The sequence below is a fragment of the Nelumbo lutea genome, chromosome 4, assembly GCF_056320005.1.
Source record: "Nelumbo lutea isolate HS-2025 chromosome 4, American lotus-T2T, whole genome shotgun sequence".
In the NCBI taxonomy this organism is placed as follows: Eukaryota; Viridiplantae; Streptophyta; class Magnoliopsida; order Proteales; family Nelumbonaceae; genus Nelumbo; species Nelumbo lutea.
In genome coordinates, this window is record NC_142687.1 from 54805616 (window position 1) to 54877704 (window position 72089).

The 72089-nt window shown below is 34.5% G+C and overlaps 3 protein-coding genes across 4 annotated transcripts; 2 read left to right on the forward strand and 1 right to left on the reverse strand.

Moving 5' to 3' along the window:
• Positions 1 to 6066: 6066 nt before the first annotated feature.
• Positions 6067 to 12363, forward strand: LOC148860688 (uncharacterized). The gene is made up of 6 exons (XM_088984108.1): positions 6067 to 7352; positions 8117 to 8334; positions 8451 to 8691; positions 8840 to 8925; positions 9727 to 9818; positions 11728 to 12363. Exons 1-6 carry the CDS (start codon positions 7245 to 7247, stop codon positions 11991 to 11993), a joined length of 1011 nt encoding a protein of 336 aa, XP_088840234.1. The 5' UTR covers positions 6067 to 7244; the 3' UTR covers positions 11994 to 12363.
• Positions 12364 to 20301: 7938 nt separating this feature from the next.
• LOC148860689 (structural maintenance of chromosomes-like protein, putative (DUF3531)) lies at positions 20302 to 26683 on the reverse strand. 2 transcript variants are annotated; one of them, XM_088983949.1, is made up of 9 exons: positions 26015 to 26683; positions 25823 to 25910; positions 25530 to 25615; positions 23711 to 23789; positions 23272 to 23331; positions 21333 to 21454; positions 21167 to 21238; positions 20842 to 21037; positions 20302 to 20610 (listed from the first exon to the last, which is right to left on the reverse strand). In XM_088983949.1, exons 1-8 carry the CDS (start codon positions 26377 to 26379, stop codon positions 20935 to 20937), a joined length of 975 nt encoding a protein of 324 aa, XP_088840075.1. In that variant the 5' UTR covers positions 26380 to 26683; the 3' UTR covers positions 20302 to 20610; positions 20842 to 20934. The 2 variants fall into 2 exon arrangements, with proteins under 2 accessions (XP_088840075.1, XP_088840074.1); XM_088983948.1 differs by having other exon boundaries at positions 20302 to 20618.
• Positions 26684 to 39402: 12719 nt separating this feature from the next.
• LOC148860690 (nodulin MtN21 /EamA-like transporter family protein) lies at positions 39403 to 48960 on the forward strand. Its single transcript, XM_088982326.1, has 7 exons — positions 39403 to 40049; positions 40190 to 40237; positions 40432 to 40554; positions 41818 to 41967; positions 42458 to 42629; positions 48070 to 48130; positions 48284 to 48960. Exons 1-7 carry the CDS (start codon positions 39435 to 39437, stop codon positions 48384 to 48386), a joined length of 1272 nt encoding a protein of 423 aa, XP_088838452.1. The 5' UTR covers positions 39403 to 39434; the 3' UTR covers positions 48387 to 48960.
• Positions 48961 to 72089: the final 23129 nt, after the last annotated feature.

Here is a 72089-nt window from a genome sequence, read left to right on the forward strand (position 1 = left end):
TGCTTAGGGTTACCTAACGCGGGCCAGGTGGACCCATTCGCAGGGCGTCATGTGGCACTGGCAGAACATCTCGCCAGGCCCTCGTACAGCTCGCATTTGGACCATCCAAGTGCAATTGCCCCCTGGCAGCTTCAGCTATAAATGCAAGGCACCCCCATAAGGTAAGGGATTCGACTAAAAATCTTTGTTATCTCTAAGTCTCTCTCCACTAAGGACTTAGCGTTATCTGAGACCTTGTCTGGACCCCTCGGCTCCAGACTCATCACTTACCTCGTGCACATACTAACTTGATCGTCAAAGTTCTCGCCTTGGGTAACCACGCGAGGCCTCTGACACCTTCTCCCTTGCAGGTTCACTACTGTGGGAACCACACCTCATCCTCCCCCGAACACCCTTCTCGGTACAAGCCCTCGACTTCTACAAAGAGCGATACACCTCGGCCTCTAGTCCTCAGCCTTGGCTTAACTCTCCGAGACTTTCACTGCCTTCCGCCTTCCCTTGAGACTTGAGAGTGAAATTAATTTGTTGCACTCGTACAAATTGAGCATCAAAGAGTAAATGATAAATTATAAGTAAATACTACTTCTTCTTACCCAAGTAAATACTACGTGATTAAAAAGACAAAACCATCCATGTTATTTTTATTTATTTGTCAAACTGGGGTGGTTTCTTTTGTCTTTTCGCTCACCATTAATAGAACCTAAACTGTCTTTCGTTGTACTTAAAAACACATGTCAAAGTTGCCGTGGTTGGTACCTTCTACATCAACCCATAACGTCACGTGCACACGTCAGATAAGCGGGTTGCACAGGGGTGATGCACACTGGGCGCTGCATGTTAAAACGATAAAGCCTTTTTGATTCTTTATGGGCGTGACACGTGTCATGAATCTAGTGTTTTCTCCAATAATTGTTTACTATGTTCGTACCCAGTATAAAAATTAAAAATTAAAAAAGTAAGTAAATAAAGTTGTAATTATCCTGTAAAAGGGACCCACTAATGATTAGCTTTTGATCCTCTGCATGAATGCCGCGTGTTCACGTGGTGATTGCCCATGGATGGGTCTAGGAATTAACCATGGCCGTCCGTCCGCGTGGGTTGACGCACAAAGCCCGCGAGACGGTTGACAAAAGTTGAACTTAACTCATAGCTTTCATTTCAGCGTTCACAAGGACCACACCCCCCCCCCCCCACCCCCCCACCAACGCGTCGGGACACGTGACTACAAAATTATTTTGTCGTATCGCACGTGCTTTTCTACACGTGTCCCTATTCCATAGCTTCCTCCGTACGTGGCGAAGCGCTCTTGTGTCAGCCTTCGAACAAAATATTTGCTTTCGCCACGTGTATTTCGTGTCCTAATTTACGGTCGCAATTATTTAAAAATAAAAATTAAATTAATCCACTAAAAAAAGAAGAAATTAAGGAGAGAGAAAAATTCCACGAAATTGACAAGTAGAAAGTAGGGATGATGTGGCAATTGATAACACCAACGCTTGTTGGTGGACTGTGGGACATGTTCGTCCTTTTCATTAATAGTTCTATCCCTCTCTTTGACAACCGAATATGCCTCCCAAAGTCCAAGATGCCAATTCATATCTTGGGTAAATTGCTGAAATCTTCCCGAAAAGCTTTTAATTGTTGCTGAGCGTCGCTTGAAGTTTAGTAATTACAATTATATCCCTTGATCTTTTGATATACTTGTAGGTGGATCCTTCTGTGACATGAAAGTATCTAAAATATTTATACAGTTATTTTTATTAAAATATTTATTTTCTAAGTTTTTTTATATATAAATTGTTACTCTGAATGCTTCTAATCTTTTTTTTAATTGATTTATTTTCTAAATTTACTTTTTATATCAATCGCTTTAAGATAAAACTGTACCTTTAAATTTTTTTCTGTTTTTACAAAATTTGTAATATTTTTCAATAAAAATAAGCCTTAATAATCTACTTACAACCTTATCAAAAAATTTAAAGGAGATAATTACAATTGTCAAACTTTAAGGGAGACTTCAGTAATTTACGCTAATATCTTTAACAGGGACAACTCGGTCAAGTCGAAAAATCTTAACTCGCCATTCACATCCGAACCGGTTTCAACTTTCAACTCATTGGAAACTACAACACAGATATTGAAACCCATAAGAAGGAAACTGAATCATCCAACGTGGCAAATGACGAATCACGTGGTAGACCAGAACCGTTGGTTTAAAAGATCAGATCGAAATGTGATGAACCATCGATCCTATTTGCCACGTGGCCCAAAATTTAAATGAAGTCTGTTGTAGATAACAAACCTCAATTAATAATGGTGAAGCCTGCAGCCCTTGAGACTTTTACCCTTAGATATGTTTGGTTTGATAGAAATTCAACAAGAGAGATAGAAAGTTGAGAGAAAGTTTTCAATAAACTTTGCGAAATTTGTTAAACTCTTCAACTTTATGTTTTTCTCTTATTGAAACCAAACATGGCTTTTCCTGATTATAACAAAGTGGAAAACATTAATGGAGTTAACCTGTGATAGTAAATAACTATTTGCAAATTTTAATATTTATTGAATTTTAGTTTGACTAAAGTAAGGTTTTGTGTGGACTAATGAAGACAGAAAAAGAATTGGTTTATTATTGATTATTGGAAAATAGAGATAGCTACACATGTCAAGAACCACATATAAAGTGGAGGAAAAAGACATACATTTAGCTGTTTATTAGTGTGTGGTTAAGGAGGGGAGAGGAGATTTTCAAAGGGTTTCTCAAAATTCCAAAGATAATCTTGGGAGACAAAGTTGGGACATTCCTTGGGGCCCACCTTGAAAGTGATCTTAAACTGTTTCCACCAGCATCAATTGGAAAAATTAATTTGAGAAAATTTTGAGATTGTTACTGTTGCATTGTTGTCACTTTTATAGTATTATTACCATTTTAGAGGGTGTTTGTCCATGTGTATGATTTTGTTTTTGCAGAAGAAAAAGAAAAGCAAAATCAATTAATACATTAGCAAAATCAGATGATTTGTTTTTAATATTCTTTGTATTACAAAACTCACCCTTTTAGAAACACATACAATTACCCATTTTCTTCTTTACCACTGAGGAGCATTCCTCTCCTTTAACCTCTACTTGTTTAAATACAATTCTAATTATCCATGGGGAAGGGGTACTTCACTAACCTTCTAAATTTGTTTTGTTACTTAATCTAGTGGGTTATTACAAAAAAAAAAAAGCTTATCTATAATTAATTGTAGGTAGACTTGTTCAGAGGCCGGGCTTTGGGCTTGACTTTACATTATGTTGGGCTCAGACTTTGGGCCGGGTCCATTCAAAATTTAGCAAAAGTCATGCCCGAGCCTGGCCCATGAACAGGTCTAATTGTAGGTCTGCACATGGATAAACCTCAATTGGAATCATTTAGCAGGTATACTACATCTGTTTTTGAAGTGTGATTTTGTTTTGAGAAGAAAAAACAAGTTGGTTTGTTTAAAAAATAATTTACATTTTTTAAACCATCTGGGGGGGGTCAACAACATGATTGGTTTTGTTTAAGAACAAAAAACAAAACAAATGATGAATTTTAAAACAAAAAACAAATGTTGGAGTTGCTTATAAAAAAAAAACACAAATATTGGAGTATGGATATTATAAATTCATTAAAGATGATTAGATATATTGTATGATTTAAAATAAAAACATTTTTTGAAACCAGAAATTCAAGAACATGTTTTTTTTTTTTTTTTTTTGTTTCAATTTAAGAAAAACACACATTTATGACCAAGAACATGTTTTTCCATGTTCTTGTTTTAAGAAGCAATTAGTTTTTAAGCCAGATGATTTTAATTTGATTTTAGAACTCATTGATTGTATTGGATTTCAAAATTTGGGATCCATTAATAAATTGGATCCCAATATTAATTATTTTGATACACTAACATCTAATTGAAGTATATATAATAATATAGCATGTATTTATATATAGATTATTTGACATTTTTTTAGAATTTTAATTTAAAATTCTTTAGGCAAAGTGGAATTTGATATTTATTGGTTTATGTTAAATAATTCAAAAATCCTGGAATCTTATTAAATCAGATTTGATTTGATTTGATTCAATATATTAAAATCTAGTTAATTGTAGATCGTATATCTATAATGTCATATTTCCCATCATCATCTTCGATGCCTTATCCCAACTATACGAGTTTGGTTACATGAATCATATTTCACCAATCCTTTCTATTTAAAACCATGCTCAATATTAAATTATTAGCGCTTAAATCAGAATGTTTAAAGTACAATGAAAAACTATTTTCTGAAATAAGATTGATGATTTTTTGTTTTCATAGAAGTGTGATCAATACTTCTTTTGAAATATAATACATACTACTTTCAAGGCATTTTGTCAACTTCTTAAACAATTAACTAAATGCTAATAAATTTGCCACGTGGCTATATACTTCAATTATATATTTTCCTCTCCATGCTTTACCTTCTATTAGAGCACAACTTTTGTGTAAAAGATGACTTTTTAATTAAATAGCTTTTTACAATTATTATTAATAGTAAACATAAATATTCTTTAATAGCATAGCTAGGGGAAGGAGACAAAGTGACAAACCGTCCCCCTCCCCTTCCCCTCCCAATTTCTTCAAAAATCATTTTAGTGGGTCCACTATATGTACATATATCGAAAGATGGGGCCCATGGCTTCCCCTCCCAATTTCACCACAAAATCATTTAACTGCCTCTTTATTCCAAGTTATTTTTTCACCAAAAGGCATTAAACTAATTACTTAGATTAGAATTGAGTTGGACCGGACCAGTTGGTGTTGTATCATTCCATGAGGTGACTACAGGATTAAGGACTCGTCACAGTCATCACACCAACTAGTCAAGTTCAAGGCTTTGTCAAGCTCGACTCAACTCGCTTCACTCAACACGTTCGGACAGTCGGACAGGAGAGGGGAAAAGTAAGAATATGTAGCGCAAGCCACGGCGAGGTTATTAAGGAAAATCTATTTAGGGAGAGAAAAGCAAACGGCCATTTACTAGAATACCCCCTATACTTTTAAAGGATTGTTAAAATCTATCCCAATAGTTTTTATTTTATTAAAATACCCCTTATAATTTGTAACATATTTATTTAACCGTCCTTTTATTAAGAAGCAATGTTTTAAAAATCAACCCAGAGGTTGAATAATTTTTGCCTTCCGGTTGCAGTCATTGGTTTGATCGACTGGGTTGAATGGTTCCGACCATGCCATATCATTGCATATATTTTATATTTAATTTATGTTTTATATTATAGTTTTTATTTTTTTATTTATAAAAACATTAAAAATTGTAATTTGAGGCTCAAAAAGGGTTTTTTTTTGGGAAAATAGGGCAAGGTGTCTTGAGACGCATAAATCTCGAAAAGTTACAAAAAAAATCACCCCAATTAGACATTGAAGGGCAAAGTTATAGGATTCGAAAATTTTGCATGCATTAGGTATACAACCCGTGACCTGGTCATCAAGTCAAACGAGTCAACAATTCGAAAATTTGATGGGTCTTGACTGAATCGAATTTGGAATCCTAGCCGAATAACAATCAAATGGTTCGACCGACCGAATCAAGGGTGAATTGGAAACATTGTTAAGAAGTATTTTTTTTTTTTTTGCCATTATGATCACTTAAACTTGGTGTAAAATGTCTAAGGGCACGGGCCCGATTTTTTATTCTAAAAAGTATCCTTTAACACTTCTTCTTATAAAAAAAAAAAACAAAATAGACCAAAGCTAAATAGAGTCAAATATGATGATTGTTTATATTTTATTAAAGGCAAAATTAATATTTTTTTTAATTAAATTTATTTAAATGAACATTATAATCAAAACTATAGTTTTCATTATCATAACTAAATTGATTGCAAATTATAAGGAGTATTTTAATAAAATACAAATTATAAAATAGGTTTTAATATATATTTATAAGTATTTTTATAAAAAATATAAGGGATATTTTGGCAAATATAAAAAAAAAAAGTAAGATAGTGGGAGGAATTGAAATTTATCTGGTGGACAAATTTGGGAAAAGAGAGAATAAAATGCGAGAGAGAAAGAAGAGGAAGCAGCGCGTCACAACACGCGGCGAAGCGAGCATCCGCAGCCCGGCCACTCTCGTTTGTCACCACCCTCTGTGTCTCTCTGTCTCTACTCGCATCTACCGGTTTCGTTTTACTTCTTTTCTTTCCTTCCTTCTCTCCTTTTTTTTTTTTTTTTTTTTTGTTTCAGTCTCGAGTCTCCACTTCTGGTTGCATCTAAGGAACAAGTAGCAAAAATATCTCTAATCCTGGCTTTTTCTTTTTACAATTAAATGTAGAATTGTGTATATATATGTGCAGAACTTAAGGGAAGCTAAAGCTTTAAACAATTACTCTTCTTTTCCTTTTCAACTCTGAGTTTCAGTTTCGGTTTTAGTTTGTGTTTCAGCGTCGGCGTTTGTCCCCACCGAGAACTTCCCAAGAAAAGAAAAATAAGGACATCTGGGCTTTCTGGGTTTTTTTTTTTTTTTTTTTTTTTTTTGATTCTGCTGTTACAAACTCTGTTTTCACTCCTTCTGTTCCTACCCCTTTCTTCTCAGTTTTTCTCAGTTTTTTCTTCTTTATAGGTAATAATAAATTTCTGCAACTTTCCTTTTATTTTCTTACTTAGAGTCAAGTGTATAGTTTTCGTATATTTGGGGATGGGGATAATCAGGGAAAGCGAGAAATAAGAGGAATTGAGATCCGGAAGAGAGAGAGAGAGAGAGAGAGAGATAGAGGGAGAGATTTTGGCTGTGGACAAAGAGAGAAGAAAATGGGTCTGGGTTGTCATTTTCTAAATTTAGAAACAGAGCTAGCAGGAAAGGATTACGAGCTTTAAATACTCTGAGTAAGAGAGAGAAAAAGAGAGTGGGTTCACTGGTTGAAGATCATTCCTGAGACAAATTTCCTTGGTTAATAAATAAAATAAAATTTTATAAATATATAAACCCTAAATAAACCATTATAAATTTACAGCAACTCCTCTCCTCATCTTCATTGTTGTTGTCAATCTTCTTCTTGCAAGATAAACAAGGAAGGAGGAGTTCTTAAAAGTGGTAGTGATATTCAGTTCAGTTTCTGCGGTCCTTGTTTATGCAAGGTTAGAGAGAGAGAGAGAGAGGAGAGAGAAAAAAGAGGGAAGAGGCAAGGAGAAAGAGAAGCATCAAAGCATATCATCAAGATGACTTCGCCTTTCTGGGGATCGAAAGTTTTTTCTGCTAGCCATTCCAACCTGGAATGCTTTCTCGACCGCATAACCCCTACTGTTCGTGCCCATTTCCTTCCCAAGGTGATTTCTTTTTCTTTTCTCCTTTTTTTTACAGATGTTTAATGCCATATTCATCACCATCACCGTCCTGATCAGTCGAGTTTCTTTTTTCTAAACATGAATTTTGCCTTTTGTTTATTTATGCTCTGTGTCTGGGTCTCTCTCTGTGTGAATTTTGTTTGATGGGCTTTGCTCTGCTAAAGGGTGTATGTAGAAATGAAAAGATCTTGTCTTGTTGATTTGAACTCTTAGGCGCCTTTGTTTTTTCATGGTTTCACCGTTTCTTTCCAAATATTATGCCTGCATTTCTTTATTTTGCTGTTACATGCATGAAATATTACGTCTTTTATGTACCTGTATAGAGTCATTTCCTGTTACATTTCTTTTCTTCCGATCCGGTGCTATTTGTCTGTTTTTTCCCCTCTTATTGAGGATCCTTAATCAACATTGGATCATACTGATTTCTCTCTCTCTGTCTCTCCGTTTGGAAGATTTTCTCTTTAATTAACATTTTCATGCAGTTAAAAAGTGTTTCGCTTGCTTTTTTACTTGAAAAGCAAACCGAAAATTTATGGAATGAGTATGACATTTTATTTGCTGTTGCAGATCTTCTGTTTTGTTTCTAGAAATCCCTGCATTAATTTATTAATGAAAAACTTTTGGCATTTTTGTTCAACTGCAGCTATCTATTTTGGGCCTTTCCCGTACAGTATGTGCAAGGAAAAAATTGTTATGTGATTTTTTTCTAACTTTTACTTTTATTTATCTTTTGTTAAACTTTGTAGAGTTGCCTTCGAGATCTAAACAGTCCTTGGCATCCTGATGGGAAGAATACTATTGAATACTTCACATTGGCGGATCTCTGGGACCAGTTTGATGAATGGAGTGCCTATGGACTTGGTGTTCCAATTGTGCTGAAAGGAGGAGAGACTGTTGTTCAGTTCTATGTTCCCTACCTCTCTGGAATTCAGATTTATACTAGCAAATCCTTTAACTCCATTAGGTGTCCTTGTCAACTATCTTTTAGTGCCTTATACTCAGTTCAGTTTGATTGATGTATCTGGATATTCTTCGGGATTTTTAACAATGAGATTGGACATTCATGCATCTCTATTCCAGGAATCCAAGAGAAGAATGTGAAGTGGTTGAATTTGAGAGTGATTCTTGGAGTGAAGACAGTGAGAGTGATAAGCTGTCAAGGTCTCTGAGTAACAACTCAAGCAGGACGTGGGATGCTGTATCTGAAGATTCAAATTTTGACCAGGAGGGCTCGTGGCCAATGAAGGACAGACTTGGCTCCCTTTACTTTCAATACTTTGAGAGGTTGCCTCCTTTTTTGAGGGTTCCAGTTGTGTACAAGGTATATACCCTATTTGAAGGGTGGTTTGGAACTTGCTTTCTTTTTTGTGGTGTCTGTGGTGTGCTTTATTCTGTTGGAGAAAGAGTAATAGTAGAATTGCATACACAATTCCCATTGCTTATGGTTTTATTGGTTCTCTTGATTTCAGATCAATGAATTGGCACAGAACTATCCAGGTTTGATGACATTCAGAAGTGTGGATCTTTCACCTGCTAGTTGGATGGCCGTTGCTTGGTATGCTTAGTTAATGGCACCATGCCATATTTCTATTAATGAAGATTATTTACATTACAGAAATTGATGGAAAATGCTATGCTGTTGGGAACTATTCGAACAGAAATTGAGTCACAGAAGTTTTCTAGGTCTTTTTCCATTTTGTATGTCTATTTGGTGACAAATTTCCAAGTTGCTCCCCTTCTATGGCAGTCTGACACTTATTGTATGCTCTGCGCTCCACAATCATATTGGCTAGGTTTTAGTTTTAGCTAATTCTTGTTATGTGGCACCATGTAACTCCTTCTGGTAATGAAGAACCTTTATATCACAGAAATTGATGGAATGTCCTGTGCTGTTGAAAACTATTTAAAGTTTACCACTTCATTGCAACTTGCAACACAAGTATTTGATTCTTTTTCCTTCATTTCTTTCGAAAAAGCATTTGATTCATGATTGAGGGGCAGACTTGTTTTGTATGCTCTGCATTCCACAACCATATGGCTAGACATGTTCTGTATGCTCTTGGCCTAAACTACACTTTCTATTAAACATATTCATGCATAAGGAAAGACTTTGAAGGGATTTCTTGTTTCTTAATTGGGAAAGAAGCAGGACGGAACATTCCAGGAAGGGTTTTGACCAATGTGTGCATGCCTGTTTACATTTTTCTTAGTCAATGCAAAGACCTAAAATGAATAGTCAATTGTTTGACTTCTTAATCTTTTTCCAACCCTGCTGATCTGGATTGGTTTTGTGAAATTAATGAATTTAAGACTTTTGCTTATAGATGGCATTGTATCTTTCTTTATTGTCCATTAGGTATCCAATTTATCACATTCCATCTGGGAGAAATGTGAGAGACTTGTCTACTTGCTTCCTTACTTATCATACACTTTCATCGTCTTTCCAAGGTATGTGACATCTTCCTGGATTGGTATCCTTTCATTCATTAATAGAAAATTTGTTTCTTGCTCTGTGCTTACTAAATTGTTGTCAGACTTCAATAGTAATGGCTTAAAATTCTGTTTGAATTGATTAATATGGCATTTACATGACAATCAAATGGATATTCATGGAAAAAAGAACAATATGCACTTCTGGATTTTGGTGCTGTTGGTGGTTTGACCTGTAATTCACCCGAGTCTGCTTAGTGTTGTTTAATGAGTAGCTTTAGTATAAAACAATGAACTTGTTTTATGCAATAGATGCTCAACGATTGAGGATGCTAGTGAAGCTTGAATGGCTGCTAATTTGAATGTTTTTTGTTTGCTAAATCAAGGAAAAGGGTGCACTTTGGTCAATAAAATTTCCTGGTGTTTTTTTTTTTTCCTTTTTCTAACTTGTCATTTAGTTGGATGAATGGCAACCACTTAACTTTTATTATGTCAAACAGTTGTTTGTTGTGTTTGGAGGGAATTTCCACTTTATTTGTCCTATGTGCTAATGGCATCTTTGTGTTTGAAACTATGATAAACTATTTTGCAGTGTATTTTGTTCCAAACATATCACTTTTCTGATTCCTGATGCTATGATTTAAGTTGAAATGTTGTAACTTAAAACACCATGGTACCAAACAGCATCCTCGTTATCATGTTAAAGTCATTTAAAAATGAATATGTTACATCATTTACAGGATACCTTGTCTTTCTTGTTGTTCAAAATAAGATTTAATCCATTCAAGAAAACTGTGATTTCAAAGCCTTTTTTTATCAAAGCTAAACCCATCCCTATTTCAATCTTCAAATCATTAGTCCAAATTGGAATTGTCCTATATATGCTAATCTTTAATAAAAGACTTGTTTCGTATGTGAAAAAAATATTTTCTTTATTCCCATTTTTATGAAATATTATTGATCTTAAAAATATAGAGACATTTCAGGCTTCCAAAATATTAAGTACTTTTTCTTCCTCCTATAAAGTGGCCATCAAATTGGTTGAGTCAACAATGTTGGTGGCTTGGCGCTATTGTTTTCTTTTTTTTTGCCTAGAAAATGCCTAAGCTAGAGATTTGGTTTCCTTTGTGTTAGACTTAATGGGATCTCAAGACTTGCCACTTTCAGATCATTATAATTTAAATATTTCATTAAAGCAAAGTTGCGATTTAAATATTCATGGAAAGCCTTATAACTTATAAGTTACAAGCACCCTTTCACATTTATCCTTTTCTTAAATGGTCTTTCCCAAGTAGGTATTGTTTTAGTCAGGCATACATATTATTTAATTTCATTTCAATACATAGTGCTAAAGAGATCTCCTTGGATTCCACATTCCTGGAGACCCATTAGTTTGGTGGTCATCATTCTAACCAACAGGAATTACAATAAGTTCAACAGGGCATTTATTGACAATTGTTTTGGTTACCCTAGGGTCTACATCTCTTTCAGAAAAAAACCCAGTCTCACAGTTACTGTAACTTATCAGGTCTTTGTTGCATTATTTATTTCATTATTACCACAGAATTGCAACATGCAAGGTTATCTATTTTCTTTTCTCTTCATCCTTGCTACTCTTATATGCCTGCTTCTCTATGTGTTTGAATCTCATGGTTGCCTGAAAATGATGGTTTCTCTACCCAAATGCTTTTGTTCTGGTAATAAGTCCATCATTAAGGTGGCTAATGTCCTCCAATTTCTTGTCAACATTTATTCTTGGAGAGGAGTTCCTGTGAATGCTCCCTTTGTCTTTGCTTTTCTATTGGGCAAAGAGTAAATGGGGCAAAGCTGCATTTTTTTATTTGAAGCGAATTATTGTTGCTTAGTTTTGTTTAGTTTCTTGGTTTGATCCAAATTTTTATGATCTTAGAATGGTATGATATTGCAGATATTGCATCAGAGGAAGCCAAGGAGAAAAGTTTTTGTTCGTCAGAAGAGGGAGACAAAGGAGAGGAACCTGAAGGGGAGTGTAGTGGCAGTATATCCCTTCCTCCCTTTGGACTGGCCACTTACAAGATGCATGGGAATCTATGGAGGAATCCTGCATCCACGGACCAGGAAAAGATCACTTCTCTCACGAGTGCTGCAGATTCCTGGTTGAAGCAGCTCAGATTGGAACACCATGACTTCACCTACTTCACCACTCACTCTTAACATGTAAATGAATTCCCCCAATCTTTTCCCATGTTCGTTTTTAACAACTGCGCAACCACCGCTGAAAGGCCTTTCCCCAGCTTTAACTTGTTAGAAAAACATGTAATGAGAGTTCCCATGCAAAGCTAACATGTTTTTCAATCGAAAAACTCCAAGAGATGTTAAGAAATGCATGACATGGATCTAAGAAACCCTCGGGAATTTTGTGGACTGAGTTGTACTTATTTTAGAGTGACAAGCATACGAGAGAGAGAGAGAGAGAGAGAGAGAGGTGGTTCTATACTAGTTTTTGTTGTTTTCTTCTGTGTAGATGCTTCAAACAATGTTTTTCATTTGGTTATATTATATAATGGTTGTAAACTTGTAATTAGTTGTTTGCATCATTCAACATCTTCCCTTTGCTTACTCAGTGATGATGATATACAAATATTTTGTCTAGTTTATACATGATTGGACATTAGTGATGCCTGCGAGTAAAAATAAGAATGGCAGATTTTCCCTTTTTGGTAAAAATAAGAATGGTAGTTGGGCAACCAGTTTTTCTGCGGGGTTGATGACTTGGTAGGTGTTTGGCATCGATGCTGTTGCTTCAGAGATGTTTCTTGAGAAAACGGTGCTGTATGCATGAAGGTCTGTTGCACTGTATTTTTAGAAAACGACTCCTTTTTTCCAAAATGGTGCTGTATGCATGAAGGTCTGTTGTACCGTTCTCTTAGAAAATGATTTCGTTTTTTTTTTTTTTTATTTGGCATTGATGCTGCCACGTTGTTTGATATTTTTGGAAAAACGATACTTGTTTTGTTTGGTACCAGTACTGTAGAGCCGTTTTCAGCATTGGTCTGTATTATCTAACATCCAAGATGATGCCATATTGATATCATGTCATTGTACTGTTGGCAATAACGAGCTGTTTTATGAGAAAACATTGAATTTGGTGTTTTTTCATACCATATTTTCCCAAATTTTAAGGCATGGTTTGGAGTAAATTTTTCCTGGAAAAATGGTACTAAATAAGAGGTTTTCTAAAGCATTGCTTTTTTTGATGTGGCATTTACGTGGTACCGTTTCTTGAGAAAATGGCATTGATGCCAAACATTGCCTTGATTGTGCATGGCGGTCTTTTTTCTCACATGTGATTAATAATTAGTGCAATACAGGTGAAAATATAGCAGAAGGAATCCTTTGATGATGAAGTTATGAACATGATTCAAAGTATCGATACGCCTCTACCTGTATTTAGATACAGGCAGAAATATCTTTTTGTTTTAGTTTTTTTTTTTTTTAATTTGGTCTTTGGGAAGATATTTAAACATTTTTTATTGAAAAAGAGTAGGGTCCTGAAACACCTATAAACAGGTGTATCGGACCCCAAAGATATGATACAATACATTCGGTATGGGGCTTATTTGTATCGAAATTTTGAACCTTACTCACAGGACTGAATGAAAATGACCATTCAACCTGTTAGAACTTAAAAGCTATTATCAAAGTTACTTGGAGGAAAAGAGTTTGACAAACTGATGAGTCTTGGTGCCTGTTCCATCATCTCCTACATGTAGAATTACCCATGGAAGAAATTCTTGTGCATGTGGAAAATGGAAATACAAACAAAAAAAAAACCCAAGATTTACGGGCTTTGAATTTTGATAAGAGAAAATATGATATACAAAGTCCAATTTAAATGGGGTTATTTCAAATCAAGAACACAATGTCCACAACCTTGAGTCTTGATTCTTGGTGACTCATAATAGCTTTCAATACACATGCTACTGCAGAGGCATAGTTTTCGAACCGTTGTTGATTTGGATGGCTAGATTGTTTGGCTTAGAAATTGTTCAGGCAATCGTTTCACCCTTAACTTTTATCTTAACAAAAAAAACGTTAATTTGATCAATAATCCGTTGACTTAAGCAGTCAAACAATTGACCTTTTTGGCTTGAATAATAATTTTTTGTGAAAGATCGGAATTTGGACACCAATTTGTGTGGACCTTTTCAAGGTACCAGATTGATTTTAAAATAAACAAAGTTAAAGATTAAGATATCTTAATTCCTACAGATGGGTCTAAATTTTTAGGCCATGTTCATCCAAAAACGTGGACTATCAATTGGACAAAAGGATGGATGAGTGGGGAGGCTGTGCTCTGATATTGGAGTTCGCACTCCATTGGAGGTGGTGAAAGTATGAATCTCGTAGGTCCCACTCCTAAAGAAAGAGTAAACAACTTTGGAAATTCTTTGTGGGGGATAAGAACAAAACCCACAATTAATTACTAATGGGGGTTTCTTGCTAGCTTCTGTTGACAAATTTTAATGGTCTCCTGAAATGGAGGATGTTATCCACACTAATGCAGGAGTTATATCTTTGTTATTATTATATTCTTCTAGTTTTAATGCCAATGTAGTGTGTACTGCTGTGGGGTTAATGAAGCAATGAATGAGAGAGAGGAATGACAACGGGTGGGGAACATATTCTCCATCCCAACCCTATTTTTGAAATAAATTCCCGTCCCAACCATGATCCCCGTTAGGATAAAAGTTACCTTCCAATCCCAACCTATGACGGAGATGGGTTTATTCGAATCCTCAAAGCTTTTAATTAAAAGTATTTTTTGAATAATAGATTTATTTAAAATAAAGAAAAATCTTAATATAAATGTTATTTAAATATTTTTTATATATATGTAGATAATATTTTATAATATATATTCAATGTAAATAATATTTAATATAGACTCAATTTGAAAGGAATGCAAATACAATATATAGAGTGTAAAATCTTTTATTTTGTATTATTTTATATGTATTAGTAAATATGTACATGCGTAATAGTATCTGCAAGACAAAATTATTTACAATTCATGGACAATTTTTGAATAGTTATAAGTGAACAGTTTTTGGAATAAGAGTAAAGGACATATGTGCCCTCTTTATGCTGCTTAGATAGGGGACAGAAAATATCCAATGAAAATTCTAGAAAAAATGAACATTTGCTCTTTTATAGATAATATAGATATAGACTTGTATTATACACATTTATATTTATACTCTTCCCAAATTAAGCCATATATAATCGAGATCGGGGCGGGGTGAGAGACTTGATGGTTTCTCTAACCATTATTTGAAAAGGTACATTCTGGGATGTAAAAGGAATGACCATTGACATATGCTCTCTCTCTCTCTCCTCTCCCCATGTAAGACTCCCTCTCACACACACACACAAATGTAAGACCTAAAATTCCTCTCCTCCAAATAAATGATTTGAACAGAATCAATCCCCTATCGAACATCACCACCCAATTTGTTAAAATTGTACCTAGAACCATATACGGTAAGGAGTCGGTTTGTCTTGGGGAGCCCACCAGACCCAGCTCATTATACCTTGCTTTTTGATGACAGTGATTTGGCTCCCAAAGAATCTGAGGATGCCTTTCAACTTGAGAAAAAAAGAAGAGATGAGACACCATGTTGACATGGTGAACAAAGTTCTTGGATTATTGCAGTTACCAGCTCAAAATGCTGCCTGCTACAAGATTTGAACCATTATTGGTGTTATTCACTCCACTGTCTATGATTCCCTTTTCTGCCCCCTTTCTCAGAAACAATGGGCATCCCATCTTTTGTGGGTTGAACTGAACTCAACAAATTCATGGCTTGAATAGGCTAAGCTTACTAGTCAGGTGGGGTCCACGTCCATCCAGATGGGGACCCACCTCACTTGATCAACTTCAACTTGGGTTTGATTTGGTTGTGAATTTGTTCAACCTTCAATGGACCTGAGACCGATATGGTTTTGTAATTCTTTAAATTGGGCAACCCAACTCCCATCCTTGGTCCAGATTAACTGATAAAACTTGAACCAACCCTAACTGGTCAGAGTTTGGTTGGCCTTAACTGATCAAACTACCTTTAAATTGGGCAACCAAACTCCATCCTCGGTCCACATCAGTCTTATTCTCAGCTCAAAACAAATTAGGTATATATATTTGGCATTGCTAGTGCCTAGGGATGCAAGTAGTTCAGATTAACTGATAAAACTACCTTGAACCAACCCTAACTGGTCAGGGTTTGGTTGGCCTTAATTGGATTTAAGGTCTGCTAAAGTATAGGTCGCATTTGATATCATCCCTGTTTCTACCTGAAAAGTTTTGGGTTATACAAATTGTTTTTTGTTTTTTGTTTTTTTTTTTTTTTTGCCACGTTATCCAATTGTTGAGATATGTATTGTCACATCACATGTGAGTTATTTCTCCTAGAAAGATTAGGCTTTACTCCACTAGAGCAAGAAACACTAATTTGATGTTTCTGAAAACAGCCTCTGGTACATGCATTTTTAAGGTATGCCGATTTCAATCACAAATAACATCAAATGACAATTGTATGACAATTTATATCAAAACCAAAACATTTCAGGTAGAAGTAGCAATGGTACCAAAGACAACCATAGTCTTAGCTGAGTATAGGGGCACTATTCATGAGACAGGATTGGTAGGTTTCAGTATTCCATTATATTTAGGTTGTGTTTGGTACTGTTGCTGTTTATACTGGAAATGTTTTGGGTCGATCAATTTAAATTGGTATAAAACTGTTATTTGAGGTTGTTTATAGCTGAAACAAGGATACTTTATTTGTTGTCGGGGGGGTGTCTTCCAGTTGGGGAGTAACTTGAATATATATGATGTGACCACACATTTTTCATAAATTTGTATTTGTATTGATCAACCAAAAAATTTTCACTTAGGCTGAATTTGGAAGGAGTACAAATGCAAATATGTAAAGTGCAAAATCTTATATTTTGTATTATTTTATATGTATTTATACTGTATATATTTGCATTTATACTACTTCCAAACTGAGTCTTAGAAACAGCAATGCCACCAAAAACAACCTTAATCAGGTAGGATTATGTTAGGATTTGAGTTGAGATGGGCTGGACTGGGATTTCTGGGCCTTAGTCTTTGAAGCTTGGGGCGGGCAGGCTATGGTCATCCTAATGGATAGTAGTTTTGTCAAACTCTGACCCAGTAAAGCAAGCAGATAACGGGTATTATTGATCTTCTTCTTCTTCTTATATATATATATATGTTATGTTTTGAAGGTTAAAGGGTTTAGCTTAACGTGTATTGATATAGCCTAAATCGTTCCTCCAATCAAACGTAGACATGTGGCATGCTGAGAGACAACCTCAGGCCTCGGAGAGTAATTCCGACATTTCCCCTTTGAATTAATGAGGAGTTATAATGGCAGGTATTACGACCTTGGGCGTAACTCTTGGTACATTAATGACAAAGTAACGCTCCACCACATGGTCATTGCCTTAATGACCCTGGCCTTGATAAGCTGATAACAGCCGACGTGCGAAGCTATCAAGGAAAGCCCATTATGCCGCTTCTAGGAGGGAGCTCGCCTATAAGTGTGGTTCACCGAGCACAAGTAATCTCTCTTACACACTCTTGTCTTCCTGCTTGCTCTAACTCTCTTCTCACTTTGACACCTCGGCTCTCTAAGGCCTCAGCTAACTTAATTGTTGGAGTCATCGCTCCTAAGGCCACACCCTAAGGCCTCTAACATCTTTTTGTGTTGACAGGTGGCTAGATGGGATCCTTGGCCAAAGCACCTCAAAAATTTCAAGACTGCCCTCATTAATTTTAATGACATTAATTGGCATCACCTGTGGAAATGACTACAGCCAAATTTTCACTTCCAAGTGCTATGGCCAATCATCAAGACAACTCTAAGACAAGAAACCACTCTTCCCCTCCTACACCCGAAAATCATGTCACATAAGAGAAATTCCAAGTGTTGATGCAGCAAGTGGCCTTTCTTCTTGACCAGGTGCATAACTTGTAGCAACTAGCAGTAGGCCAACTCCAATACAGACAACCACTAACATTCATTAACACCTTGGCAAGAGGTCAGCTAACATTTCACTGAGTCATTACCTCGGAAATTGCACCCAAGATGACTTTTTCAAGGCTGATAGTAGTAGTTGCTTAGTGAGCCAATACGCTGCCATATGCACATTGCCACCATGCTAGTTGCCCCACAGTCAGGCAACAAAGGAATGCAGATAAAAATAGGGATCAAGCCACACCTAGCCATTAGAGAAGTCAAGGAGGCGAGAGCCAAGCCTTTACCATGCCATCGCCATCATAGCTACCACTACAACTCGGTAAGTAAAATGGAAGCATTCGCCGAACATATACTCTTAGAACCTTGATTACATCTAACGCTTTAATGCCAACTCCCTTGAACTCAAATCTTGACCAGGCCATCGCCATCATAGCTTCCACCAATGGCTTGGCATCCCCAGCCTTCAGCTTCTCACTCACTAAGAGGCTGCTACGGAACATGGCAGAGTTCTTATTGAGAGGGAAAAATATATGAATGTAGAGGAAGCTAAGGCCAGTAAATGAATATCGATTAACAATGATCAGATAGGAAGAGAGAAGATAGAGATAAGTTGAGGCCTTGCAGCTCACATAACAAGAAGGATAAGTCTAAATAGGCTATACTGTCGTATGAGAGTTACACTCCGCTCAATGCTACTAGAAGCCAGATCCTTATACAGGTCCGGAAGTAGGAGTTCAAGCGATGGCCTTCCAAGATTAAGAATCCCAAAAAGAGGAATCAAGACAAGGCTATTCAGGATGTTGTAAATTGACCTTCTAATTAATAAAGCTATGTTTTCTGTTGCTGATAAAAGAAATATGGGCCAAAGTAAAAGAGTAGAAGTGAAAATCTAATATGGAAAATCAAATTCTATAATTTTCTCTTAGCATTTTAGGAGATTTCAGTGCAAAAAGGGCCAATAAATTCTTAGTTTCTCTTGGACAAATCAAGTGGGATTTTTTTTTTTATTATTCAAAATCCAATTCTCTTCTTAATGGATATTTTATTCTTTTTATTGAGTTTTTCTTTTTTTTGCATAGATCAAATCATTTCTTTTAAACTATTGGTTAACCATAAATCTTGTATCGATTATATGGATGATTCTTCATATGTTTCCTTTCTTCTAAATCAGTCATTTGAATAATTTGAGAACTTTGCATATTGAAATGTAAGATGTTTATAGTTGTTAGTTGATTAGTTTTTTTTTTTTTTATTTAACGCTTAAATGCTAAAACTTATTGCTTATAAACCCATTTTATGGATATTTATACCTTCCATCATTCCAATTTAAAATATTATATGTTATTTTATCAATTTATAAACTTTAATTAATTCTTCTTAAGCTTTGAGGCTTATGCCTCACTTTTTTGGTCCATTACACCTCAGCTATGCCTTCAGCCTTTTTATCACATTATATTAGGAACTTTTTGCTTTTGTTTTCCCAAGGTGTGGAAAAATGGAAATTATCCAAACTCTGCCCAAAAGAGGGCTTTCAAAATCCGCTAATTTTGGTAGAATTTATAACCTTGAAATCTTCCAAGTTCCATATTGCCAAACCTCATCTGATAGTTGCAAACCAAGTAAATGGAATCCGCCCCCTTTAAAAGCACAGCCTCCTATTTTTCAGATTCCACCTCCAAGTTTTGATGATACAAAATGCAGGGTCGTTGCATCCTGTGTTTTATTTTGTTGCTACACTCATGACTCATCAAAAGGAAAATTTGATAAATAAGTAAATTTCTAGGATAGATTTTTGTTGATACTAGTACCAGAATCAAGGGGAAGCAACAAAAAATCTGATTATTTCGAGGACAAACATGATAAACCAGCAAATGCCATGTCTGTTCAACAGTTAACCCCCGAACCCTCGGACAATTTTGCATCCTCATCTCAAGCCAACCTAAAACCCCATCAAGTTCTGCCAATCAATCTACCAGCAACCAGTCTGGAGGGTTTGAAGACAACACCATTATGGATTGATGAACCACAAGAGTAATGCTGCAAGAGCAGACCCAATAGCCCAGAATGCTTATCAACATCAAGGTCAATTCCAATAAAAGAAGGGAGATCAATTGATGGGGAAATAAGACCAGAGAGAATAGGAAATAGAGAAAGGATAATGTGTCAGAGGAAGAAGATGGGGGAGAAACTGAAGATACAAGGCTCATGATAATAGGCTAATAGCTACCAAACCTGCTTGTATTCTCTTATGTTCCGGTATTCCACATGAATAGGGCCTCCAGAGCCCAAAAGATGATAAAATCCAATATTTGTAAGTGATCAAAAAGCTCTTCAGGCATTGTTAATATAGAAATTTCATATCCTTTTCTGGTTATCCAGATGCTCTTAGGGGCCTCAGAGCTTGTATTCATTTAACTAGTTATATTTTTTAAGGCAAACAAGAAAGAAAAAAAAGATGGAAAAGAAATCATATATTAGCCAGAATCTATGTCGCTATTATGGAGAAATACACAAACTGATAAAATCTCCGATCATGTCAAACATGCTGAGACAGTAAACTAGAATTACAGCAATGGAAAAAATCCAGATTGCTATGCATGTCTTGCGGAACCATCAAATGCCTTGTAATGGACCATTAATTTAGCCAACTTGTAAAGGACAATGCATCCTAACATGGCTTGAAATCCTTAAGCACATGTATCCATAGGGCTCGTGACCCATTTTTCCTATCCCACGTAGACCACCCAAAATCACTTGATAAATGCCTGCACATCTACCACAAAACAAAAATTAGTTTACAGATTTATTGGCCAGAACCTAGCCAAGGCTGTAAAACTACCAGTTATCCAATTTTATTTTCTTTTCCACTTTAATGTCAGATGTTCATGGAGATGATTTGGCCAACTTGTAAAGGTAAGATTTTTAAGTAAAACAACATTGATAGCAGAAGCAGCAACAACAATAACAATAATTTAATAACACCATTAAAAACTCACCTCTTTGGGGCTGGCAAAAAGACCTATCTAAGCTCTGTATGGTTTTAGAATGATACGCTAAGATACTGGAAAAATGAGAAGAAATCTTTCACTTCATATCTTGAAGTGCTTGTATCCATATTCAGGGTTTGTCATCCCTTCTTCCCAATCACCCATACGGCGGCCCCCGAAAACCACTTGTTGAATGCCTATGTATCTGTCATAAAACAAAATTTAGACTACAGATTTACTGGGAAGTAGCTGCAGTACCTTTTCAAGGCAGCTAAATCATCAGTTATCCAAGCCAGCTATAATAGTATCCTAGAACTACTAGTGAGAGGCTTACTCTGAACTTAATACAGTCAAGCAATTGAGGAGCACATCAACAGCAAAAAAATCACAGGTTCCAAGGTCTACCCTGTTGAACAAATCCAGATAAGTTAGCTCTTTCTCTTCATAGATTTTTAAACCAAATACAATAACATATTTAAAGAAAAATCATCAATTCTTACCAAACCCGCCCCCAATTGTCCTGAAATTCAACATCACTGATATCATGGAAAGAAGATGGCATCACTTTAAAACCCGTATCTGCATCATAGAGGGGACTGTACTCAAAGGATGAGTTTGCCAACTGCAATTCATATCACACCTAAGTTAGCTTCTTGTATGATGATGGTAGTAGAGGCTAGCAGCAGCATGGTAACAGTAGTAGAATAGAGCAAAGGAGAAGATAGCATTTCAAATCTCCACTTGTAAATTTGCAAAAAATCTCAATAAGCTGAATTAAATTCTACAATCAAAAAAGAAATAAACCAAAAAAATAGAGAAGAAAACAGGAGAGGAAGAGAAGGGAATGTTTGGGAGAAAGACCAAATAGTGGGAGCCAGTGTTGTCACACTATATTTTATACCAACTGCTGGAATCAAAAGGAGAATTACAAGTATACCCCTAATACGGCAACAGCAATAAAAAAGTGAAAAATAAGGCCCAAAGCCAATACACAAAAAGGCCTAAGAAAAAAAGAAACAAATAGCCCAAAGGAGTAATAAAATGATAGACCTATCTTGTTGACACTCCACCAAAAACTTAGAATATATGTTAACCATGCACAGCTTGTTTACATAGTTATCAAGTTGAGGCTTCATAACCTATTAAATATCAGCTAACTGTTTTCAAGAAGCAACAAAGGAAGACAGACTTCTTCAGAAACCACTCTCTCCTAGATATAATGTCTATCCACCTCATTATGTTTAGTTCTGTCATGCTGAATTATGTTGTGAGCAAATATTAAGGGCTGCTTGATTTATCACAAGACAACATTATTGGTTTCTCATTCTCAACCCCCAATTCATTAAAGAGAGATCTCAGTAACAACATCTATAATACTCTATAGGCCATGGTCCTATATTCTGTCTCAGCACTAGAGCTAGCCATTATATATTGCTTCTTGCTTTTCCAAGAAACCAGATTACCATCAACCAAGGTACAGTATCTAATTGCAAGTCTTATGAAATTGTATTGTTATAACAAACAAGGCAGCTATAGACAAAAAGAGATAGCCCAGTTATACATAATAGAACTAAGCACATTGAACTCAACAAGCAAGAAAAACTTAATTCTTAAAAGTATTTGTTCATTTTAGAAATACAGAAGATTTTTTATTTTTTTGATAAATAACATCAATTTCATTAAATTAAGAGAATAGAGGGAAAGGAATACAGAGGGAGATAAAATAACTTGGCTCCCCAAAAAACAGAAAAATCAGGGAAAGCAAAGAAAATTAAAAACTAGCCGAGAAAACAGCCTCCCTAGTCACTCCTTGCTTGGCCAACCCATCCGCAAATGAGTTGGCACTCCTCTTCACCCAGCTGTACTGAATCTCTATGTCCCTACCCAGCCATAAGAACTGTTTTTTCTCATTGTAAGGTTCCACAAACCACTGTCCTCTGTCTTCAACCAATTAACCACCACCTTCGAGTCACCTTCCAGAATCAAACGGCTAATATTTAGATCTTTTGCTCTTCGAATTCCTTCAAGCGCTGCAAGGATCTCAGCCCTAAGAGAGTCACCTTCTCCAATAGGGCCAGAGAATAAAACAGTAACAATCCCTTCCTCATTCCTGAAGACTCCTCCAATCCCAGAGGGCCCTGGATTCCTTACACTGCTGCCATCAAAATTGACTTGCTATTTTTTGACTAATGGTATTGTAAAGGCAAGGTTAAACAGCATTATGAGCAAGGTGAGAAAGAGTTTGGTCAGATTTTATGATTATGTTAGTATAATAGGATGCAATCTATATTTGGCTAGATCTTCATGAAAAAAATGGCTAGATATTTAGACTAGAAGAAATAAGAGCATTCTCTCCACAACTAGAATTACAGCCAAACCTCAATCAAAAGAAAGGGAAAAAATGATATTGATAATGCAAGAAGATATGTATTATCGAACCTGCAAATTGGAAGAGTTGAAGGCTCCTAAACGCCCCATGACGTACCATGACTGAATAACCTGTATAATTACTTCATATAATGAGGATCTCAAGTTTGCCATAGACAAGATAAATGTTTGGAAGAATGACAAAAATCCCAATACTTGTCACAGAGACAGGACAAACAGAGAATATATACTCAACGATTAAAATTTCATCATGTATCAGGGCGTATCGGCCGATACGTATCGGAACGGGGCCCCTCCAATATGCCCCTACTCAAGGTGTTTCAGGGTCCCACCTATTTCAGTAGGTAGACAGGCCTAAACCAACCCCCATGAACAAGTTTCAAAGAAAAAAAACCTAAAAAAAAAAGAAGAGTGAGCCAAGATACAGCTCAATATTCCGCTACAGGCAATATCAGGCTGTGTCAATATTTTGAACCTTGGATATACTCACACTACCAATGAGGTCAACATCCCGATCAGATGGCGATCCATATAGTTCAAACCAAATGTAGGAATCAAGTGGATTGAAGCTGCACAGACAAACACTTCTGTAATGTCAACTAGTACAAGTATTGCTTATATTGAAACCAAAGAGGAAAGGAATTGTTAGTTTGTTACATCATGATGCTTTTTGTCATGAAGTGCTGAATCTGATCAATATTCAGATTTTTTTTTATACATTTGACAAGTGTTTATTTGTTAAAAAATAAAGAAAATGGAAGAAAGAAAACAATTTCTCCAGTTTGCTTCTTAACCAATGATACATGGTCACCTGTATATGCCTAGCATACCGGTATTGTATAGTGGATACTCTATGGATACTTCTAGACATACTCTATAGAATTACCACCTTTAAAATATGTAAAATCAAATGTTTTAAGAAATAATACTAAAAAATATCTGAGCATCTTAGAAATTTTATTAAATTTGGAAAGACATAAATATTGAAAAATGACATTTAGCTTCAAAAACTGGATATAAACACATGATATATGCAATATTACATTGGATACTAATACCAGTATCCAAGGTTGAAAGTATCAACGTGATACACCCGATACGGGGTGCATCATATAGGTATCTAGAGGGGTGGGCACGGACCATAGGTGGATTAGGAACATTTGCAGAAATTCCACTTGTGCCAATCCCATCAGATAATGCATTATGTCTTTTTCAAAAATAAAAGAAAAAAATGCATCATGCCTTTTTCAGGGGCATAATACAAACTATACAACTGAATAGTGAACAAGAAGAAAATGAGAAGCAACACAACTTGTAAGCAAATGATGTTCCTGAGCATCACACAACCTAACCTGGACAGGTTAGGTACCACCATATCCCCTCAAAGGTGGCTTTCCTAACCTGGACAGCAGCTCTCAGGAAGTGCCTAACTAGAGACAAATTATCCAGCAGAGGCATGAGTCTCCCTTCTACAAGCTGTCTTTTGCAACAGTGACTCAGAGACTGCAGACCACATCTTTATTCATTGTCCCTTCAGCTATAAAATCTGGACCAGCATCTTAAAGGCTATCAACATCAGCTGAATTTTCCCAAAATCAACTTTGCAGTCCCTATCTAGATGGAAAATGGGCAGGCTGAGCAGCAGAGGCAAGGTGATATGGCATATAATACCTGCAGCTATTTGTTGGACTAGATGGAGAGAATTTGAAAAAATTTTGAAAATTCTTGCTCACAATTTACTGAAATCTTTTGGAACATCATTGCAAAAATCACCTCCTGGAGTTGAGTTCATAAGAGTTGTAAAGATTTACAGTTTGGTTCTATATTAGAATCCAGGAGCCTTTTCTGAGATTTGTTTTTTGGACAAGATCTTTTGCCATACAGATTCTCACTGTCTAGGGGTGATGATCTCCACCCTCCTCTCTGTTTTGTCTATCAATGTAAATACGTTTTATCTTTTCTAAAACACAAACGTATCATGCAACCTAATGTTCAACTTTTAGTAATAAAGCTTAAAGCAATATGTTTTCTAAACTGTTCCCCAACCTACACGTTATATCCCCTTCTAGTTCTTTAGGTAGGGGGGTAAGTGGCTAGTTGATTAGTGGCAAGAACAAGGATTTAGAACTAGGTATATTGTATTGTTAGCACTCAAAGACTTCATCAACTACCTACAGATGGAACTAGTCTTCTCATCTGCATAAGCAGTATTCATTATTTTATTCTTTATTCAACAGAAATGATACATTAATATATAGAGAGAAAAAATAAAGCAAGGAATATGGTAAACTGAACATGTGTGTGCATACTCCCTGAAGCTGACTTTGATGGCGAGGACAGAACCCGTTTTGGACTTGCGAAAATCTCGACCTTTCTTCCGAACCCTTTCTTCAACCTGCCAGAATTTTATACAATTCTTTGTAATATGCCCAAGTAATTGAAGCTTAAAATTTAGAACAATAGTAAGAACTAAGAAGACAGAATTGGATTCGTAATGATTACTACTTTCATTATCAATAGAACGAGAAAGCATAATCAAACCAACCAAGCAATATCAGAAATAAAAAGAAGAAACGCATAAACAATGTTAAAAAAGGCATACCCTTTTCCTCATTTGTTCAGGGTTTCCAATGCTATCGCCGAGGACGGCTCGGAGCTCAGAGTCATTTCTGCAGGCATCTTCTAAGATTCTGCATTCAAGTTGTGCTCACACACGCACGCACACTCCTCAGAAAGCAGTAGTCAAAGAGAGAGACAGAGAGAGAGATTAAAAAACAAGTAGAGTGGAAATTACTTGGCCCAGGAAGGATAGTTGTGGAGACGGTCATATTCGCGCTTTCTCTTCTCCTCCCTGACTTTGAGCAACCTGCGACTCCTGGCAGTCGTTCCCGACCCTTTCGCTGCCATGGTGTCCTTGTTATTGATGGTGTCTCCTGAGTTATCCGAAGCGGCAGCTCGAATCATTGCCAGACGACGCGAATTAGAATTCACGTCGCCAATGATGGGTAATGATATGTTCTCCTTCTTATTCTTGGTGAACCTAACGAAGAACCTAGATGGGGACGGAGGAGAAGGAGAGGAAGAAGAAGAAGAAGGTTTCCATGGAGTAGGATGGGAATGAGGATGAGAGTTGACATAGGAGCTGCAGCAATAGTTCATCTCGTTTTTCCACTTTGGATTATAAAGTTCAGCAATTGTAATCTTTCTAATCTAACCATACTCTCTACTCACTCCCTCTTCGATTGAGTCTTCCCCATTCCATTCTCTGAACCAGAAAGGCAGAAATCCGTCCAAAATATTCTGAGTCTGAGCTTCCGGACAAAACAAGTAAAAATTATCTTCTTCACCGATGATTTTCGTTTTTCTGTAAAATATAAAAATCTCCCTGGATTTTCTAACAATCTTATAAACCTCCCCCCTATGTTTTTACTTCAATGAAAACCTCCCTGCTGCATTTGCAAATACCTCCCTTGATCCCTTCCATTGGTTTTATTGCAATGGAAGCAATGAAATTATCAAAATGCCCTTAAAATTTTTAAGGCATATAATGCACAATTTTAAGTTTTCAACTTTATCCTTCCCCATTTTGTTTTCATTTCCTCACTTTTCAATGTGTAAGCAACGCGGATCGGTGACTCCAATTCGGTTAATTAAGTATAAGTGTTGAATATTTCAGCACAATTAATATTTAAAAAATTAAGAGTATTCTTGAATAAAAAATAAATATAGAACATTCTAGAAATAGCTCAAGAAAATAAACATATGAGAAAGAGCAAAACAAGAAATAACAATGAAAAGATAATCGTAGAAGGTTTTTTTTTTAAGAGTAAGATAAAGGGAAAGAAAGATTACACAAATAAAGGGGGAGTCATCCAATTTGCCAACTACAAAGGTAGGGCTTCTATGTAACAACCACAATCTGAAAGGCCCGCTTTTGCAATATTATGGGCTAGCAGATTGGACTCCCACCTAACAAAAGAAAAAGAAATGTTCAAGTTTTTACATTGTTCGAGAATATTTCTACAAAAAACGAATGCTTCAAAAGCATCAGATGGATTCTTCGCGATCAGCGCCTGAACCAGGGATTTACTATCACTTTCTATCACAAAAGGACCTTTGTTTAGCAGCTTCCCTAGCTTCACTCCTTGGAGGCAAGCATATGTTTTTGTTTGGGTGGGAGAAATTGCATCTAAGTGGCCAAAAGATACACCTTCCAACAGACCCAAATGGTTTCTAACTGCTACACCAAAACTCACTTTCCCTTCACATAAAAATGGTGCCACAAAATGGTTGATTCAGTAAACTTGGGCACTTACAAAATACTTGGCCATTCTTTCAGCAAAGTCCTCTTCCTCTCCTTCCAGGCTCTATTGAGATAGATGAGATTTTTGTAAGGGTTAGGCAATTCATTATCAAAAACAAATTTGTTCCTATATTTCCACATAGTCCACAACAAGACTTTAGGAAAAACATAGACTTTAGAACCTTTTCAAAATGACACCCAAAATTTATAAATAGACGACTTGGGATCAATCTTGCTCATCATAGCTCATTCTCTTTCTCTCATTCAGCCTCTTCCCCCATTCCAACAATGGCCTAACCCTTCACCAGAGGGTATGTAAATAGCCTCTTATTTGGGATCTGACCACTTGTTTATTCTCTGTTTCTTCTCATTTTTTGTCCATCAATTCCTTAGGCCTTGAGGTAAAGACCATTTCATGCTCACGGCCTTGGGAGTGTAAATGGATCGAATTCGAATCGGATCAGGCAATATCCAAATTCGAATCCGATTAAAAAAATTTGATATACGAATTTGATTCGATATTCGACAAATATCAAAAATTAATAGTCGAATTCGAATCCAATTAAACATTCGAATATTCGAATTGATTTGAATTCGACTAATTAATTATTTTAGGTAATTAATAAATATATAAAATAAATATTTTATTTATATAAAGTATATAAATATATAAATTATTTATATAATTTAATTATTATATATAAATTATATAAAACATTTGAAAATTTTATATATTATATATAAGAATTAAATAATCGACCGAATTTGAATATTTATCCAATCGAATAAGGTCATATCCAAATTCGAATCTGATTAGCTATTCGGTATGAATAGGATATCTGAATTATTCAACCAATTAGATATGCAAATTATCCGAATTTGATTTGATTATGTCGAATCTCGAATTTGAAATTGGATTTTCGAATACTATTGACACCCCTACACGACCTTACACAACCTTATACAATGAAAGAGTAGATGTGGATAAAGGGTTTAACCTTTGAAAATGGCTCAAAGCACGAACTAAAGCAAATGGATTCAAGATTCCACTACTCGTTCCTAAGAGTTCTTAAGACTGCAATCAAATTAAGCTTTAGGCTGTGTTTGGTTGCAATGCAAATAAATTTGTACTGATGCAAAATTATGGCAGTGCAAATGATTTGAGTATAAATTCTCATCAATTTTTTAGCTTATTTTGTCTAATTGCAATACAAATGAAGTAAATTAAAGCATGAAGCAAAACAAAGTAAAACCTAAAATGAAATTAAACGACAATTTGCATTTCTTTTTCATTTGAACTTCCATGCATTTGTACTAATGCAAATAAAGTTGCATTGCAACCAAACACAACCTTAATAAAATGGTTTGGACACAAGTTCGATTAGGCTCAATTCGAGTTTGATTATAATCGAGTTCAAACCTTCGGGTAAGCTTGATTAATTATTAGATTCAAGCTTGACAATAAAAAGTTCAGCTCAAAAGTTTGCAAGCTTGGCTCAATTAACACACACACACACACACACACACACACACACACACACACACACACACACACACACACACATACATACATACTTCATTTTCGAGCTTTCAAGCCGAATTTAAGCTCATTGAATATTTAATCGAACTGAAAAATATTGTTCAAATTGAACTCAAACTCGAACTCGAACCTTGTAGTAATTTAGTCGAATCGAGCCGAGATATGCCAAAATTTAGCTTAGTTAAACTAGATTGTGTTCCTACTTCTTATCTTTGTTTTTTTTTTTTTTTTTTTTTTTTTTTTGCTTTACTATTTCTTCTTTATCGCTCATTTGGTTTTGGACTTTTAGTTGTGGTAGAAGATAGTAATTTCTCTCTCTTTCTCTCTCTCTCTCTCTTCACTTTTTGAATACATGCATTTAATTTTTTATCATTATATTAAAATATCAATGTTTAAGTTAAACTTTTTTTAAAAACGGTTTAGGTTAAAACTTAAACATTGAGATATGATGCGTAAAAAATATCTAAAATATTAATTAGAAAAAATAAATAAAACAATAAGACAAATAATAAATTTAAATTAATAAAATTTAATAATTAATTAAAAATATTATTGTAATTATAAATAATATTTTTATATTGTCATTATAAAATTTCATAATTAATTATAATAATTTGACAATTATAAAGTAATAGAATTAAATTTCAATTTAAAAATGATTAACATAATAGAAAATTTAAAATAAATTATTATTTTATAATTTTAACAATAATAGTTACGCATCATAACTTAAATTACACATCAATAACAAATTATTAAATAAATTAAATTTTAATAACAGTAAAAATTATTAACTTAAACTCAATTTAAGTTCAACTTAAAATAATGAAAAATAAACACAAGTCGGGCTCTTAGCCTTTGGCCACATCATCACACTTCACCATTGTAGAAAAGGCGGAAACTTCCCAAACATTAAGCATGCAGGATAATTAAAATAACTAAAATATCAATTTATTTTGATATTTTTAGTAATTAATTATTCATAAATACATAAATTTTTGAAAGTTAATTTATTCATACCAATCATTATTGAATAATTAATTTTTAATATTTAAATATTAATTTATTATTAAATGTAATTAATTATATATCAGTATTATATGAAATTGATAATTATTACCTAAAAATTCTAGTAGTCTTAAGATAATTATTTATATTGATAATTTATAAAATTAATTTTCAGTAAGTTTATGTAATTTTATAAAACTATTTGTTTTGAAAATTAATTTCGGTAATAAATGTTTTTGATTCATATTTTCATTTACATTGGTCTTTGTCAATTGATAAATATTAAATTGTAAAATTAATGGATAATTTTAACTATATTTATAAATAATTTAATGAATATCTTTTATTGAGGAATATCAACTTCATTGATATACATGGACAGATACAAATAGATAATTAAATAAATAGATATGTATAATCATAAGATCTATGGTATTGAACCATAATAAAGGCATTGGTCTTTGCTTTATGTGTTATATATGATACAGAGTGAAGATGATATATCATTTTCAGGCAATTAACTATCTAGAGGTGTCCAATGTAGTTTGAGTCAACAACAATAGTAGTGGACCACAAGGACATCCAAGAAAAAGAATCACATCTCAAATCATGACTCATCAAAAACCACTTGTTTATTTCTGGTGTTTCCTCTTTTCTTTAGTTGTTCGTAGTCATTGTTCCACTATTTAGAGTGAGGCTGCATTTCACACCTCCCTTTATGATGCTTGTAGCAGGCTTATTCTTTGATTAATGATTTATTTTCATTTATAAAAAAAAAAAAACACTTGAACAAACAAGGCAATGAACAAAAAGGTACCTGTGATGTCTCATTTAAATCAGGTGTTGACTTGTTACTCATATTACAAAGCACATAATCAATTAATCTAAATAGCAAATAAACAAAAGCATATCTTCGAGAAATTTAAGCTAAAAAAAGTTGCATCAACAACCATATTATGCCCATAATTGATACCTTTCAATTAGTAAAGTATTATTAATCACATTTCATTGCTAAGGTTGATAAGAAGAGATGCTATGCTATCTATCAGATTGATAATATAGGAGGATAGATTATGGATCTCCAATACTCACACATGAAAGTGTTCAAGAAAATGCTTATCTGTTTACTTCTCCATTTCTCAGAAGTGCATAGTATAAGACATCATAGAAAATGTAGTCAGTGTTCCCTTATGATTTCCATGAATACCAATTCTATGCAGCTTTACTAGGAATGGAGCCTTAATCACACCATTTTGATCCCTAATAACACCACCAAATCCTAAAGGTCCAAGATTTCCATGGAAATTTCCATCAAATTTTAGCTTAAGGTTAGCACTTTTTAGTGGCTTCTAGACCTTTAGGACTCTATGAACTAAAGCAACTGAGTGATTTTAAATAAATTGAAAAAAAAATCAAGTTTGTAGTGGGGCCCACATCTCTCTTTCGTATAGGTTTTATGTGTTGGTAGGTCCCAAATATCTATTTTCTATAGGTTTCATGTTAGTAAGGGCCCACTTATACATGTTGTTTAGGTTTTTGTGTTGGTGAAGGCCACACATTTGCATATTTAATATGTTCTTGACTTGTATGTATAAAATTTGTACATGTGAACTCGTGCATAATACAATCCATCATCCACTCCCATATCTAAGTGTTTTCACTTTGGATTATCCTAAAATAGAATTCTTAGGTTCTCTTTATGTTTTTAACTAGTCTTTAAACATATGAACCTTAGATATTTGTAAAATGGTTTATTTTGGGATTTCTTATTTCATTTTGATGTATTATAATGAACAATCTAATTTTTATATTCGTTTTCTTTATTTTTCAGGTCAAACCAATACAAGAATCATAAAAAGGCATGGTTGAAGATATTAGATATCAATATTCTACATTTTTGTTGTTTATTAATTTATGTAAAAAGAATTTGGTATTTTTTATGACATTAAAGTATGAAACTCATTTTTTATGTACTTTTATCATTAATTAAAATATTCACTTTTGTTATAATTTTATTGTCAATTAAATGGTTATATGGATGAATGTGATGAATTAAGTGTAAAATAGGTGATAATCATATGCTTTAAAATCATTGGAATACCAAAAATAGGAAAATAAGAAAAAAAAAGAATTTAATTTTTGACGACATTTGCTAAACATCACCAAAGGTGTTGCAAACAAAAAACTTCAATCACTTTTGGCAATGTTATTTAATGTCACCAAAACTATGCTTTTTTTGACATTAGTAAATGTCATTAAAACTGTGCATTTTGCTGACGTTTGTAAATGTCACCAAAAGCGTGCATTCTACTGATGTTTGTAAACGTCACCAAAAGTGCAACTAAACAACATATAGAATAGTTTTTGTGACATTTGCAAATATCACTAAAAATCACCACAAACGTCACAAAAACTTCTTGAGACTTTTTTAGGCACGACATTTGTGAAAATGTCGCAAGCACAAATGTCGCAAGAAGTTTTTCGTGATGTTTATTGCCTTTTTTGTGACATTTGTCTAACATCGTCGAAACTCAATTTTTTTATAGAATCACCTTGTCTTTTAATGGCACATAGAACAAAACAATTTTTGTACAATTTCCAAGGAGGTTTAAGGGTATTATAGGTACCAATAGTAGAATCAAATCATTCATTTTGTGTTCAATCACAACATAAATTACCATTTAATCAAAATAATTTAGGAATCACATAAATGTTCAAAAATTTGGACAGTCATATCTAATAATTTGATCATTTATCAAACTAAATGATAAGTAATGCCAACAATTTTATTGATAAGTAAATTATCATAATTTAAGGTATTATCAATCAACCAGTATTTTTTTCACAAGAGTTGAATCATGTTTTTCATCATACATGAATCTATTTGAAAAGAGAACCTCATTTTGGCCTGGCCTTCTCATCATATATCTATTTTCCTTGACATGATGAACTACTCGACCCTTGATTTGCATGTCCATGATTCTTATGCCATTTAAAGGATTAATCCTATAGATTCAATCAATAAAATTGGGTACCCATTTCATCTTGGGCCTTTGGGGTTAGTGACCTTCTTCTTTTGAATCCATTTAACTATTGGATCCTTGAGATTTCTTCTATAATATCAAGGCTAGGCTGAATGAGCCAATCTTACAACAATACGTACAAGATTTCATTTGTTTTGAACTTGATTCTTTTACAAACATAGTTTTATGGGATTGCCATTTTTTTAGTGTAGGTGTACTTGATCCCTTACCATTGCATATTCTTTGATTTCCTAGCATTTTATTTAAATTTTTGTACTACTAGTAAAATTTCCTATGGTTCTTAGGAAATCAGTCAAATCATCTTTTTCTATTTTCAAATTAAAATATTCATTAGTTAACTTTTTAATAGAATCATCTATTTTTTATTTTCCTATCTTAGTTCTTGATTTTGAGCCTTCATAGTTGAGTTAGAAGATGCAAGAATGATGTTTTGACTCCTTATGCTACTAGATTGGACGATAATATTTTCAGTTATTTTTCTAAGCTCTTTATTTTCTAACCTTTTCCTTTCTCCTAACAAATCTTCTAGAGCTTGTTAAAGCTCTTCATTGGTAAAATAAAAACAAAGGAAGTAGGATTAGGAATTACCTCATCTTATTCTTCAACCAGTAGACACAACTTGGCTTGTTTATTCTTTAACTCTTCTTCTCTACTAAAACTTGTATCATCCTATATAGCCTTTAGTGCATTCTTCCTCCCTTTGAAGTTTTTCTTCAAGTTTGGACACTCAAATTTGATATGGCCCACTTTCTTACATTCAAAGCATGTGAGCTTTCTTTTCTTGTTGTCATCTTTGTAGTGCCTCTTTTGTTCTTAAGAAAGTTTAAGAACTTTCTTGAGAAGAGTGTCATTTCCTCCTTACTGCAATTCTCCTCTTCTTCCCTTCTTTCAGCAACACTTTTGAGGGCAATTTTTTTCTTGTTGGTGCAGCCTTCATCTTCTTCTTTTTCTTTGATATCATCTCATAAGTATGAAGAGATCATATCAAGTCATCTATCTATACAGTATTCAAATACATTACTTCTTGGGTGACTATTACTTTTACTTCCCATTCCTATGGAAGATATCTTAATATATTTCTTATCTTTTCATCCTCCAGATATGTCTTTCTAAGGGACTTGATCACATTGACAAAATATGTAAAACAGGTAAGTATGTGAGTGAGAAATTCATGTGGTTTCATTTTGAAAAGCTCATATGCATGTACCAAAATGCTTATTTTGTACTCCTTTAGTTAGTTCCCTCAAGGGTAACCCCTAGGATTCTCCATATTTCTTGTGCCTCATTTTTGTCTAATGAACAATAGAAACAATTCATAGCCCTAACATTCAAAGTGATATTTTCTTCTCATTTTCATCCCATGCTAAAGAAGCTTTTTCTACCATTACCTCTTTGTAAACATCCTAATTGATTTGGGGTTCACCTTATGGATAAAATTGAATGGAGCCACCACCCTTAAGAAAATGAATACCAAAAAAGAAAATAAGATGAGGTGAGAAGCTCACCTCTTTATGGCCTTTTTTCAAACAGTTGGGGAGGAAAGAATGCTAAAGTATTAGCAGTCCTAGCTTGGGTTAAGCCTTTATTGTTGTTGTTTTTCTTCTTGGCCAAAAGTGTTGCTTTGTCTGGATGCAAGATTGCTTGAAGGAGCTCTTCTCTTCTTGGTTGAATGGGAAATAAGCTAGTTCATTACTTTTTTTTTCTTTTCTTATTTCTCCCTTGGCCGAAATCCCTTGCTAGATGGGAGCTAGATTTTTTTTCCTTTTTTAGTTTTTGATTGAGAGAATGGGAGTGAGAGGAAAGGAAATTCGGTTTAGGGTTTGGTTTAGGTTAAAGTGTGAAGAAGAGGATGGAAGGGTTTTGGGTTCAGTTCTGTGAGAGAGTGAAGAGGAAGGAAGAAGATGGTGGTGTGAGGGTTTTGTTGGTTTGGTTCAAGTGGTGTTGTGAGAGAGAGGGAGTTTGAATGGTCGGCCACTGAGGTTGGAGAGGGAGAAGAGTTGACAGGAAGGATTGTTGGTTCTATTTTGGGTTGTGTGAGAGAGGTCTAGGAATGAGAGAGTGTTCTTACCTTGGACGAAATGGGGGAAACCTCTAGGTTTTTTCCTTGGGTGAGAATAGCCTTCCTTTCCTTGTTCTTTTCTTCTCATTCTTTCTTTCTTCTTTCTTCTTCTTCATGACATGATCGAGTGGAGCTCTTGATTCTTTATTTTTTTTTTTGTTAGGGAAAATGGAATATGGGGGTGAGATGAGGAAAGGGGGAGACTAGTTTAGTTGTTCATGGAAGTGGGGAGAAAATGAGGGTGTGAGATGAATTATCGTCGAAATGGAATCTTGACATTTTTATGGTTGACAGTCATATGTTTGAGGTGGGATTTAGGGGTTGATTATATAAATAAATAAATAAATAAATAAATATATATATATATATATATATTGGTATCCTTGAGGCAATGGATGTGTCGGATTTAACTTTGTGGAGTCAAGGTTCAAAAATTGCATAGATTGGATTGTTAAAGAGAAAGTTGGGGTGATGAACAATGGATCTTTAGAGTTTAGTCATGAAATTCAACATATAACTAAGTTATAGTTTCCTAAGTCTAGGGATTATGTTTGGTCGGGGTACTAAAGCCTATGTAGTGTTAGATATTGATCTAAATGTTCTTGTTAATTTTTAATTTTATCTATGTAATTTTACACACAGCAGAGGATTTTAGGTTTTTACAAGTTTCAGGTTGGTTTGGTTATGTTTTCAAATTTTAGGGTATAAAGAGGTTAAAGGCACCAAGAAAAATTTTGGTGTTAATGGGGTGTGAGAAAAGAATGTGACTATCCTTTTTGTGGGAGAGATGAGGACTTTGACCATCTTTTTCTTTTTTACATTATAAAGTGGTAAGAGTCTTATAGGCTAGGTTTAAAGAAGGCATTCGTGGTTGTAATGATGACGAACAAGTCCTTGAGCAATGGGTCAAAATTAGGGAACCAAGTAAAAACTTGAATCGACTTAATCTCCTAGCCAGATCAAGTTTCATATTGTGACACATGGAAAAATCGTAGCACAAAATTGTTTTAGAACAAGTTAATGAAGGGATGGGAGATCCATCATATGGACGACCAAACCATTCGAGGTGGCTGGGCAAAATTTCAAAAATTTCTTTCTCCCATCTGGGAATCCTATTCCCTGATTTAGAAAAACTACATTTTTCAATGTTCATTCTTGAAAGAAACGGGACCAAATCTGAAACCAATATTAGGGAGAGGAATACCTGATATGGAATCCACACGAAAAAACTCCTCATAACATAGGTGTTCACACCCAAAGAGGGTATCAAATCCTTCCTATATTGAAGATGACACAGTTTAAGGTGAGGTAGGATCAACAAGTGGATTCTTCAACAAGAATTGTTTAAGGATGTGAACATAGCTTCAAGATTGTTTCTTCCACCAAGAAACAATATCAAGATCCAATCTTGATTACTCCAAGAGGTTGAGATCAAACAGGGTAGGGCGGAAAGAATAGACAGAGAGAACTGAAAGCAGAAAAGTCAATCAAAATGTGTGTTATTCCAGTTCTCCATCCTCCTTTATATAGACCTTAAAAAGTTAATCTCATAATTTGATTAAGAGTTTCTTGATCCAAATATTTATTTGGATCTGAACTTTTTAAGTGATAATGCTTATCCCTTATCTTATCTATAGATCAGGATCAACTTCTTCTAATCCAATTAAAAGTTTCTAATTCAAATCTTTATTTGGATTTGGACTCTTTAAGTGGATAAGAGGAACTCTTATCCTTATTTGCTGATCCATACCCAGATTCTCCCCCTATTTAATTAATCAAATTAACCTAGTTTGAAATGGGCTTTACACCCATTAAGCTTTCAGGCCCACTTCCTTTAATGCTAACTAGCTTGGATTTCTTTGCAAGGCATGGGACCTTATCATTGACCTCCACATAAGCCACATGGGTTTAGCCTAGCCTCTATTACAAGGCCTGATTGAATTCACTACTGAATATAGTGAACCCCTGAGTCCATCAATATGGTCTCTTAATGGGCCCAACATTTACACTAAATGGTCATTGGGTCCAGCCATCTTATGAAGGCCCAAGGACTGGGGGTAGATGTGAGATTAACCCATCATGTTTTATTATCCCTAAATGGTCTTACACTTAACCTCTCAGCCCATAATGATCAAACACTACCCGACAAGAGATGACATCTCCCTCGGCTGCAATGTACAGTGTTGCACTCTCTACTTATATTGATCTTGGGAATTAAAACATTTTTGCAAACATTTTGTAAAACCATAATATATATGTATATATCTATATAAATATATTTTGCAAAATAAATTTCAACAAGTTTGAAATCAACTGAAAGTAGTTTAGGTTTCCATCAAAGAGAGTGAATTCCCTGATTATTCACTTTATTTGACAAAGGGGCTAATTCTATCACTATGATCACCCACTCAGATGAATTCTTAGATTGTCCCAACATACCCAGGTTTTAAGCCCCTCTAAGAATCTCGCTGATTGTCATATCAAAGACAACCCAATCTGACAACTAGTGTAGTACCATACTAGAGTCTAAGGGTCAGGTGTAACATTCCAATTTTTCCTACCTGTCTCCAAGGTCCAAGGCAATATTAGAATTTGGTCTGGTTCAAGGTTTTAAGAAAACCCACACTGCATGTGCCATACGTCTCACCCTGGTAGTTGAGACAAGCAACCCCAACCCACTTGGTAGCACATTAGTGTCAGCTTTGATAGGATAAACCTCCCCAGGTCTATCCAACGGCTGTGGAGATTCTAAACTAACACGAGTCTCATAAGTGTCTAGTTTAAGGGTATTACACAAAAATGCACCATAATAACATGAATCAATTATGTATTTCATTCATTTATAATAAATGTCAATAAGTACATCAATCTGATTGAAGCTAAGGGCATACACTATCTAACCGTTAATTCCTCTTCATGGGAAGATGGTCACTATGCATTGGGTGTTATAGTAAGAGATGATATGAGTAAGGTTTGATTCTCAGTGTCAAAATGACAGTGGTTATTGCACTATTAGCCAAGCATAAGCCTAAGCAACCCACAAAGCCCATCACGGCCATAAAGTTCAGGAATTATAAGTACATGATAGTTAACAATTTTTTTTGGTAAAAGATGGTTATCAAAAATAAGTGCACTATGAAAGGAGATTCACATCTAGTGATTAGGAGCCACAAGGAAGAATGGATCCACCATAGAACCTAGGGACTCTTCTCGATGATTATTATGAGATCCATCAAAGAACAAATTGACGATCAAATACAAGCAGAGAGAAGTTGCTAATTGGTTATCAAAGAAGGGTCCCTTGCTCGAGTTCAGATTGGCGCCCCACATGCACATCCTAGCATGCATTGGGAATATCTCCCATACTTGTCGTGGGAGATGTTCCCAATACATGGCTAGGATGGGCTGGGGTGCATTGGGGCTGGGCGCCCATGGGGATGCAAACAGATTAGATAAAATTCGAACCGAGGTACATCCGAATGCAATCTGATAGTTCAAACATCCATTCCGATATGCTTCAAAGATCCAATTAGATCTTACAAACACAGCTTTGAATTTGAATCTATTAATAATGTTGGATATCCAAATACTATCCAATCCGATTTAATTTGTGAAAAAAAATATATAACCATTTATATAAAGAAAAACAAAACATACAAGTATTTTATTTAATTATTTCCATCATATATATACATATGTTTTTATAAAAAATTACAAATATACAGTATAAACATATTTACAAATAAATAAATAACACACACAATCTCAACTCGGATAGGGGCTGATTCAAATTTGATCAATCAGATCCTGTTATCCGATCCGATACGAATACATCCGAATCCCACAAAACAGGATCGGATCTCAAATCGGATTGGGATCCGATCCATTTGCACGATGTACCCCTCCCGGCCTCTCACCACTCTCTCAACATAAGTTTTGCGGATGTAACGACCTACCTTATATCCGCGGATACAGCCCTCACGCAACCGTGCGCACATCGTGCTCACAGATCACAAGCTCACAGCCACCTGCAGCTGTGCATTGATTCACGGCTGGATGTTTTCTAAGCGGTTTTTAATATTTCTTTTTTTTTTGGTAAAAGTTTTTTAATATTCCAATGCTTATAAAATAAAAAGTCAAAAAAAGAAGAAAAAGGACACCTGTCCGTAACGCAAACAGTGGTTCCAACTTCCATTCCAACTAAAACAAACGAACGAAGAAATTGGAAAGAAGATAAAAAAATAATCAAGAGAAACGAACATGGCTACAACCATTTCTTTCCTTCATCTCCACTCCAACCTTCCCGTCTTTGGTACACCAAATCCGCCTCTGCTGAATCCCAGATCAAGAAATGGCATCACGAGTCAAACCCTCCTCAGGTCTACTAGTGGGGTTTCATCTTATAATAATCGCCTCAGCAGTGCTCGGGTCAGGGCTACAAGAACCGTCGTCAATTGCACCAGGGCAAAGTCCGAAATGGACTCCTCTGTCGACTGCATTGGCACTGGTCTCGACGTTGAGTGCGTCGTCAATTCGCCGGGAGCCAACTCCGAGACTGATCAGTTGTTGCAGGCTAACAGCTCAACGTTAGAAATTGAGGACAAGAATGCGGAAACGCTTGATTTGGGTTTTGCTACTGAGGTCTTGGATTGGGCTCTTCTAGTGTCGCCGTTCTTCTTCTGGGGGACGGCTATGGTGGCAATGAAGGAGGTATTGCCTAAGGCTGGACCGTTCTTCGTGTCTGCTTTCCGGCTTATTCCAGCTGGGATGCTATTGATTGGGTTTGCAGGATTCAGAGGGAGGAGACAACCTTCAGGCCTTGAAGCTTGGTTTTCAATAATTCTGTTCGGTATTGTTGATGCTGCATGTTTTCAGGTGAGGTAGGCATAATAATGATTTGCAATTACAACTATTAGGGTGTTCTGATATTTGGCATTTTCTTTTCTGGGTCTTATCCTTTCCTGACTGATACATTTCTTGATTTTCTGTTTCTAATATTTTTAATATTTGTACAGGGATTCCTTGCTGAAGGTTTGCAGAAAACATCGGCTGGTTTAGGTAGCGTAAGTAATATTTTTCATGTTTTCAATTTTCCATCAGCCAACAGCTAATGTTTTTCAGTGATTGTATGCTTTTATTTTATCTGCTATTTTGACCTGATGTTGGTTTTACCAATGTATGAATCCTGTAATATTTGGTATTTTTGTCTAGTTTGTGATTCCAAAAAATTACCAGCTGAATAAAATGAAAAATGCAGGTAATAATCGATTCACAACCGTTGACAGTTGCTATACTTGCTTCCTTGTTATTTGGTGAATCCATTGGGTTTATTGGAGCTGCTGGACTTGTGCTTGGTGTCATAGGACTTTTACTTCTTGAGGTATATTTCTGGTAAACCGGTATATTCTTTATTAGTTGGCAGGTATCTAAACTTTAGGATTTAGTTTGAACTCTAGCCCTTCTTTATCTATTGAATATTGATGAGGAATTTTAGATCAACCATAGGGGTGTCCGACAACATGGTTGGTTTTGTTTGTGAAAACAAAAACAATTGCCACATCAGAAAAAAACAATATAATTTTGCTGATGTGGCAGTTGTTTTTGTTTTCAAAACCACAACCAACCATGTTGTTGAACACTCCCTATATCAATACTTGTATAATTGTGTTTTTGTTGGAGATTAGATGTTGAAATTTGATATAGATTATTCTAAGGAGTAGGATTTAGCTATAAGATTGTTGTATGTCATTTTATCATTAGGCAATCAAAAAGTTGGAAGGACATTTATAGCAGAGTATTAAGAAAGTGAAAGTGATAAATAGTGATACTAGTTATTAAAAGTGTGTCTCAGTGGTTCATAAATGTTGTGGTGTCTAGAAAGTTTCTGCTTCTGTTTCGGACCTGCAGGTATACCATTATTGACTATTTTAACTGCATTATGAGTAGTTTGATTTCTTTTTGTAGAAAAGTGTGATGTTTATTCTTTTTTCTTGTTTGTTTATTAGTCATGGGCTTTCCTGTATGGGCCAGTCCACTTTCTTATTTGTTTATTATGGTTATAACCACTGCCACATTATGAGGGGAAGACTTGTAATTCTGCCCAATGTATCAAAGAAATTGGGGATGATCTGTTCTCTCTGCTCCCATTTTTTCTTCTCTTCTCTCTTCTTCTTCTCCACACTTTCTTCTCTTCTTTCATTGACAGCAACCTATCTCTTAGTGAAAACGCACAAGATTACTTAACCTGAACATATCTTTTTTGGATCAACAACTTTACTGCTGAAACTCTGTTTATGTGTAGAGTCAATTCTCTTATTGTTTGGTGCACCTCGCAGTCATAAAGAACATATTAAGGTTATCATGACTTTTACCCATTTTCCCAGTTTACAACTCTAAATTAAACTTTTAGCAACTTATTGAAAATGGCATTCATTTCTTTGATGAAATCAAAAGCATGCACTGATTCACATATTAATATTATAAGGACTGATGTTACAAAGTTTTTATTGTCTTTCCCCTAGTATTGCAACCAGTCTCATGATTTTGTTGTTGTGGTAAACAGCAATGTTTGTGTTGCTTGACACTTGTATGATATTCCTTCTCTCTGGTGGAGCCATTGTGAGGCATGGTGTTTCTTTTGCAGGTACCTGCACTTAATTTTGAAGGGAGTAGTTTTTCGCTATGGGGGAGTGGGGAGTGGTGGATGCTCCTTGCAGCTCAAAGCATGGCAGTGGGTACTGTCATGGTTCGCTGGGTTTCCAAGTACTCGGACCCTGTCATGGCAACAGGCTGGGTAAGTCATACTTGTCAATTTATTCAAGTCAGGATTTGATAATCCTTTCCTTTGTTTTTTGACAATAAGGAACACCCTGTTGAGTCAATTCTGGGTAAAGCAAAGCAGTATTTGGTGGGATGGCTAGATGTCACAAAAAGTTGTTGTATTTTAGGTTCCACCATTTCTGTTTCTATCGGGGGAGTGATTTTTTTATGATTCTTTTGTTTTACAGAAAAAGGTTTACTGTACATTTTGTCTCTTTCATGTACAGCTGATATACATGTAGTCATGTACATGTTTTCCTGAGGGTGTCTTTCCCTCTTCTTTAATACAAATTATACATCATCTATTAAAAAAAAATCTTTCCATTGGTCTTCATTACTTATATGCATTTCAGACAATGTTTTCCTACCAGAGGTTGCAGGGAGAATTTATAAATTCAATTATATTGTCTATTTATGACCCCCAACCAAAGGGGCTAACATGCTTACATTTTTCCTCATTACAGCACATGATTATTGGTGGGCTCCCTCTTGTGGCAATCTCTGTGCTCAATCATGATCCTGCAACTAGTGGAAGTTTTAAGGAACTAACATCAAATGATCTCTTGGCACTTCTCTACACCTCCATTTTTGGAAGTGCCATCAGCTATGGTGTCTTCTTCTACAATGCAACAAGAGGTCATTTTCGTGTTTTCTTCTTTTTTCATCTCCTTGGTTCTGTGGTGCAGTTTTTCCAAGGAAATGAAAATATGATATCTAATTGTCTTCTTAACCTTTTGTAGACTTTTCATTTATTGGTATTGTTTCTAATAATTGTTATCGTGGTATTTGTAACCGAGTACTCCAAGTTAGTAGACCCCCCAGTGGAAAAGTAGAAAAAATATAGGAGGGTTAACTAAACGTGAAAATTGCTTATATTTTCTGCTGCACATACATATTATTTCAATTGCAATTAGTTGTGGTAATTGATCCCACATTTTACCCTAATAATATGTTCACAGAACCAATGTTTTAAAATGCAGAGGCATGATGCGAGGTGTTACACTACCTAGAGGTGTGCGGTGTAAGCCTCCCGACCACAAGGAGGTGTAAGCCTCCTTAAGAGGAGGGGGATGAGGAGGAAGAAGAGGAAGGAGGCCCATGAGGTGTACACCTCTAGCACGCCTCATGAAAAAAGCATATGAGGCGTGCACCTCTTGCACCTGAGGTGTATGCCTCAGAGGTGTCAGTGCCTCTAGCCTATGCCTTAGGGCATTTTGGGGGCATCTCGCCTGCAGGTGTACACTTCTCACACTTTTAAAAACAGTGCTCACAACATGGAATCGGATATCTATACCATAGTTGTCAAGGCATTGCCTAGGCAACTAAGCACTTTTACTGCTCGCCTCGCCCGAACGCCAACTAATTTTTGTATTATACTTTACATTATTTTATAATATTTTTCTATTTTTGTACTTTACAACAAATAACCCTCACTGCTTCTTAAATTTTTTATTCTTTTCCTTCCTTTTCTGGAACAAAAGCAGGGGTTATGCCCCTTCTCCTTCTTCATTTGATGCTTTTGTTTTCTTATTTTTCCTGAAGCAAGAACAGGGGCTTCGCCAGATCATCATCATAATCATCTTTTTCAATGTTTTTTTCTTACATTTATTTTTGGTTGAAACAAGAACAGGAGCTTTGCCCTTTCTTCTCCTTCATCATTTTTTAGGGTTTTTGCTTTCACTTTTCTGAGACAAAAACAGGTTCTTCGACTTTCCTTTTCTTTACTTTTCTGATTTGTTTTCTTTTTTCTATGACAAAAACAAAGGTTTAGTCCCTTCTTTTCCTAGGGATGATATTTCTTAGACACTAGCCTTGAAACATTAGGAATGGAAGGATTATTTCTAAGAAACAAACCTTGAAACACTAGGAAAAGCAAGGTTATATTTGATACACTGGTTGACACCCAGGCAAGCGCCTAAGTGACTAGGTGACTAAGCTCTCACCTGTTGCCTAGGGTCACCTTGGCGCCTTGGAAACTATGGTCTATACAGGATATGTAATTGATCAACCAACTTCATTCTCTTCTTTTTTTCTTGATTTTTCAATGGATTTGGGTGCTTGCCCATTTAATCTAGCATGGACCTATATGTGGTGGTGACACTCTCTTCAGAATGCAATTCAACCAGACGCAAGTAATGACAGTAGGGAGGAAGAATCTCACACATCATAATTGGTGGAGGTGAAGCCTAATGCTTGAGATGAGTGCTCCCACCAAAGGCCTGCCACAGAAGAGGAGATGTGCCTGACTATGGATGTTCATTTACAGGGTGTAAGTTAGTTGGAAGATGGCCACTACTATGTCTTAAATAGAGAAGGCAATAGGCCATAGAAGACTGCCTGGCCATTTTTTGGCCTTTGTAGCCACGAGTCTTGAGAGTCAGATGCAACCACAAGCTGATAAATCCTTTGATAAATCCTTTAACATTCATCTAATTTGCCAGGGCCCCAGAGGTATCTCTAACTCTGGTGATTTAGTTCTCTCTCACTCACAGTTTGTGGACCTTGTAGCTTTTCCAGGTTCCCAGTCTGTCAATCACGAGCAACCACATTGTCTGTATCAGGGACAGAAATTTGGGAATTGGAGATTGTATGAATTGTGAATGAAGAAGTGTGAGGGAAAGGGGGAAAGGATCTGGGAAATTATCAGATCATTTTTTGGTAAGTAGTTGAAGCTGAGGAAGACCTTGAACTAGTCAAGTAGTGCAGTGAGTCACTGAGATTGGGTTGGAACCAGCTGTAGTGGATCGTATAGATTCTCCTCAACCTTGCCAAGAAATATCTGAGAACCAACCAATGAATCTCTTACAGTCCTTTACAAATCAGATGGGCTTAGAGGTCTCCACTCATTAAGACACTAAAGTTTATTCTAGGAGGAGGGGGGAACTGATGCTAAGCTCAAACAAAAGAAGAGAAGCACAGATTTGATATTTCTTATGAGAAAGTAGGGTGTGAGAAAGTGGATAGGAGGGGCACCAGATAGGAGTGGGAACAGTAGAAAGGTGATAAAAATTGGTGGAATGACATTATGAGCAGGAACATTAGGGGCCTCAAAAGTGCAAGGAAAAGGAGGATAGTTAAGGTTACATTAAGGAGAGCAAATCTAGAAATTATGCTTATCCAAGAGTCAAAGCTTTAAGAGATAGATGCTTTGGGGAGCATTGGGTGGGGAGAGGGGGATTATCACTTGTTGGGATATAGATGATTACCTATTTGTCGAGGAGCTTAGAGGTAGTTTCTCAGTGTTTGTAATGTTGAATGAGGTAGATGATTTTGAATGAGTGATCCCAATATTTATGCGCCCAATAATTACAGAGAAAGAGTGGTTGTTGGAAGAACTTTTTTCCACAAGGGAATGGTTTGTGAGTATGAATTTGCCACCTACCTCCACCCACTTAAAATTTTGTCTATAGAGAAATGTTCAAAGGTTGGCACATCCCTCACCCAATTAGCTACCATTACTACCATGTTCTCTTTTAACAGTTTCCTTTTTGATGAGTTTCTTCATTGAAGACTCTTATGCTTCTCTCACCCCACACAGCCCAAAGTACAGAATCTCCAGTGCAACTCTATAAAAGTCTTCCTTTCTTTGGTGGTATGAAAAAGGAGTCCTCAAATAATGCACCTATGCGATCTAGAGGTTCCCACCTATGCCAAAGAAAGAAAATACATACTCCTAAATACAAGAGGTGAGTGGGCAGGAGATTAGTAAATGAGCAGTAGATTCACCACTTGTCCTACAAAGCATATACCATCCGAATCACTTTTTCTGTTTTCAACTAAAAAACAATCAACTAAGGTGGGATTGCATAGAATTAACTAACTAGGACATTACCATGGGATTCTTTTTTTTTTCTTGGATTGGAAACAGTAGCTTTCATTCAATCCATTGGCTGACCCTAACTCATCTAAAGGTTATACTAATCTCTTTTGTTAGACACCTGTTTTCCCTCACAGTTTGTCTGTTTGTCCAGATTCCTAATTCATTTGCTTGCATCCGCCCTATCACCAACTTGGAATCCCCCTCAGAGAATGGCCAAAACTTCAGCTCTTAGTGATCTCTTACACTATTGGTCCAGAGTATAAAGCCAAGGCTTGTCCTCCATCTCTTAAGATTCCCCCTATACCCGATGGTCCCGGGTTACCAAGTTAAATCCTGTCAAAGTTCAACTTTTGCTGCACTGATGGAGCCCAACTCTCCTGAATTGCAGGCTTTGACGTTGAAGAACATGTCACTACACTCCATCCCCTGGTAATATCATCAATTGAGAACTCCTTGAACAGCTCAAGCACTTTTAACCAATGTCTACCTTGATGGTAATGCAGTCAATTAATTGATTAATTCCTACTTAGATTTTTCTGGCCATTTAAAAATTCTGTTATTTTTTTTTTCTTCCCTAACTGTCCAAAGTATTGTTGTTCCTGCAGCTCTCCACATTTCCCTTCCCCTCTTTTTCAGCTGTCTAAAAAAGCTTGCAGCAAAACCAACTTTCCATGTCCTAAATGAGATTCTCCTGCATTTATGATTAAAAAATGAGATTCTCCTGCATCCAGTTCTCATGCTTGGGGTCCTATGGCTTCAGCACCACAGATCTTGTAAGAAAACACTTTCCTTGTCCTCAAATGGGAGAAACTGATTGAGATGGTTTGGTCACATGCATAGAAGGCCATCTACAGAACATGTTAGAAAAGTGTTCTGTTACAAGTTGATGAGGCTAGAAGAGCAAAGGAAAGACCAAAAAGGATTTGGGTGGAAGTAATAAGAAATGATTTAAGTGCCCATAATTTAATGATGGATATGACTCTGAACAGAATGGAATGGTGAAACAAGATTCATGTAGACAACCCCATATAGTTGCAACAAGGATTACATGATGGTGATACAGAAAAATATGTGAAAACACTCCACTTCAATCAAAGTCTAGAGCTGTATAAAGGAAAATCTGATTCTTTTTTCCATTTTCTCAGAAGAAAATCTTGAAAAAATACTGACGTTTGTTTATTGAGGATAAACTCTATGCTGGAAGACTCTATAGTGTATAAATCAAGGTTGAAGGTCCATCCTCTAGTACCCGTTTTCTTACCTTAAAGAGGTGAGCTGTCCATTACTGATGCCATCAAACCATACAGATGATGCCAGCCGCCCATTCAGGATGAACAATTAACTCTCAATCTTAGCTTACAATGCTCTCATACCAAGTTGGTTGTTATTTAGTGGTTTTAGTGAAGGGGTTTAGTGGTTTAGTGAAGATGGTTTTTCGAAAATTGAGAGAGCAAGAGCAACACCCCTCCTCTTTAACTGTTATTCAATATCAGAGTAGATAGGTAGTAATAACTGGTGATTTTTGTACTCATCAAAAAAAAAAAAAAAAAGAAAACTGGTGATTTCTGTGAGCTGCTACCTCCAGAGGCTTCATATCCTCTCCTAACCAAAACTGCACTCTAAACTAGCCAATTTCTAGAGACGCCCAAGTGCCAATGCCAGAAGTCCTCCAGGCTTATAAAAATCTCTGGTTCATTGATCCCTAAGCCTGCATGAGTTTCTCCTGGGAGAAATGTAGACTTACCAAGACTGATTGCTCTCATACCAACTTGTTTTGTTAAATAATATAAATCTGAATTTAGTTGATGATAAAAAAATGAATGGCACAAGAATAAATGTAGAAGGAAAAAAGAGAAGAGAGAAGGTTTGAAGATTAGTCACTCAAATTGTGGGTGTCATGATGCGCCTGGTATCTTTTATTATTAACTGATATATAAGAAAAAAGAAAGTTACAATTATGTCCCTGATTAGGCAGCAGCAATAAACAAATACTGAACAAGGCCTATAAGGTCCATAAGACCAAAGATCCAATAAGAAGCTAAATATTGAACTAAACAATCAGTAATAAATAAATAAATATAGCAGTAAAAATAGCCCATTTATAAGCAGTGTCAAACTAAAATATAACCTTTAAGATACAGTATTTCATATTTAGGACTTTTTGACAGCATGAAAATATTTTATTAGAACAGAAAAAATTATTACAACTGATTCATATTTAGGGTTTATTGATTGTTGGCTTTGATGCATTTGCAGGCAGTTTGACTAAGCTTAGCTCTCTCACCTTCCTAACCCCAATGTTTGCTTCAATTTTCGGGTAAGATAATGGAAATCTGTATATTTTCAAGAGATATTTGAAAAGAAAAGTTCATGCATCTGCCTAGATTTCTTTCTTTGTGCCTCCAGAGATAAAATGAAAAACCCACTATAATATATTGCTTTATGCTGAACAGTATGGTTTTATTGTCAGGTATTTTTACCTTGGTGAGACATTCTCGCCTTTGCAACTGATTGGGGCATTGGTGACTGTGGTTGCTATATACATGGTTAATTACCGGAACACCATTGAATAAGTATGAAATCATGGACAATGCAGCTAAGTCATATATTGCAGCTAACTCATAAGTGAAGAAGGAACAAATGTTTCAAAGATATGGATTCTTGCTTTGTTAGAAGCAAAATTGTGGAGCTAGGTCTAAACTGTGCTTGATATTTCTCAATCTCAAGGTATTTTGCTTGGAGCTTCTACTACATCTAGCATAATATGTATAGGGAAAAAAAAGAGATGGAACAGGGAAGATAAATTTCCTTGCTCGTATCGTATTATTTGAGATGAGGTTGAACTGAAAATTCTGCCATCTCGGGTGATTACATGTGGTACCATTTGTTGCTTCATTGGATAAGTTCCATGAGTCAATCAACTACACTGGTTGAAGAGAATTGTGTTGGTGCAGGTTCTGAGACAGTTGTGTATTATGATAATTGTTGCCATCATTGTTGTGACCATCCTTAGATCATTATTGTTGAATGAGCATTTGTTTATATATCATCAATATGATCATCATTGATGGTGGTGGGTCTTTATTGTCATTGTATGTATCCAACTATTCCATGTTGACTGCAAAAATATCTGGTTCTTTGTTGTCACTCTATTGTCATTAGATCCTCTACTCTATTGATATGCTACAGCTATTTCAGTTGTCCAACTTAATGTCACTGAAATGATGAAGAGGTGGTATATTGGCCTTTTTCGTGCACAATAGCTTAAGTCAATGCCAACTTAATGTTGATGTATGCTTAGCTCAATGGATCTGCTTGTAATATTTTATTCTGGAACACATGGACCGGTTAACGTGATCGTAACCATAATAATATGGATTTATTAATTCTTATTCTTCTGTCTCTTCTAATCTGCACTTTAGGTTTTGTGACTTTGAAATACCAGTATCTGTTTCCTTAAGACAGCAGGCAGTTTTTTTGTGGGTACAAATCTGAAGTCTTGACTCCAAACTACAGTAAGCTTACTAGAAAAAGTGCCAATTAATTTAAGTTTGTATGGGCCAAACAATTTTGAAGTTTGAATTATTGAATTTAACAGCCTTGGTTCATGCATGAAGATAGGGATTGTTCAGGATCAGTGATTCTTTCCTGCTTTGAACTCTTTATAGTCGGGAGACATTTCATTTCATTTGAAGATTGTTTGACCTCTGCCTCCCCCCCCCCCCCTACCTACATCTTGCAAGACTGATTCTTTTGCAAGCAAAGTTATCCATCATAGAAATTTGCAAAGCAAGTTCAAAAGATGTGTATATGATGCAACAGAGTAAGTCCATCTAGAATTCCTCCTAAGCACCTTCATGCAAGTGAATCTGAGTAGTGGCTCTACTCCGCCTAATGTGATACAAAGTGGAACTGATTAGCTGAGTCTACTATTCACTAGATTGGGCTAATAAATAAATTTAGTCCAACCCACATGCCGGTGTGGAATGCTTGGCCTTTGCCAAATTCCCAAGCAAAGGAAAAATGAAGGTTATAATCAAGAGGTGTCTCTGCTGTGTCTTTTGCGAAGGAGCAGAGTTCTTATACTAGCTGATGCGTAGAACATAGTTAATCTTTTGAATGGGGAACATGGGGGTTCTAGTTGGGAATTTTCCATCTGGATAGACAAAATCTCTTACTAAAATCTTTCCAGTGATTCTGTTTGGTGGAACATGCCTCCTGTTTGTATTGAACATCTTTTTTAGTCTTTAGTTGTTTTTAGACAGATGACCAACAAGTGCTCAAAAAGATGTGTTCTCTATTTCTGAAGCCCATGGCCAATCAAAACGACGCCTATAAGGTGAGTAGGGGTGTGAACGGATCGAATTTGAATCAAATCAGGCAATATCTAAATTCAAATTCAATTAGAAAATTTGATATCTGAATTCAATTTGATATCCGATGGATATTGAAAATTAATATTTGAATTCAAATTTGACTAAAATTTTGAATATTCAATTCAATTTGAATTCGACCAATTAATTATTTTAGGTAATCAATAAATATAAAATACATACTTTATTTATAAAAAGTATATAAACATTTAAATATTTTATATATTATATATACGAATTAAATAATTGATTGAATTCGGATATTTATCAAATTGAATTAGGTTATATCCAAATTCGATTTGATTATGTCGAAACTCAAATTTGAAGTCAGATAACATCATATGAAATACACTACCCATTTTGGTAACAGGGGAAATGATTGTACGTTTCAATTCATATTGCAATTGCAAGACCAGGCTCAACCTCTGACACAAATGAAGTTATAGTTTAGTATACCTAGTACTAGTAGGACAAGAGAAGAAGCCTTCTGGTATACATGTTACAATTGTGAGACTGACTTGTCTCAAGCCTTGCTCTTTTAAAAACTATGTTTTCTTGGTATTACATACTATACATGATAGGGAGTTGGGAGTGGAGGCCGAGTGGGGTGCATGTGAGGTTCACTGACCATGCTACAGAGAGCTTGCAATTCCATGGGTTTGATCCTACATCTTCTATATATATTTGGAGGGGTCTTATTGTCTTAAGAATTGGACTCAGAGTTGAGACTTCTTAACGGTGTACATAAGGTATTTTTCTGAATTGGATTCAGAGTTTAAGACTTAGTAAGTCAACAGGATATAGTTTTAAAAGATGGTACCGCATATGCCTTGTAGTGAGGAGTACAATCACTTGTTCATGGTGGATGTTAAACTCATATCACCAACATTCAAAACTGTTTACAAGAACAAGGTGTGGCCTCATCATCAACCGTACATATTTGAAGTCAAGTTTAAGTTTTAGCCATCCTAACCTCAACATTCGGTGAAATAGAGAAGTACATATGTTGCTGCCAAGGATGGATCGAGAGCAACCAAGTAACTTCACTTCCTTTGACGAGCGCTTATATGTCCAAGGGCTGATGTGTCCGACCTAAGAACAAGAGAGCACGTCAGAGGCCCCGGGTGTTATCTTAGGGGTGGAGTTGGAGTCTCCGATGGTCAAGTTAGTCAAATACGGACAAGGCCAGAGAGCAGTAATTAACAAGATGCCAAGATGATTTGCCTAAAGAGGAATGGCCTCTATTTATACTTGACCATGGCTGAAGTTAATTAGCAGCCGATGGCCAGGATTTCATCCGACTGAGGCCACGTGGTGCCATCCTAGGCCTTGCCACATGCGCCTACATCAACATGCAACAATTTATTTGGAGTAGAAGGGGATATCAGACTGCATTTTGAAGTATCATGGAGCAAAATCTGTCTCCCCAAATGGGCTGGAGGTTTAGGAATTCGTCGAATGAAATGTTTTACTGATGCACTATTAGCAAAGGTTGGGTGGCACATCTTAACTAACACGGGCATGGTTTTTAAAAACGAACCGGAAACAGAACCGGTTAGGGGACCAGTTTCCGGTTAAACGGTTCAACTGTCCAGGTCGAACAGTTCAACCCGTGATGTCATAAATAAATTAAAAATAAAAAAAATATTTATAAATAATAAAAAATAGCATAAAATTAAATAAAAAACAAAAAAATACAGAAAATAAAACTATCTACATAAAAAATAATATAGTACAAAATACATAAAAATATATGAAAATAAAATACAAAAAAAATCTAAAAATTACACAAAAAATTCAAAAAAAAAAACAAAAAAATTGCAAAAAATATAGAAAAAAAACTCTAGAATGTTAAGTCCTAAAATGCAAAAATCATTGACCTAAAATCAAGATTCACAAAGATAGATTCCCCTGGCACCAAAATAAAAGGGGAGAAATATGAGCATTCACTCTAGAATGTTAGATTGCTATGCAACCAAGACTGATCTGTAAAAGACTTCAATACAGATTAATTTTACCTAATTGATAAAAAAATTACACTAATTTTTACTTGCAAGTGATGTAAACTCGCCTGCCATAAAGCCTGGAAGTGCTGCAAATTGCAAAAAACGCTAGCCGTCGTCGGTCACCGTTAATTGCAGTCAGTCGGTCGGTGTGTGCTGCCATCGAATGCTGGAGGTGCTGGCCGCCGAGGGTGTTTGGTTGGGTGTGAGGGATGGCCGCCGCTGCAAACTCGCCTGTCGCAAAGCCTGGAAGTGATGCAAATCGCAAAAAACGTTGGCCGTCGCTGCAAATTCACTGTCACCAATCGCACTTAGTCAGTGTGTGTCGCCGTCGAACGCCAAAGGTGTTGGCCGCCGCAGGTAGTCGATTGAGTGTGAGGGATGGCCGCCTCTACAAACTCGCTTGCTACAAAGCCTAGAAGTGCTACAAATCGCAAAAAATGTTAGTTGCCGCTGCAAATTCATCGTTGTCAGTCGCCGTTTATCACCATTGGTCAGTGTGTATCGCCGTCGAACGCCGGAGGTGCTGGTCGCCGCAAATGGTCGGTTGGGTGTGAGGGAGGAGGGAAGAACGAAAATGGGGTTCTAACCCTACATTTGATTAATTGATTTGAGCTTGGGATATTAAAGGAATTTTATTTTTTGTTTTTTTATTTTATTTAAATCATTGAAAATAAAAAAGAGAACCCGCGACTGCTACTCAGGTCGAATGGTTTAGCGGTCCGACCACCCGGGTTAGCAGTTTTTTTACTTTTTTAATGTTTTTTTAAGATTTCTGGTTTTTAATGTAACCGGACCCGGGGGCCTGACCGGTTACCGGTTTTGAAAACCATGAACACGGGTTCTACTTCGGTGCAAATTCTTAAAGCTAAGCTTTTCCCATATGAGAGTTTCTTGGATAGTGTCCCTAAGAAAAATGATTGTTGGACATGAAAAGGTATCTGTGCGGTTCATTGAGTTTTGGTTTTGGGTTGTTGTAAACGAACTGACGTGGTGACACAATCAGCATTTGGGGTGACCCTTGGGTCCCTAATTTACCTCAGTACATGGTGTAGAGACTAGTTGTTTGGGTGCCTGATTTTATTGTTGCTGATTCAGATTTATTAAATGATAACAGAACCTGGAATGCTGGTTTGTTTCATCAGTACTTTGATACAAGGTTCAAAGTATCCATACCTATCGGCTGATACGTTTCGTGTCGATGGCTTACTGATACGCCCCTCCAAGGATTGTATCGGGTCATTCACTGGTTCAGAGGGTAGTCAGGCCTTAAATCGACCCCTCTGAACCGGTTTCAAAATTAAATAAATAAAACTTAAAAAAATACCAATACAGGACAATACGCCATACTTTGGAAGAAATTTTGGAAGTTACAACTATATCCACGCTTACATCTATTTATTTCTATGGAAACCAACTATGGAAGGTCATTCATTCATCTCCTTCTTGTAGCAAAAGAAAAATGTAATATACACACATATAAATAAATAAATAAGCAAACTAAGATGTATTCTTTTATATATAATAAAACAAAACTGAAATTAGGGGTGTTCATGATGTGGACTAGAGTCTAGACCACCAAAATGCACTGAACCAAACTGAAATTAGCGGTTTTGGACTGATTTTTTTAAATTTTAGAAATCAAACAAAACCACAAATCAAATTATTCATAATATATTTATTAATGCATATAATATATAATACATGTGTTTAAGCATATGTATGCATTCATTTAATATTCCATATATTGTTGTTTGTTTCAATTTTTAACTTATAATTTGATGCCCAACGAATCGTTTGTGCTTGAGAAAGTGTAAATATGATTTATATAATAGTAGTAAGTGGAACTTGTTAATATTTCAATTTGATATTTGAATTATATTTATTATTTACATATATATATATATATATATATATATATATATATATGTGTGTGTGTGTGTTATTAAGACATTATAATTGGATTAAGCCCAATAAAGTGACCTAAATAGTATTAAAAATTGAACAATCTAATTGGTTTCCATGCTAAAATGCTTTAGCATGGGGCCTTTTTTTCTTCAATGCATTACTAATAAAGAGGCAGAGTGTGTTGGTCAAACTAGGGTTTGGAAGAACAATTCTGTGTAAAATGTATGTCTCAATTCTGCTATACTCTTATCTTATAAAGAACTGGACTTCTAGCTAGAATCCTTAAAAGAGTTTCCCAATCAGATTTCTAACTAAATTAGATAACTTCTAATTAGGAATTAATCCTAATTAAATTAGGACAATGAGAAAACAATAAGCTTTCATAATTCGATCCATAATCTCCAACTACCTAGCTTCTTAGTCAAACTAGGCAAGTGACTAATCAAACTAATCTTGTTGGAAACAAATTGAACCTCTTAAGTAATCTTTTATTTTCATATCGCTGACTAATCAATTCGACCTAAACCTTGTATGGCATGGGACCCACTAATCTCCAAAGTTAAGCCACATGGGTTCAGCCATATATTAAAACAAATGGGCTGAATTCACTAGTACAAGTGTACAACTAGTCAGCCGCCTCCTGATCCTATTGGTCTCAAGTTTGGCCCAACACTTAAATATAAGTGGAGCTTAGGTTTTATACATCTTATGAACCCAAGCCCAATGATTTAACCTAAGGAAAGTGTTCATCACATTTCATCCCAAGCAAATACTTGCTCTCAACCTCTCAACCAATAATATCAATGCCCACATGGAATGACCTCTTTCATGACTGTAAGATATAGTGTCACACCCTTCACATGGAAGGACCTCTTTCATGACTGTAAGGTATAGTGTCACACCCTTCACTCAAATGGATCATAGGATTAAAACCTTTTACAAATACTTTTTTATAAAATAAATTATATATATATGGGATATTCTCTTTTGTATAACAAAGTGACTAATCATATCACAATGATCACCCATTCAAATGCTATTTCAAACTGCTCCAACATTTTAAGTATTTGACCTTAAGTGGATTGGTTTGTAAATCAAAAGCAACTCAATCCAACACTTAGTGAAGTATCGATATCAAGTTAGGTGTTGAATATAACTTTTTAGTTTTTCCCATTTGTTTCTAAGGTCCATGGCATAACAAAAAATGGCCCTGGTTTAGTGATTCACTGTATCTTAGGTCTAATCCTAGTAGTTGAGATAGACTGCTCCACCAATTTGGCAATACAATAGGATCAACCTTGGCATGATAAACTCCTCAAGTTTCAAATGGCTAAAAACATTCTAAGATAATATAAGTTTTATAAATACCAATCTGATTGGAGCTAAGGGCATACACTATCTAACACTAATCATTAGATTTCACACATAATGATGTTGCATCAATATCATGAGTTATGTTCTTCTTTAATGTAGAGTGTGTTAGTGCTATGGTTGGTCTGCACCTTGCAAAGCTTCTAGTTTATTTGCCATTCTAAAAATCAACATTTTTATATTGTCATTCTGTGGCCAAACCAATGGTGATCTAGAGACACTATGCCAAATGTGTTGAGAAAACACATTTTATAAATTTTGTTTTGTAATATGTGAAGGTTTTTTTGTAGCGTGAGGACTCTCCAATTAAGAAAAGGGATGTTGATGAGAAATAAGGGTTAACCATCCAGTGGGCATTGGTCTATGAAAACCTTTTCCAAACAAACCTGCATTTGTAGTAGGTACCCCAATTAAGAAAAGTGGGTAAAGATTGATTTTGGGGAGCTCATACAAATAGGTCTTCAAAGGAGAAGTAGAGCATAAGCATTAGTTTTAGGTACTCTTAATATTGAGTTAAAGCATGTTCCAAGAATAACAAAGTAAAGAGAAGAAGTATGGAGCCATAACATCTATACTATATATATAAAGCAAAGATGTCCAAGTAAGCACCCCTCTCCTTCCCTTTCCCCTACGCAACCTTCTCATTAGTGCCAAGTCAGCACCCTCTCCTTCATTTTGCTAACCTATGCTTTCCAATCTTCTCTCTTTGGAAAGTATCCAATAACTATATGTTTCTAAGGAAACTTTCTAGCATCAAGATTCCTTCCTTTTGGTTCTTGTCAATCCTCCTCTCCTCCCTTCTCTATGGGTCCTTCTCTTATCTTCTTCCCCTATTTTTCTATAATAAAAAAAAGCTTCATCTACTCAAATCATCACATCTAAAAGAGCCAAACATGTGTCATTCTTGGGTAAACTAAATTGAATTTATACACCATGTTTTGAGAGCTTGAAGTCTCATTCCTTTTTTTTTTTTATTTTTAGTTTTAACATTTAAAGACTAAACTAAGTTTTACATATGGTTGTTGTCAAATGAAGGAAAGACCTCCTTCTCTCAAAGATATCATTGGTTTCAAGTATGTCAAAGTTTAGAGTAAACTAACATTCCAAGAAACATCTTTCTCTCATTAATAACTATTTTTTCCAAGTATGCTTCTATTTGCATAAGAAAATTTTAAACCCAATAGATGTTCTATTTTGTTTACCACTTTGAGTGAAAGAAAACAAGAAAAAACCTAGGACAAATTAATTTTGTTTAAAATTTAATAGGAGCACACCTAAGAATAGTAAAAGTTTATAGGAATTAATGAGTTTTTATAAGGGGCAAACCATGAGCAAATTAGACTATTAGGTTTTTATTTGGTGCTTGCAATGGGACCGATGAAAGAAGAAGAAGAAGAAGAAGAAGAAGAAGAAGAAGAAGAAGGAAAGAGGAAGAAAAAAGAATAAGAATACTATAAACCCAATAGAAGCTTTGTTTTGTTTACTAGTTTGAGCAAGTGGAGAAAACAAGACAAAAAAAGGAGAATAGTGGGTGAAAAAGATAGTAAATTATATCTAATTGATTACTATAGCGATAAGCGGGTGAAAAAGATAGTTATTTTGGGTCAATTCGTTTCTATGCGGAAATTATATCTAATTGATTTTAACTTAAAAGAATAGTAAAATGTTCTATTTCAAAAGGAAACATTAATTGCTGCTTAATAAAAAGCATTAAAATAGTAATTAAAATTCTATGAAATTGTTAAAATGATTTACTAATGCAATGAGGAATGGAAAATGAAATAGGATTAAAATAAATAAACTACACATTTGTTTCCTAGGCATCCTAACCTAAGAGGGGGTGAATTGGGTCCTACAAGTTTCTTCCCCAACTAAATTTTAAAAATATATATATATATATATATATATATATATATATATATATGATACAATAATGATTCAAAGTAGTAATTTGATGTTCAAAATAGAAAAACAAAGATTGAGATTGAATGTTAGAAAGCAATAACAATAACGAATTAATAACAACAGAGAGCACACACAAAATTTATAGAGGTTCAACCAAGCTCAGCCTATGTCCTCTCCTCAAGTAACCTCCTAAGAACTTCACTAGACTAGCTAGACATTCAAGTGTCAACAAAACCTTTACACCAATTGGACTTTTAGGTGCCAATAAGAGCTTTAAAACAGTTAGGCTTATGGGTGCCAACAAGACCTTTCATTAGTTGGATTTATGGGTGCCAAGAAGACTTTATAGTGTTCAAACTAAACACTCAACAACATTCAACTAGACTACCACTAGCTGATCAAATACAATAAGTATATCAATGATTTAACAAATGATAAGAAATATAATGCTTCTGTAAGGCTGATATGCAAATATAAACTAAATTATTCAGATAAAAGAGAATGAAATACAAGCTATAAGACTTGAAGTGATTCAATTTTCTTTGTGAGAATCAATTTAGCACAAATGGCTATTCGACTTTTCTCACAAAGATGAAACTCTTTTAGTTCAAATTCTCTTCACTCTCTTTTCTCTCTCTTTCTTTTATTCTCTCTCAATGCACTTACATTTTTCATCATAAATTCATGCATATATAGCATGAATGAAGGATAAAGAGCTTATGACCATTATTGAGCCATTTCATTCTCTTTTTCTCTCTCTTACTTTTGTTCTCTTTCTTATTTACAACTTTTTGCTCAATGCACTTTCCTACATTTTTCATCATAAATTCATGCATAAAAAGCATGAACCAAGGCTAGAGATCTTATGACCATTATTAATCCATTGGAAGTGGATTAATCCATTCTAGCTATAGTTTCCAAGGTGCCAAGGCAAGGCTAGGTGATAGGGGGGCGCCTTGTCACCTAGTTGGATTTTTTTCAAGTAAAATCATATATCCTAAGGTAGTTCCCTAGGTTCTATAACCATCTTTACTTAATAATTATTCATAATTTTCATAAGAGAAGTATAAATTTCATGTTTAAGTCTATAAATCAACATTTTATGAGAAGAAAAAGAATAAAGGAAAGAAAATTCAAAAAAAAGGGGGCTGAACCCCTACTTTTGTTATAGGAAAGAAGAAAAGAAAATGTGGAAGAAGAAGAAGATGTGGAAGAAGAAAACATGTTGATTAGACAAAATTTTAAGTTCTTCCCTTGCTTACTGGTTCAGGTTTTGAAATTTTTGAGGGTTCAATCAATGATCAAAATTACGATACGATACGCCCCGTATCGGGTGTATTGTATCTTTGGGTCCTAATACTTGTTTACAAGTGTTATCAGGGACCAATTTTTTTAAATAATATTAAATATATATATATATATATATTAAAATGAAATTGAAAACCAAATAAATAAAAAAAATAAGGGGAGTATCGTTATTAAGTACCAATACATCTCTACCAAAACACAGAGGTGTATCGATACTTTGAACCATGGGTTCAATACAACAATTAGCAATGTGTGCATTGATTAAGCCATAAAAAAATAAGAAAATACTAAAAAGAAATTAGTATATAAACACATTAAATGAATATTCTAGTTTAATAATGTCTATTTTATATATATAATGTCAAAAAAAATAAATATAAAAGTATTTTATAACTCAGTGCATAGAACTGCTTGGCAATTGGGCAAGGCAAGCCTCCAAGGGTGCCTTGTCGGTGAGGCGTCACCTTGACAACTATGAATTCTAACAAACATTTAGAACTTGTTCCCAACAATGTTAAAGTCTTACTAGAAAAGGAAAGAGTTGTTAAACCTTCAAACGGTCAAAAAATGGTATTTCATCATAAAGTAGTCAACTATTATGACCAAATAATTGATTACTTCATCCTATTAGAGGTAAGTAATTGACTATTAGGACCAATTAGTCAACTACTAATAAGAGGGAATCTAATTTTTCTAGTAGTTAACTACCTTGATCTACTACCAAAAGGTACTTAACTACTAGGTGAAACTTAATCTTGACTATTACACTTTGTCAACTATTGCTTTCTCAATAGTTAACTAATAAGTAATACTAGGCTCCACTGTCATAACTAGTCAACTAATACCTTTTAGGTAGTTAGCTACTAAGTCACATCAAGTTCAATTTTCATAGTTAATCAACTATTGCCTTTTGGGAAATCGACTACTAAGTGTAACCCAACCTTAGATCATTCAAGTAAGCAACTCCTATGGTTTAGGAATTGACTCCTTAGGCTTCTAAACTTAGATTTTTGATGTTTTTGTCTAAGCTAGATAAAGTCTAAGACAATCCTAAGAACATTTTCTATCTTAGCCATTGGCCTTTAAGGTTTTGGTAGACCCAAAGTAAGTCTGAGTTTAGTCCATTATAGTGCCCCTTGTAATCTGATTGCATCAAATCCTAACGAATAAAAGAATCTTTGTAGACTTTTATAATTGTACTACTTTTTCTTGTTCATGATAGTAGACTTGCATTCTTTGGATGACTTTCAGCCCATTTGAGGGGATGATTGGTATGTCTATACATATATTTTAAAAAATTATTACTCCCGATGAGTTTGTGATTATCAAAACACATTGGGTCAACAATCTCCCCCCCCCCCCCTTTGATCACAACAAACCATTGATGAAAAAATTGATATAAACTAATAGACATTTGTAGAGTGTAGATCTAGACCCCCCTGTGATTATGCTACTTATCTTGATATAAAATTGATTATGAATGTAGTAAATAGGGAACTGATCAACATTTGATCTTTTAAGAATCACCACAAAAGAATAAACATTATAATACTACATTTTTAGATCTCCCCCTTCTAGGTTTTCTCTTTTAACATTTTTCTTTCCTCTTTTTTCTTGAAAATAATCCCATTAAGCATAAATTTTCAAGAAAAATCACATATTATCATTTTTCAAGCAATCATACAACTTTCTTCCCTTTTGGGATAAACAAGCAGGAAAGATAGGGGAAAAGCAATCAATAACTATATAGGTAGCAAAAGCATCAAAACACATAGATGTACTAATATTATAAGGTAAGAGAAATGAATAATCAAAACACATGCTTAATAATGTATAGTAAGGATAGAATGCACAATTATTTATAGTCCCAAGAAATAAGATAGATAGAGAGAACAAAAGAAAGTAGATAGTAGGGGTGTTCACATTAAATGCAAACCAATCAAACTGACCAAACTAGCCCGACCCAACCCAAGTTGGTCGATTTTTGAAAACCACCATTAGTTTCGATTTGTATGAGAAAATAAACCGACAACTCAATTCGGTTTCGGCTTTGCTAATTAGTCCCTTCCCTATATGAAAACCAAAACCAAACTGAACCGATCCTATATGTTTAAGTAATTATTAATTAGTCCCTACCCTATATGTTAAATGTTGATATATTTTATTTGTGTTTTGTTTGAACTTTGAAAAAAATTGGTTATTTATGATAAAAAATAAAAAATAAAACCAATACAAATATAATACAATGGTACAATATTTAATTCAGTTTTATATAAATTTAAATAATAATGACAAAAAAATCTGTTTTGCATTAAAAACTAATCGATTTAAATATATATTTTCATTTTGCATAAAAGCTAAAAAGAAATAAACTTAAATATAAATAGATATTTTAGTTTAAAATATATATAAAAACCAACTAAACCGACCATTCATATTTGGGTCAGTTTCGCTTCAGGGTTGATCAGATTCAGTTTAGTCAATAAGCAAACCGACTAGGTTGGGTCAGTTAAAGAAAATGACTTAAACTGACCTAACCTGACCCTTGAGCACCCCTAGTAGATAGAATAGGACAGTATGAAGATCTAGCAAGGATGACAATTGGTAACTTGCTCTCTGATATTAGAGGAGATGCCAATTAGGTCCTCAATCACTTGCTACATCTAGGATTGGAAGGCATGGAACTCTTGCCTCTCCCTTTCCAACCCCTACCTAGCTTTATTAGCACTTTCAACTTGATCAACAAGTGTAATAGAGAAAGGAACCATTCTTTGTTGAAGGGAGTGAAATTCAGACTCTCTAGAGTGAATCGTCCCAATTAAGTAGTCTATAGTTTACTATTATATATAACATCTACACAACATTCTATTGCCTCAAGTCTAGTGTTCATTATGGCCTCATGTATAGAAAATTTGCATCTAGCCCAAAACTTTGTCCCTTACATTTGAAATGCTTTTGGTAATAGTATCAAAGTAGTGAGTTATGGCATTCAAGTTGAGCAAGGTTGATAAGTTGTTAGATGATGATGGGATGCCTATTAGGTTAAAGTCATTTACATTTATATCATCTGGAGGATAGTGCAGATGGTCCCCTTCATACTCAAAGTGATGATCATGTACATTCATGTTCCCTTAATCATCATTCTCCCCATTCACTTTAAGATCAACCTCTCTACTTCTTATGTCAATCCATATTCTTACAACATTCTTGTGAAGGTTCATATTTTTCAAGGTCCTAGTAGGTTAGTACTGATGACTTTACAACCATTAACCCATTTTTGGCTCATTTTTTAAGTTTTATCTCAAGTTCTATAAAGATTTTAGTCAAAAGCATTCCGTAGGGTAAGGGACTAGTGTTACTCAATGTTGTATCTAACATGTGTCTCATAATAATAAGGTAGGTTGACAGGGCTTCTAGTCTTAATGCAATAAATAGAAGTAGTCCCATGTAAGAGATGCTATTGAAGGATCCTTTCTTATGAAGAATTCCTTTGGCTACTACAAAGTATATAATTCTCACTAGGACCTTCAAGTCGTTTACCTTGGGTTTATAAGATTGCTTAAGGTGAGGATTTTTAAAAATGGTTTTGAAAGCACCGATATAACTGACTTCCTCAAAGTTAGGCCAACCCCTCTTTTCATATAGTGTTGAGCCTTCACTTGAAATCCCCAAAAGGTGCCCTAATTCTACAATAGCTAACTAAATCCTAACAACCTCAACAAAAGAATCCAATTTGTTCCCTAATCAATTCAATAAGAAACTAGCATAGAAATGTTAATCAAGACAAAAAGTGTAAAGTACATAGGTTTTTGGAATTTGACTAGGGCATCCCAATCTAGATTCCTTAAGGGAGTTTTAGTGTTGAAACCCTCAAATTCCAAAGTTAACGTTTCAAAATAAAGTAGCCTCCCATCTAAAACTTCTCTTATAGTGAATAAATCATGGTACCTTATTTCATCTTCCTTGTCATGAACAATGGTCCCCTTCTATCATGAGTGTGTTTGGCTCCAACCTCAGAATCTTCAAACCTCTTTTCCTTTTTACTAGTAGATGTCGTTTGATCAAAAGATAAGTGTTAGAGGTATAGACAAGTCTTGAGAAAGATGAAGAAGCTATTTATTGGCTTTGGTGTTGAAATAATTTTTAAAAATAAACAAGAAAGTTGGTTATAAAGTCTTAGTCACATCAAGAAGTCAACTATTTAGGGGCAATAGTTGACTATTGCAATGGGTTGCTAGTGACAAAGTCTCCTCCTCCATGAAGTAGTCACATGCTAGACCTTAGTAGTCAACTACTTGAGTAGTTAGAATTTTAAGTAGTATACTAGTTAGTTTTCTGTGCCAATGAGTCGACAACTACACTAGGCTACTAGTGATAATAGTCTCTTCCTACGTAGAGTAGTTACCTACTAGACCTTAGTAGTCAACTACTTCAAATAGTTGATTTCTTGAGCAATCAGACTTTCAAGTAGTACACTACTTAACTCTTTGGTGCCAATGAGTTGACTATTAACCTTTTTCATAGATATTACTTAAATTTTTACAAGTTTAGGCCTACAAGTTTTCCATTCAATTTGTCTCAATCAACCCATTTCTTTTCTTATGTAATCAAACTGATCATCATTCAAGAACTTTGTAAGAATGTCTTCTAGTGGATGCTTTGAATCATTGAACTCAAGCTCAATGGCCCCATGTCTTCACCTAAATTTGAATTCCAATTCTATTACAAGGTAGGTTATGATTTTAATAGACAACTAATCAACCTATTTATGACAAGATTCAGGGCTGGAAATATTTAGTCAAACTATAGTCTAGCTATTATCTCCTGAAGTGATTCAGATTTCACAACTTTGAGTTAAGTTGATTCATAAAAGCATGCATCCTAGGTGGTTGAGCTTGTTTAGATATTTTTTCTATGTATTAAAAGAACTTCAGTGATGTAGCTAATATACGCTGAATTCTTAAGTATCTCACTCATTTCTAACATTGGTCTATATATTGTCATATTTAGATCTTAGTCACAATTTATCCCATGCATGTGCAAACATTTCATGAGATCAAAACTATTCAAATGCCTTTAAGATATCTTAAAATGAGAATCATACAATTTTACTTTTTGAGAAGCTATATCCCAATGTGACATGCTCCTAAACATGCTCTTTGCAAAAATACTTCGTCAGCATGAGTAAGAATGTCTATGAATGAACACTTTTCAAAGTTTGTTTACTAATCTGATGCCAAATACCACATTTATCTATGCATTTCCTATAAATGGGAGATAGAACAAATTTCTAGGTGTAGTGACCTCAACTTTTTCATCTATATTTGGTCTTACCTTCCAAGGATCTTTAGGTTATATTTTTATTTAGGTTTAGGGCATGTTCATTTCCTCTTAACTCTTATCTCTTAAAAAGAATCTTTTAACTTTAAGAGAAAAATGGTTGTCCATTTCCTCTTATCTCTTATCTCTTAAAGTGCAATCATACAACTTTTTTGTTTTCGAACGGTACCCCCAAAAAAGGCAAACAAAAATTCTAATATATGGGGTCAAAATGGATATTTGATAATTTTTAGAATTCAGAACAACATTCGTTGCATTCAGAGTTCAAAGGAAAGAAAAATTCACCAATACCAATATACTTCTTAATGTAATTATTGCACATTCAGATGTAAAACTTCAGAGCAATCGAACAGGACCTTAGCGTGAATATATTCTCTTCCATTTGAGTCCTTATAAAATTGCTTAAACCATTTGGTTTTCTAAGAACTTATTGCTAAATACAACACTTATTACTCCCTTGCAACTTTCAAGCAATTTTAAAGCTATGATTTTTATTTGGAGGACAACTTTCATATTTTACTCTTTTTCTAAGTAGCATCCCCATGAAATATAAGATTTGATCATGGAAATGAGTCAATCTTGGCTTGCACTATATAATTTGGATCCTAGTTCCTTTTTACTTGTCCTATTTTCGATACCATGATCATGATTAATATTGGTTGAGATTGTTATTTAACTTCCTACTTAGGGATTGTTCATTTTTTAGATTTTGAGAGGGAGAAAGTTGGTCAATGGGAACCCATGTTCTTTTTTGAGATTTATATATGGGTCCACAAAAATTTATTTTCCTTGGGTATCACTTGAAGGGGAAAGTTGTCAATACTTGAATGGGATAAAATTTCCCCGTTAATAATGGATTTTTATGAATAAAATGGTCACTTTTTATTTACATGAAAAATAAAAAAATGAGTAAACACACTTACCTAGGTAAGTATTTCCTAGGGACACTTAATTGAGTAAGTGAATTTACCTAAGTAACTTCCTAAAAAGTGAATGGGACCTTAAGATCAAATAATCTTATAATATTTTAGGAGATAATGACATTTTTTCATAACTTTGATGACATTTATCCTTAGTCTAAACAATTTCCTTGTCCTAAGTTATGTAACAAATAGATTATGTTCACCTTGTCCTTTATGACACATAGAACAAAACAATTTCCAAGGAGGTTCAAAGATATCATAGGTAACAATAGAAAAATCAAGTCATTCATTTTGTGTTCAATCAAAAGATAAATTATTATTCAATCAAAATAATTTTGGAATCACATGAATGTCCACAAATTTATTTTGAATCTAAATTTTGACATCTATATCTAAGAATTTGCTCATATACCAAAGTAAATGATAAGAGATGCTAACATTTTTCTTGACAAGCAAATGGTCATAATTTAAGGTATTATTAATCAACCATTATTTTCTTCACAAGAGTTGAACCATACTTTCATCATACATGAATCTATTTGAAAAATAGTATATATCTCAAACCTCATTTTGGCTTGGCCTTCTCATCATATATCTATTTCCCTTGACATGATGGACTATTTGACTTCAATTTTCATGTCCATGATTCTTATGCCATTTAGAGGATTAATCCTGCAAATACCATCAATAAAATCGGGTACCCATTTCATATTGGGCCCTTGGGGTTAGTGACCTTCTTCTTTTTAATTTATTTGACTCTTAGATCTTTGGGATTTCTTCTATAATAGCAATGATAGGTTGAATGAACCAATCTTACAACAATGTGTACAAGAAAACTTCATTTGTTTTGAACTTGATTCTTTTACAAGCTTAGTATTATGGGATTAACTTGTATTTGATGCCTTTTTTATCATTGCAAATTCTTTGATTCTCTAGCATTTTATTAAAATTTTGCATTACTATTAAAATTTCCTATGGTTCTTAGGAGATTGCCTTTTTCTATTTTCAAATTAATACATTAATTAGTTAACTTTTGAATAGAATCATCCTTTTTTTTTCCTTTCTTAGTTCTTCATTTTGTGCCTTTATAGTTAAATTAGAAGATGCAAGAATGATGTTTTGACTTCTTAAGCTACTAGATTGGATAATAAGATTCTCAATTATTTTCCTAAGCTTTTTTATTTTTTAAGACTAACTTTTTGCTTTCTTTTAACAAATATTCTAGAGCTTGTCAAAGCTCTTCATTTGTAAAATAAAATCAAAGTAGAACTAGGAATTACTTCATCTTCTTCTCTAACTAATATACACAAATTGGCTTGTTTATTCTCCAACTCTTCTCTTCTAAAACTTATATTGTCTTATATAGTTTTGTTCCTTCTTCTTCTCTTTGAAGTTATTCTTCAAGTTTAGACACTCAAATTTGATATGACTTACTTTCTTACATTCAAAGCATGTGGGCTTTTCTTTTCTTGTTGTCATCTTCGTAGTGCCTCTTTTGTTTTAGAAGAAATTTTAAGAATTTTATTAAGAGGAGTGTTATTTCCTTCTTATTACAATTCTCCTCTTCTTCTCTCCTCCTAACAACACTTTTAAGGGCAATGCTTTTCTTATTAATGCAGCCTTAATTTTCTTTTTCTTTTAATACCATCTCATAAGTGAGAAGTTATCCTATCAAGTCATCCATTTGTAGGGTGTTCAAATTCATTACTCCTTGGATCACTATGATTTTTACTTTCCATTCCTTTGGAAGAGATCTCAGTATCTTTTTTTATCTTTTCTTCTTCTAGATATGTCTTTCCAAAGGATTTGTGCCCATTGACAATATATGTAAAATGGGTAAACATGTGAGTGACAAATTCATGTGTGGTTTCATTTTAAAAAGATCATAAATGCATGTACAAATATGCTTACTTTTGACCCCATCACTTAGTTCCCTTATAGGTAACCTCTAGAGCTCTTTATATTTCTTGTGTCGTATCATAATCTAAATCTTATTAAACTCATTTTTGTCTAACATATAGTAGAAATGGTTCATAGCCCTAGCATTCGAAGTGATTTTCTTCTTCTCATTTTTATTCCATTCTAAAGAAGTTTTCTCTACCACTACCTCTCCTACTTTCTTGGTAGGCCTATAAAGTCCAATCTCAACTATTTGCCAAATTTCTGTTAGAGATATGAAATAAGTTTCATTCTCGCTTTTCACAAATTATAGTTTGTGTCATTGAAAAATAGAGGCCTGAAGATGGATTGCCCTTGACATAAGAAGTGTTAGATTAGATTACCATTTTATTTCACCTAGTTATTAAGCTTCCAACTATGGTGAATCCACATTGATAAACTTGTTGCCCAAGTTTCTTCTCCAACTAATGCTTTTAAAAAAATGCATTCCAATAATGATTCAAAGTAGTAATTTGAAGTGAATAATATATAACAAAATTGAGATTAAATGTTAGAAAGCAATAACAAGAACAAACTAATAACAATAGAGAACATAACATACACAAAATTTATAGAGGCTTTTCCAAGTTTGTTCTATGTATTTTCTTCAAACAGTCTCCTAAGAATTTCATTATACTAGTTGGGTTTTTTAACTGTTAGCAAAACCTTTCACAAGTTGGACTTTCAAATGCCAACAAGACCTTTACTACAATTGGACTTATAGGTGCCAATAAGACCTTATAGTGTTTAATGTTTGAACACTTAATAATACTCAATTAGAACACCACTAGTTGATCAAATACAATAAGTATATCAATGAATGAATACAAATGATAAGCAATGTGATTCATCTACAAGGTTGATATATAAATACAAACTAAACTATTTGGATGGAAGAGAATACACAACGAAATATGAGCTATAACACATGAAGAGACTTAAGATTCTTAGTGAGAATCAATTTATCTTAAATGGTTATTCAACTTTTCTCACAAAGGTGAAATTCTTTTAATTCAGAATATCTTCATTCTCTTTTTCTCTCTTGCTTTTGTTGTCTTTCTTAGTTAATACATTTTGCATAATGTACTTCCTTACATTTTTCATCACAAACTCATACATAAATAATATGAATTAAGGCTAGAGAGCATGATACCATTATTGAGTCATTGAGAGAGATGACTTATCCACTCTATCAAAGGAAAATTTTGATTTAAGCTTATTGTCACTTGGTAGTTAAGAAAAAGGAAAATTTTGATTCTTTCTTCTTATAGATAAAAAAGAGAAGAAGAAGACATTAAAGGGCCATATATGACCCATTAAAACTAAAACACAAGGGTTTCATGAGTGTGCACAATCTAGGGCAATTCAGGGTGGGGATAGAGCTAGGTGTATGTGAGTTCCATTAACCTAACCACAAAAAACCTATGTTTTGTGGGTTTGATCATGTACCTCCATTTTTAAAAGGATGATGATTGACCAATTCAACCATTTAGTGAATTAGGTCCACCTTAAACCAATTAATGATGCCATAAGATTCCTTTGCCTTGGTTTCTCTTAACAAAGTTTGTGCATTGCATAGGTACCAACTAATTATAAAGTCACTAGTTTTTTATTTCTTAAACCTTCACTTTTTATTGTTCTCAAGAATCTATAGAAGCCATTAGAAATATCTAACAACTATTGTTAAAAATAAAATCCAATTAGTAGTGGAGATACAAGGTTCTTTCAAACTATGTTAACATCATAGAATATAGAGTACCTTTTCATTGGTTTTTTATTTCTTAAACCTTCATTTTTTTATTGTTATCAAGAATCCGTCAAAGCCATTACCACTCTCTCTAAAAATCCATTCGATAGTGAATACTTAGACTATCCAATAGATAATCATCAGTTTGGAATAGATCTCTTCTTTGCTGAGATTTCCAATGGTTGGATGAAGAGACGAAAAAACTCAAAAATAAATGTTTAACAAATTTGAAGATTTAATTGATTGATCAATTGATCAATTGGTGGTTAGCATACGGGTAATACCCTAAACCATAAGGAGGCATCTTCACTATATATATAAAGCAATATTGCCCACGTCACACACCCTCCCCTTCTTCCTTTCCCCCTACCCTACTTTCTCCTTAAGATTTCTCTCATTTCTCCCTTACCTCTTTCTTTCTCTCTCATTAACTCGCTCCGCTCCCTCTTTTTCCCCTACCTATCCCTCCCATTTATCCACATCATCATGGCCCTAACCCATCTCCATTAGCCATGCCATCATCATTATCAATTTTAGAATAGTGACAGAAATTACAACTTCCCAAAACTAATCAACATATAGTTATAGGAAACCTATAACAATGGTTTCCTTTTTCTTTTCTTCCCTATTACCGAAAGAACCTCATTCTTCATACATAGAAATGAAACTCTATGAAAAAATAACTATAGAGACTCTCCCCCTATTTAGGATCGTTCTAACAAATTCCCTATGTCACAAGCTTTGTGCTACCTATTCTTTCAACTTCTTTGAGGTAAGATATGACTCTCTTTGGTAACTATGAAATATAAAAAAAAAACCAAATTTTTCTATGAGTATAAACAACTTCTTTGTGCTAAGATATGACTCTCATTGTTGTTTTTATTTCATGCTTTTACAATAGATTCACAAATTGTGTTCAACCTCATTTCTTTGTATTTGTTTGTTTCATGCTTTTAGACATAACAAAACTAGAATTTGTGTTTTTATTTTATGCTTTGAGAACTAACTAACCCAAAAACTAATGGTAACTTCTTATCTATATTAATTTCATCTCTTTTAGATTTTCATTTGAAACTTCTCCTCATGTCCCAGCTTGACTTAGAGGTTTTTCAGATTTGCAAGGGAGATAAAGAAATAGGAGTACAACCCCAATTCTTCTATGTAAATCTAAAAAATGTTCAATTCAATCCTCTAATGTTTCATCTATTTTATCTCATTATGCCAATTATATGCCTAAAACTAGCTTCTGGGAGATTTACTAGTCACCAATGACTCATTTCCTCATCCAAAATGCCAAACGAACACTATTATGTTCACTGCATGGAGTGAACATTGTAGCTTCTATCCATGTTAAGAAGTAGGGATTATCATATTAGATTTGTTAAGAAATCCTTACCAAATTGTCTCGTCTATTACTATATACTAAAATAAGAATGGCCACATTAGATGGCCTCCCCTTACTCTACTACCCAACCCTACAATTCTAAAGGGGGTGCATTATTCTCTTTAAAAGCCTATGGAGTTTCCACCTCAACATGGCAATCTCCTCTTTTTTTGCTAAAAAAAAAGAAACAATATCGTAATCGTGATATAACAGGAAACCAAAATTATTCGTGCATCTTTCTATCATTTCCTTCCTTATCCCACACCTCTCCTCTCTCACTATTTTTCTATTGAATCCTTGTAGAAGAACAAACTACTTAATAACGAAGCTGCATCCTCCAGTTTTCAACAATGTTTCAGTGAACACAAATCAAACATGTTTTCATATTACATTTTTTATGTTTTGGTTAAATCCTATTTTTCGATTAAATTCTTGATTCAAATACAAGAGCAAACTACCTTCCCATTTTCAATCATACTTCAATGAATACAAAAGAACAAGGTTGCACTGGTGAACACAAAAGAACAAAGCCACATCCTCCAGTTATTTATTATGTCTTCGATGAACACAGATCAGGTATATATGTCTTTAGATCATGATTGTTATCTTTCTTGGTTAAATCCTATTTTTCAATTAAATACTTGGTTCTGTATTGTGTTCATAGAGCTTTGGTTCAAGTAAACTCTCTGTTTATTTCGGTAAATCCACATTTTGTTTTCAACAACATTTTGGATGTTATTTGGGAGTTGGCATAGGAAATGATTTGCTTATGTACAAATCTGGTATTGGACCAACTCAAATCATTCTCTAGTCATGTACAATACTTACTTTGTTTCTGTTCAAGCAACGTGCATCTCAAATAATTCACAACTATGGCCCTAACTTTGATTGATTTATTGTATAGAACTTGATTTGACACTTAGTAAACCTACGAGTGGTGACCAGATGTGTTGTACGTGCTCAACATTAGCTAGTTATTAAACTTTCATGTGAAAGAACAACTACTATGTTTGCTTGAGTGAACACTATAACTCTTAGGTGGGTTAGGAAGATGATAAATATGGGCCAGATCCAACCCATTTTCTAATTAACTTGTTCAAAACCAAACTTGTCATTTCTGGTTTGGAATCAACGGGTCCGATTTGAGACATATTTTATCTTAACCCAAATGAAAATTTGTCTAATTTGGACCCACATTTTACCCATATTAAATAATTAAATTATTAAAAAACATTAAATAATTATTTTGGGAGTACAAGTGCCATAATTTATGTTAACTACTAATAAATTTGCTAAAATTTACAATAAGATATTAAAAATAGAATTTAAAAGTAATTTAAAATTATTAAATTACTGAAATATATCATAATTTGAGTAAAATATTTATATCTTTACAATAAACTATCGTATTTTTATTTATTGAAATTTATTGATTTTAATTATTAATTTCCATAACTTAAATATTGTATTTTTCTTTAATTGTAGTTATTTGTCTTAATATTTTTAATTGTTAGTATTTTTAAATTATTTCATATTAAAATGATTGAAAATTATTGAAAAAATCTTTAAATTTTATAAAAATACTAAAATTACTAAAAATACTAAAAATTATTGAAAATGCAACCAAAAGTTATTGTTTCAAAAACTAATTTGGAGGCCGATGCAATTCTATCTCTGAGTTGAATGGATCAACGATTGAAGTGCTTGGGTCAAATGGTTTTTTACCAAGTCAACATTTTTTACCAAAGTGTGGGTTTCAATAGAACCAGACCTGGAATCAAAGGCCGAGTGGCAACTCGAATGGTTCAACCGACCAAGTCAACGACGGGTTGAAAACATTGAATTTGAGTATAGTTTTGTTAAAATTTTAGTAAATTAACAAAAAAATTTACTCTTAATTTGCAATAGTTAATAGTAAAGTATCAGAAACTCAATAAGTATTAAAAATTTGAATTTAACAATCATTTAATTTTTTGGGGAAATAATATTTTACTATTAATAAAGTATTAGTTTCAGTAATTTATTATATTTCTATTTACTAAAATATATTGATTTTAATTTTTTGTATTTTAATTA

Bases quoted from the DNA above. Each gene is read 5' to 3' on its own strand.
- LOC148860688 (XM_088984108.1), top strand. From the start codon at position 7,245: ATGACTTCGCCTTTCTGGGGATCGAAAGTTTTTTCTGCTAGCCATTCC. The intron at 8,335-8,450 runs GTGTCCTTGTCA...TCTCTATTCCAG, and splicing joins AAATCCTTTAACTCCATTAG to GAATCCAAGAGAAGAATGTG. The intron at 9,819-11,727 runs GTATGTGACATC...ATGATATTGCAG, and splicing joins ACTTTCATCGTCTTTCCAAG to ATATTGCATCAGAGGAAGCC.
- LOC148860689 (XM_088983949.1), bottom strand. From the start codon at position 26,379: ATGAACTATTGCTGCAGCTCCTATGTCAACTCTCATCCTCATTCCCAT. The intron at 25,616-25,822 runs GTATGCCTTTTT...AAATTCTGGCAG, and splicing joins CTGAACAAATGAGGAAAAGG to GTTGAAGAAAGGGTTCGGAA. The intron at 21,239-21,332 runs GTAAGAATTGAT...TTTGTTCAACAG, and splicing joins GACAATTGGGGGCGGGTTTG to GGTAGACCTTGGAACCTGTG.
- LOC148860690 (XM_088982326.1), top strand. From the start codon at position 39,435: ATGGCTACAACCATTTCTTTCCTTCATCTCCACTCCAACCTTCCCGTC. The intron at 40,050-40,189 runs GTGAGGTAGGCA...ATATTTGTACAG, and splicing joins TTGATGCTGCATGTTTTCAG to GGATTCCTTGCTGAAGGTTT. The intron at 42,630-48,069 runs GTCATTTTCGTG...ATGCATTTGCAG, and splicing joins CTTCTACAATGCAACAAGAG to GCAGTTTGACTAAGCTTAGC.